Source organism: Lontra canadensis, unplaced genomic scaffold (assembly GCF_010015895.1).
Source record: "Lontra canadensis isolate GAN:19392208 unplaced genomic scaffold, GSC_riverotter_1.0 scaffold56, whole genome shotgun sequence".
Classification (NCBI taxonomy): Eukaryota; Metazoa; Chordata; class Mammalia; order Carnivora; family Mustelidae; genus Lontra; species Lontra canadensis.
The window spans coordinates 8,405,318-8,470,718 of record NW_022631050.1 but is presented as its reverse complement, the minus strand read 5'-3'; the positions used below and the strand labels follow the sequence as shown (position 1 = coordinate 8,470,718).

At 41.5% G+C, this 65,401-nt stretch overlaps 3 protein-coding genes and 4 non-coding genes across 11 annotated transcripts in view; 1 reads left to right on the top strand and 6 right to left on the bottom strand.

The window, feature by feature from the left end:
• Positions 1–421, bottom strand: part of ADIPOQ (adiponectin, C1Q and collagen domain containing) — an 8,617-nt gene extending 8,196 nt beyond the window's left edge. The window contains exon 1 of the mRNA XM_032875604.1: positions 314–421. The gene's annotated coding sequence lies outside the window, so the exon portion shown is untranslated. The remainder of the gene's footprint in view (positions 1–313) is intronic.
• Positions 422–24,321: 23,900 nt separating this feature from the next.
• Positions 24,322–39,858, top strand: RFC4 (replication factor C subunit 4). 2 transcript variants are annotated; one of them, XM_032875602.1, is made up of 11 exons: positions 24,322–24,386; positions 26,727–26,866; positions 28,411–28,489; positions 32,724–32,803; positions 34,771–34,890; positions 37,034–37,177; positions 37,379–37,499; positions 38,147–38,272; positions 39,335–39,415; positions 39,491–39,604; positions 39,691–39,858. In XM_032875602.1, exons 2-11 carry the CDS (start codon positions 26,739–26,741, stop codon positions 39,784–39,786), a joined length of 1,089 nt encoding a protein of 362 aa, XP_032731493.1. In that variant the 5' UTR covers positions 24,322–24,386; positions 26,727–26,738; the 3' UTR covers positions 39,787–39,858. The 2 variants fall into 2 exon arrangements, with proteins under 2 accessions (XP_032731493.1, XP_032731494.1); XM_032875603.1 differs by lacking the exon at positions 24,322–24,386 and adding an exon at positions 24,484–24,588.
• On the bottom strand, positions 39,853–46,139 carry EIF4A2 (eukaryotic translation initiation factor 4A2). Of its 4 annotated transcripts, none has more exons than XR_004384806.1 (12): positions 46,011–46,116; positions 45,136–45,184; positions 44,918–45,050; positions 44,498–44,637; positions 43,537–43,705; positions 43,324–43,433; positions 42,966–43,109; positions 42,521–42,658; positions 42,195–42,284; positions 41,895–41,974; positions 41,345–41,455; positions 39,853–40,640 (listed from the first exon to the last, which is right to left on the bottom strand). XR_004384806.1 is itself a non-coding variant. In XM_032875600.1 (11 exons), the coding sequence occupies exons 1-11, from the start codon at positions 46,037–46,039 to the stop codon at positions 40,496–40,498; spliced, it is 1,224 nt and encodes a 407-aa protein (XP_032731491.1). In that variant the 5' UTR covers positions 46,040–46,139; the 3' UTR covers positions 39,853–40,495. The 4 variants fall into 4 exon arrangements, 2 of the variants coding, with proteins under 2 accessions (XP_032731491.1, XP_032731490.1); XR_004384807.1 differs by having other exon boundaries at positions 40,588–40,640; positions 41,349–41,455; XM_032875600.1 differs by lacking the exon at positions 41,345–41,455 and having other exon boundaries at positions 45,136–45,181; positions 46,011–46,139.
• LOC116878293 lies at positions 42,028–42,167 on the bottom strand. The gene has a single exon (XR_004384814.1). It is a non-coding gene; the product is annotated as a small nucleolar RNA SNORA4 (small nucleolar RNA).
• Positions 42,349–42,480, bottom strand: LOC116878306. The gene has a single exon (XR_004384824.1). It is a non-coding gene; the product is annotated as a small nucleolar RNA SNORA63 (small nucleolar RNA).
• On the bottom strand, positions 42,745–42,920 carry LOC116878299. Its single transcript, XR_004384819.1, has one exon. It is a non-coding gene; the product is annotated as a small nucleolar RNA SNORA81 (small nucleolar RNA).
• On the bottom strand, positions 44,739–44,807 carry LOC116878303. Its single transcript, XR_004384822.1, has one exon. It is a non-coding gene; the product is annotated as a small nucleolar RNA SNORD2 (small nucleolar RNA).
• Positions 46,140–65,401: the final 19,262 nt, after the last annotated feature.

Here is a 65,401-nt window from a genome sequence, read left to right as displayed (position 1 = left end):
CATCTTTCCCTCCTCATCGATCCCAACCTTTTCTCTGCATAGGCATCTGGCCACAGAGTGAATTGGGCAAAATTCAAGATGCCCCAGGCATTTTGATCAGAGGAACAGCTCATTTTCTCTTTGAGCTGTGGAAGAATCAAGGAAGAAGCCTGAGGTCTTTCTACATCCACCAGGGCTGCTCTGGCCAGAGTTTTGCCTGTACCCATCTGTACCAGCTATGACAAGAGAGCCTGTGCAAACCCCAGCCAGAGGCTCCATTGCAAGACAGCCACCCCCACCCCCCAGCGTGGGACTGTAATCAACTTGTTCTTACCCTCAAGTGTAGAATCGGACCCACAAAGTGCAGTCAGGATGGAAATGAGATGATCCAGCCTCAGCAGCCTGATACACAGGGGGACAGGCCATCCCCACCCCACAGTTGTCCCTTCCTATTGGCCAACCCTAACCCTGTGAGGGCCAGAGGCCAGTGGGCAGGAGCCCTGTTCCTGGCAACTGCATCAGGTCTCCACTCTGGGGAACCTGCTGCAACACCCCATGGGCTTGGGAAGCCAAGTGGGTCCTCAGTCACAGCATCCACATTCCCTTGGCTCTTAGGTTTGCATCCTACAACAGCAAGAGAAGATGGGGCAAGGGTGAAGCCCAGAAAAAGGAAAACAAGCCATCTCTGCATCTGAGGGAGAAGCTTCCTCCTGTAAAATGAATTGTCCAGTGGTGCAGGAGACCCCCCCTCTTTTCCCCCATAGATCTGCTGTCATAAGTCAGGAACACTCATGACCATCACCACTGTGCTCCTGCTCGCTATGCATGACAAAGCATGAGACTGTGTGGTCCAGACAGAGCACTTCAGAAAGGGGAATAGTCAGAGGAGTGGCAATAAAACAAGAACTAGAACACATCCTCCACACTCTGGCCTGGACCCCAAATTTGAGGAGGACTTTTGTGTTATTCTGAGAACCAAGGCGAAAGAAAGTTCCTGGGGTGATGTGGGGCAGAGCCAGAGTAAGACCTTTAGAGCCCCTGCATTCCAAAAAGTTATGAAGCACCCAACCCTATGTGATTCAAATTCTACATAACAGAAAATGTCCATAAAATGTGATACTAGAACACCATCTCTCAAGGTTTTCTGAATCCAAAATTCTGAATAAGGTTTTGAAAACTAACTTTTTGTGAGTATGTGAGCCCTCATTTTGTCAGTCCCTTAAGCATATTGCCTACTCTACCTAGTGGGGAACCCAACTCTGGCCTGGAGCGGCTCGGAGGACCAGTGGCTGCCACCCACGTAGGTGTTCCTAGAAGGCTAAGGTTTGAAATGGCAACTTTCATCACCTTGGGCTCTTTCTTGGCAAACCAATGTTCTGTTTTTGAAACACAGGATCAGAGCTGGTTCCTGCAAGCCACAAATTCTGAGGCATTAAATCATGACCCCAGTAAGAGCTCAAGATCCAAGCAACAACTTCCATAAGACATTCAGAAACAGAATGTTCTCAGGCAGAGGCTGGGCAAGTGTGTGTCTGCCCCCAAACATGCTGGCCATGCGGAACCCAGAAGTCCAGAGCAAGGTAAAGTAAAAGTCTTGTCTAAGGCCTTGGCCTTCAGGTAACATGCAGACTTTCTAGAGAAGTCACATTAGGCCTTTGAGATTGGAGTCATGAATCCCTTACCTAGGGCCCAAGAGGCCAGGGAAAACAAGACTTAATATAGTTTACCAGATAAACTATACTGTTGTGTTGTATATATGTGTTGTATCCCCTGGCCCCTAGAATATGATCTCGTATAAGCTGGGCAATAAAAAATGTTGAATCAATAAATAGGTAAGTGATCATATTTAATCTCCCCTTGAAGATAGCTACAGCTGTCTTCTTTTTTTTTTTTTTTTTAATTTGACAGAGATCACAAGTAGGCAGAGAGGCAGGCAGAGAGAGAGGAAGGGAAGCAGGCTCCCTGCTGCTGAGCAGAGAGCCCAATGCGGGGCTCGATCCCAGGACCCTGGGATCATGACCTGAGCCGAAGGCAGAGGCTTCAACCCACTGAGCCACCCAGGCGCCCCGCTACAGCTGTCTTCTATTTTACAAATAAAGCATCTGGAGTTCAGTGAGGCTAAGTGACTTGTCCAAGGCACAGATCTAAGATACAAACCCAGATCTGACTACAAATCTAGTATGCTTTCTAATACCTCATGTCTCTCACTTCTCCTGATGGAGTAGGAGACCCTAAGATTCATGTTTGCACTCCAGCATAGCTTTAGGGTTGGCAAAAAAAAAAAAAAAAAAAGTATTTTCTCCTGATTTTATGGGAACGCAGCTGCTTACAGCAGGCTTTAACTGTTGTGCAAGGTGGAATGACTTTAGCCCCCAAAACACACCAAGACTGGGCTGGGTCTGGTTGTCAGCCAGCAACATTGTGAAAGCCTGTCATTTTGAGACCTCAGGGAAATTTGCCATCTGCCACGAAGGTCACTGTGTGGAAAGAGGCAGTTCTGTGGCATACTGGCTTGGAGACTGTCACTCAAGAGCATTCAGCCAGGAATGCCTTGAAGCTCGTCTTTTTTCCCAGGACAGAGCTGTTACTACCTAGAGTGAAATATTCAAATAAATGTGATCATTTCCTCCAGGGTATGATAGCTGCAGTTCAATCCCCTGTGAGCTGGGGAATTGAGGTATTAAACCAGCAGGCCACATGACTAAGTCTCCTGTAAGTCTGGCTAAATAGTGCCATATATTTTTGCTTAATTGTGATTTTTAAAACATAATCTTAATTGAAATAATGAAGCATAATCACTAGGTCTTGAAAAATAATCCAAAATATTGGAGCAAGATAGCAGAGTAAGGACACCCTACAGCTCCCAAATCCCTACAAATGACAAGAAAGGAAAACATTCTTGGTTGTAAAAGCAAAAAGACTTGGCTACAATTTCACTTTATCCAAGCAACCTCAGATACTAATTTAAGTCTCTCTTTTGCCACTCATACTTTGGACTACCAGTAAGGCCCTTCCATCGGCAAGGAGGCCAGTTCTGATAAGGAATGCTAGTTTCCTATCTTTGAGAACCTGTGCCGTGGAACCACACCTGGTAACAAATGCTGTTTTAGTCAAAGGATTTCCCACAATAATTTTGGAATTGCTGGAGAAGCACAGCAAAGGAAATGGTGTTGCCCAGAGATGAGGAACCACCTCTGTCACACAGCCACATCCTGTAAGCCTACACTCAGTGTCTGTACTGCTAGAGGTTTCACAGATGTACTGAACAGCCCCCAGGGATGCTGACACTGCCAGGGACACGGCCAGAAACACTAGAGCTTCTCCCTTTTACCCCTTTCAATCTTACCCAACTGTCTCCCCTCTGCAGAATCTCACTGGGGCCCATCCAGCAAGAGAGTCTGGGATATGTCATTTCAGACATACAGCTTCAGGGATAAAGGCGGTTACTTAAAAGTGGATATGGAGCTAAGTACCAACAGACATAATCTGACACAGGTCACATCTTCAACAAATAGAAGAACTTACACCCAAGGAAACAAAACTAGTAGCAGCAAAAGGGGGTAGAACTTAAGAATAATTGTTACAGTTGGAGAGATGACAGGAAATGGCATACATAAACATAATTTGTGAATATTCTGCCTTGGTAGGAGGTGAAAATAATTTTCTCTTCCTTAAGTCACCAAGATTGTGGTGATTTGTTATGGCACCTCTAGGAAACTAATATGGGGAAGTAGAGCTAGAGAAAGAGTTTTCACAAATGACACCAAAGACATGATTCATTAAAGAAAACAATGGAAATTGAGAGTCTACCAAAATTAAAATGTTTGCTCTGTGAAAAACCCTGTTAAGAGGATAAAAAAAACAAGGTACAAACTGAAACAGTTTGCAATATTTGCAAACCATATATCTGACAAAGGATTTGAATCTAGATTGCATAAAGAAATCTCAAAACTAAACCAAAAAAATCCAATTAGAAAATGGGCAACAGACATGAAAAAATATTTCATAAAACAAGATACATGGGTGGCAAATAAACACTTGTAAAGATGTTCAACATTATTAGCTACTAGGGAAGAGCAAATTGAAAGCACCAATGAGATATCCCTAATACCAACTAGGATGACTAAAATCAACAATAGTAAGAAATACTATAATGGTGGATAGATATTATCCATTTGTAAAAACTCATAGAATGTACAACACAAAGAGTGAACTCTGATATAGACTATGGACTTTGGGTGATTATTTTTTAAAGATGAGAAAAATAAAGAGCACAAAGTTTTTTAAAGATCAAAAAATAGTGGGAATACTAACTTTGGGAAAGGACATGATGAAAATAGATCACTCATAATCTGCCAATAGAAATGGAAAATGGTACAGCCACTCTGGAAAATAGTTTAGCAGTTTAGCAGTTTCTTAAAAAATTAAACAGCAGTCACTCCTGTGCATTCATCCCCCCAAAATACCTATACCTAAAAACTTGACTGTCCCTGAAACATATACATCTTTGCTTATTTGTGTGAGTAAATTTTTAGGATAAATGTGTAGATGTGGAATTGCAGGATAAAGATGTATGCACATCTTAACTTCTGATAGCTGTAAACTGACTTCCAAAAATTCAATAGTGATTTATACTCCCAATATGGTATGAGTACCTGTTTCCTATACCATTTATGAATATTGGATACTGTCAAACATTTAAAATATTTTATTTTCCAGGGGTGCCTGCGTGGCTCAGTTGGTTAAGCATCTAACTCTCAATTTTGTCTCAGGTGATAACCTTAGGGTTGTGAGACCGAACCCCATGTCCGGCTCCTCACAGGGAATGGAGGCTGCTTAAGATATTCTCTCTCTTGGGGCACCTGGGTGGCTCAGTTGGTTAAAGCATCTGCTTTTGGCTCAGGTGATGATCTCAGGGTCCTGGGATTGAGCCCCAAGTTGGGCTCTGAGAAGGCAGCCTGCTTCTCCCTCTCCCCTGCCCCTGTTCATGCGCGCTCTCTCTCTCTCTATCAAATAAATAAATAAATAAATAAAATCTTAAAAAAAAGAAACATGCACTTAAAAAAAAGATATTCTCTCTGTCTCATTCTCTCTCCCTCACTAAAACATAAAAATATATATTCTAAATAGATAAATAAATATTTGACACCCTAATAGATTTTTAGAATTATCCTAATTTATATCTCTCTGATTATGTGTAAGATATATTTTTACATATTTATTGGTTATTTGTATTTCTTTTACTGTGTATTATTTGTGTTGTGTTCAACTCATGTGTTTATTTCCTTTGTCCGTTCTTTCTTATTGAGTTATTTTTATTAACTTTTGAAAGGTCTTTGTATATCAAGGAAATTAGTCCTTTGTTATATGTTTTGAAAGTGTATTTATCTTTTGCCTTTAAAAAATATGTTATACAAAAATTTTTGCTTCCTGTTTAACCTAATTTTTAACATTTTCCTTTTGGTTTCTGGATTTTGTGTTTTGCCTAAAGATTCCTCCCATTCCAAAGTTATTCTTTAAAATATGGTGGGGTTTTTTTGCTAGAATGTTCATGATTTCTTTTTCTTCTAATTCACTATTTGACCAACCTGTAATTACTTTGTCAAATGAACAAAGACCACCTATACACTTCAGAACACTTAAGATCTAGTCTCAGCAACTTCCAATCAGAGGCTGTTTAGTCAAAACTTAAAATTCTAAGGGAGTCACTACTATCATCTTTTATTCCAGTAGAGACTGGAAAAGGGTTGAAAGGACAGTGACCTTTATATACTGAAAGGAAGAACTCTTGAAACAGTCTTTGGTAAGAATGTCTTAAGGTGGGGTTGTCTGGTTCTCATAGGGTGGGATTTTTGGAAGAAAAGTGTTATGTTTGGCTTTCAAATACATTTGTCAGTCTTTGATAGGTCCCTACCAACTGGTACATAAGTGGAGGCTTTCCAGGCTGGATAGGGTCATCTGGGCTTTCCAGCTTCAACCAGAAGAAAATATGGTCTCAGCTTTAGAGTAAGCAGTTCCTCATGTTTTATATGTTCCATATTAATACATATAATGTGTATATATAATATATTAAATATATGTTATAAATATATATTTATCCATATATAATATATAAATATATTTATAATGTATTATATATGTTAATATAAATATATAATATATATTATAATTTAATATGTAAAAGAGAATATATATATTAAAAACACTATATATATATATTTTTTTTCTTGGTGAACCCAACACCCATCCTAATGCATATTTTTTCCCTTCTAATTTTAAATGTTTTTTTTCATACATTCACTTTTCAAATGCATTGGGGGTCTATTTCAGGAACCTCTACGCTGCTCATTATATGCATTTATTCATCAGGAATATGTATCCTCTTCACTACTGAAAGCAGCATGTTGCAAAGCTATAAGATACAACCATTAAAGTCAGATCTGAAAGTTTATTCATTTATGATCCTGATACTAGACTAAATATGTGATTAGGATACTGTGTTTTATAAAATTTTCCATCCTTATACTCTGACATGGAGCCTGGCATACATGAGGACTCCATATATGTAGGCTGAGCACAGAAATGTTGGTGTGGCAATGAGAACCGTGAACCAAGAGTTAGAAGACCTGGACTCTGGTCCCTCCTCCCCTGCAGGCCATCTGGGAGACCAAGATACATATTAACGGACTGGTAGCTGATGGATAAGATGACCAGAGAACTATAATTTCTATGCCTACCTGAAGCTAGGATTTACCACATGGCAAAGTTTTCACCTACAGAATGTGAGATAAGGTGATGTGTGCTACCTTCAGGCTGAGTCTTAAAATATTTTACATGTGATTCTTCAATTTCTTCTCTACCTATGAACTGAAGGTGATAATGCCTGCGACCCAGTTTTTTGAGGGGCGGGCTTGGGGACTGGTTGTTTTTCATAGAACTACCTGTTTCTTTCTTATCCCGGGCTTATTGAGGAATGATTGACAAATAGAATGGTATATATGTAAAGTGCACAGTGCTGTGATTTGGTATACATACACTTTGTGAAATGATTACCAAGATCAAATTAACTAATACCTTCATCACCTGACATAATTTTTTTCTTTGTGTGTGTGTGTGTCACAAGATGCTTAAGATCTATTCTCAGCAACTTCCAAGTATACAGTACATATTATTAATGATAGGTCTGTGACCCAGCTTTGATCATACAGACCAGAATGATGTTGTGGGGGATGGTGTGAAACCCACACGGAAGAAGCCTGGGAACCCTGAGTGACTGTGTGAAGCAGAGCAGGCTTCCGACCTACCCTGCACTATTCCATGAGACAGAAATAAATGTATTGTTTGGTTCACTGTATTGTTGGGGCTCCCTGTTGCAACAGCTTACTGACCCACATGGCGTATGGTATTCCACAGAGACAAGAGTACTGCAGCCAAATAGTTTGGGAAACGAAGAGGTTAAGAAAAGTATGCAGGTTTCCTTCCTATAGGAATTCTCTGAATCTGGCTACATGTCTTCTTTTTTCCTGTATTGCAACTAGAGGGAGAAAAGTGCTGATCTCTTGTATTCTCTTCCTGGATCTGAAAAACACATCTGAAAAAAAAAACCACACACACACACATCTGAAAAATGCTGATTTTGATGATTTCTATTTTCCCTAAATATTGCATAATGCCCAGCGAGTGTTTCACATGCATTCAGAACACCACCAGACTTTACAGAATCCAGGCTGCCTTTAGTCCAACCACTCTAGGCAGGGCATGCTGTCTTGAAGAGACAAGAGGCAATATTACAAAACCATAGAGAATAATTCTCCCAAAAGGTATAGAGGATGTTTTTATCTCATTGCACTGTATTCTTTCTCATTTAAACAGATAGAAAGAGGACAGGTTTTACCCAGAGAAGAGTCATTCTTTTTTTTTCTTTTAAAAGGCTTTAAAAATGTTCTTTAATCACAAGTCACTCAGTAACTATTTCTATTTCTTGAGTGCTTACTGGGTGCATGACCCTGGAGGAGAAAATGCAGTGTCCACTGGCCAGGGTGGATGTTCAGAGGAGCATCAGCAATGATGACTGGTCCTGACATGGTTCCTTCGGTCATCCACTGTGATGCAAGGTTTGGAGAGAGGCTCCCCATGTGAGGCCTGTGGAGTTTGGGCACTTTGCACTCTGCCAGTACCACCAAGTGCGGTTGATTTGGTAAATTAAAAAACTGACTGATGTCCAAAGGACTGAGAAGGCTTTGGGCTGTTCCTATAGCGGACACACAGCTAGTCAATGGTCAAGTGTTGAAGAAGAGCCAAGTAATGTGTTTTCTGACGATTCTGATAGAAGCCAGAGATTCTTCTGTCCAGCTCTGGGTCTTACATATGCTCATCGAGAAACGTATATGGTGATTGATACGATGACCAGAGAGCGAAAGCAGAGAAGTGTGCTGAGAAACATACTCAAGACTGACTGAATGAATGTGTTCTATAAAAAAGTGTGAAAATATGCCATCATAGGCTGGGACGGACTCTACTTTCTTTTGACTGGGTAGACCTGTCCAGTGCTCTTCATGCAACAAAGGGCTCTCTGTGCTTTTAAAAATCCCATTCAGTTAATTCACAGGTTTGGGCTTATTGTAAAGCAGGTTCCCCACTTTGGGAAGGCAACCCCACAAACTTTCAAGAGCTGTTGCTTGCAGTTGTAGGTTATGATTGGTTCACCAAGAGCTCAGTTCCCACCATGCTGGTCAGCAGAACTCCCCTAGAAGACCCCACAGGGGCTCTCCTCTGCTCCTGCCTGCCTCCTCTGCAGCTGGTCTCACCGGCACCTCACAGCTGGCTGGTCTCAACCCTCCTCCTTCCCCACAGATGTTTAAGAACTGGGAATCAAAAGATAGAGGAAGGAGGGACTCATCTCCAAGGGTAAGTGGGGAGGAGTGAATGGACCAAGGATAAAGCCAGAAATGAGCTAAAGAATTCCGAAATGACAAGTCAGAGAACCTTCTAGGCTGTGATTGGAACAGTAAGACCAGGAAGAGCATTGACTCTTGAGGTTGCTTCCTACTCCCTTGCAGACTGGCTGTGTGGACAAATGAGGTCCTATCAGTTAAGCACCAGTGCCAGCCCTAACGTTAGTGCCTTTCTGAGCCCTGTGGCCCAATGGCCTTTGTCAAATGCATCTTCCCTGCCATGGCTCCTCCCTGCCTCTGTGCCTGTGCACGACCAGGATGTCCTTCTCCTCTACCTGGAGAAAACACCTGCTCCAGGAGACCCAGATCAGATGTCATGCCATCCCTGACTACATTAGGAAGTCAGTGTTCAGTCAGCAGGGTTCCATGCCCCCACAGTATTTGTCACACTGTGTTGTGATGATGTTTCCACATCTGTCTCCCCCAACTGTACTGAGAGCTTCTCACTCATCTTTATGCCTTCCTGGTCTCTCCTGATGCCAGCACCTTCCTGAGGACAGAGATGCTCAGGAAATAGGAGTTTATTGAAATGAACAAATATATACATAAATAAATGTTCTCGTGGTCCAAATGGAACAATGTATAATGCAAGAAGAAGGAAATAAGACTCCCTATGGATTTGGGAAGATCTTTATTTTGTTGTGCAAATAAAAATCTTTGGTCTACCAAATTAAAACATACTCTATCTCCCGAGAAAAGTGTTTTGTCATTTGGACAGGGAATGGGCAAAGAGAGTGTAGCCTCACAGCACAGCTTAACTGTAATAGAGAGTCTGGCTCCATTTTTGATGTTTGACCACTGACAACTTTGAAACTCTACCTTTCTCTTTCCCTTTTGTTTCACATCTGGGCAAGCTGGTAAGAAAGTGTGTACCTCCTTCCCTTCCCTTGGTACTGGAAGGGAAGTTTGAACCACAAAAATCCCAGCCTGTACAGGGAAACCTTTCTCTGGCCCCACCCCAGCCACAATTAAAACCAAAGCCATTCACTTCTCCCTTCACTCAAGTCATTTTAGACAAGCTTGGATACTTGCCCCTGCTCTTCCCACAAAGCCTCATCATGTGCGTAATAGACCTTTTCATATCCTTTTGATTCATGCGTGGCATCATCATCAGTCTGGATATCAGAACTTTTTTTTTTTTTTTTTTTGCAGGGGTTTGGGATGGGTGTTGATCTTGCCCTCCACAGGGCAACCTCAGACACTAATTTTCTGAAAATTTTTGGAGTGTACTCTGTACCTAAGAATAAAGCTATTTTGTCATTAGGAAAAGGGGTGGGAGAAAGTATAACTTTCTGAGAATTTTCAAAGAACACCCTGCTGGACAATTGTGCCAAAGAACACCTCCCTGACTGTCTTCCTTAGTTTCCGCCCGGTTTGGGCCATGTACCCAAAGGGCTTCTTTATGAACAAAGTGAGACACTTAATTTCATTTTCTTGATTCGGAAGTGATTTTCTTGAGTCTTATGGAAGACACTCCTCAGATATTTGTTAATCCATTCCATTCCAGAAACAAATTAGAGGACTCAAGACTCAGTCAGATTCTACAATGGGTTAAAAGTTAAAATCAAATCAACCCTAACAATCCCAAAATTAAATCCAGAACTAAAACTAAGTAATTCCGGAGGCCAGTGTGCTGGTTATTAGCCATGATTTCTCAGCTTTCAGCCCACCCTTCTAATCTCTGCTTTGTGGCGTGGGGCCACTCACCTCCTTTGCCAGCTGTTCCTGTCAGGCTTGGCCAATAGAGCAGACTGACCAGAGGACAGAAGGGGCGAGAAGGACCTCTGTGCACCTGAGTTCCTGTCAGCATCCGCCTAGTAACTGACTGGTTCCAGTAGCTGCTGTTGGCCATCTTCCCAACACTTTGGTATCCAGACTCATCACCTCCCCCCCCCACCCACCCTCACCCCAACCCCGCCACCAGGCCACCCCACCCAGCCGCTTCAAAGACATCAGCACCAGCTGGCAGCTCGCAGACAAACTTCCAGCTCCTGAGACACCTGTCCTATGGGGCAGCACTTCCTCAGAGGGCTAACCCCAGCTATTCGGGGCCACCTTCAACCTCCTCCTTTTGCTCTGTCAGCCCTTAGGCTGGTAGCTGCTTCTTGCAGGTAAAATCTCCATAGCACTCCAATATCTTTTTGTTTGTTTTGACTAAACTTTGTTCTCTAGTAGCTGAGCAACAATTCTTTGCACTGAATTCTTTCCATTACAATCAATATGGTGTTTCCATCAATGATTGGACCCTGGCAGTAATTTAAAACTAAGCCATTTTTTAAAAATAAGTGAACTTCAAAACTAAATAAAAAATAAGGAACAGAAAATTTTAATTAAAAGGAAAAAACAATTGACAATAGATAGCTCTGAAGATAACTCAAAACTAAATAGGTAAAAACCTATAACAAAAATTTCAGAAAATAAGAAACTAAAAAATTCATCTGAAAATTCAAAAAATAACTAAAAATTATCTCAGAAACTAAATGAATGTAAAAATATGTAGCTAAAAAAGACAACACCTAAAAAAGTCACACTGAAAATGGGTCAAAATAACTCAGAATTACAGTAACTGAAGAGAGTGACTAGGAAAAATAACCCAAACACGGAGCCTAAACCTAAGTGTTACGTAATAATTCTAAAAGCGAATTCAAAAATAACTGAAGATAAGTAACTGAAAACGAACTTTAAAAATAAACTAAAAACTCCAGTTACATAACTGGAAAATTAGCTCAACATAAATGAAAATAACTAATAAAACTAAAAAGTAAGTAACTCTAAAATTAATTCTAAAACTAAATCTAAACGTAAATTTCTCAGAAGTCAACAGGGACCCAACCCTCCCTGAAACTGAGCAGCCTCCGCGCTGAGGACACCGTGGCGGGCTGGAGCTGACAATCCGCGTACACCGCACTCCCCACGCAGACCCCCGCCGGGGCCCGGCTCGGTAGAGACCTCTGGGGCGTGGCCTCCGCCAGCCTCTGTACAGAGTCCCAGGGCTCGCGCAGGCGCGTGAACGGCCTCGAGGCTCTCCGGCCTCTGTACCGAGTCTCCGCGCAGGCGCGTGTGGAGCTAGCCCTCGAGGTTGCGGGTCTCTTTGGCCCCGAGGTTGCGCGGGCGCGTGGGGAGCAGCTCCCAGGTTCCCTGCGGCTCGTACCGGGAGGGTGGGCTACACCGGCAGGCCGTGGACCCTTCTTCAGTCTTCGGGAAGGTAGTCCTGGCCCTTCCCCCGCGCTAGGGTGACAGATTCGGAGCGTCCGAGGCCCCTTGGCTGCTTTCTGTGTAAGGGTGGGCCGGGCCCCCAGCGGCCGCCGCAGCCTGTGAGCGGAACGAAGGCGGCCTGGGGGCCTCGGCCGAGCGGGGAGCCGCGGGGGTCTGGTACCAGTGTCAGTTCTCTGGGGAGAGGGTCCTCAGGCATCCTTCCCTCTCCCGCACTGCTTATGTCCCTAAGCTAGTTGTGTCCCACCACCGCAGGGCCGAGCAAGCCAGTGGACCCTGGCTTAGTTTTGTTTGTTGCCCTGAAATTCAACAAGAGTCAGGGGAGCAACGGCTAACCAGTTCGCTCACTGTTCTTTCCTCTTTCACACTCACATGTCCTTATCTCCACCCGTGAATGGAAGGGCTTAGTGTCCAGGGGCCGTGGCCTCAGTGTCCCAGACAAACCGTGGGGGAGAGGGGGCAGGGACTCCAGAACCACCGGCTGGGAGGACAAAGGTGGGGCCTGGCCAGAGGTCTTCAGTGGCCATGGAGAACTCAGGGCTGGGGGGGCGATGCTGCAACTGAGAGACCTGACAGCAAGTTCCAGCCACTCCGCAGTTAAGTGGCACCTGGGGTAAAATGACAACCAGGCTCTGGTGGAGGCTTTCGCCTCTACTGTGGGCCCAGCCCGAGGGGAAGGGGACCTTCAGCCAGGCACAGGCCTGGCGCAGAGGATCTCTCACACATTTGGCCACAGGTTGACTGCATTATTTCAAGGTCATCTGGGCCTTTTCCTGCCTTCAGGGAGGATCTGTCTGAGCCTGGAGAGAGAAATGATCTTCCAGGCGTTTCAGGACCCGGATGCCACCTCCCTGCTGGGGACCGTGAGTACATGTGGCCTTCTTGCTGGCAATTCCATGGGTGAGGAAGGGGACCCCCCATCTCAGGGCAGTGTTTTCCTAATGTCTTAATCTTGACCCAGTGTATATGCAAACACAGATACACATATTAAAACAAGTTTTACACAAAACATTACCCTGAGAGATAGGAGTGAGCTTGGCTTGATGAGCACTGAATAAGTATGGAACTGTTGGATCACTACATTGTACACCTGAGACCAATATAGCATCGCATGTTAACTACGCTGAAATTAAAATTTTAAAAATTAAATTTTAATTTTAAAAAACACATTACCCTCAGTATGAATGATGCCCTTTCAATAGTTTGAATATTGTAATTTCATTTTTTTAATGCTGGTCTACACCCACTAAATTGACTTTTTGACGTACTAATGGATTAAAACCCACAGTTTAAAGAGCACTGTGCTAGGGCAGGACAGAGGGAGAAAGAAAAGAAGGAGAACCCGAAGGAAAATGGTAGGGATACAGGAAAGGTGGAACAGAGAAAGAAGACAAGGACAGAGTGCAGAAAAGTGTTTTGTGGGAGGTCACACAGGTGCCTGCCATGACGTCCCTTCCAGGGCATCTTCTCTAATATACACTACCATCCCACTGTATGCCCTTAGGGCTATCTTTTCCATAAGACCCTATGCTACTTTTGTCCTGTAGCAAGAACAAAGTTTTTTCACTTGGGAAGTCCCACAGCAACCAGTAGAGGAATTCTTAAATCAGGCCCAACTTTAGAAAACAGGCCTTAGTCCCCGAAGGGGTCAACCAGTCAGTGATTATTTGGCACAGTCCGGATTTGCCCAGTGGTGCACAAGCATCAGTTTTTCTTCTAAACTGAAGATAATACTTATTTTAGAGTTAGTGAGAGGATAGTGGTATGTACCTCAAGAACATTTATGTGCCTGGCACATCACAGAAGCTCAATAAATAGCACCTGCTAATATTATTGTTAGTAGCAATAAAAGATTTTAAAAAATGGTCTCTGAACAGCACTGGCCACTTCAGGTATGCTTCTGTCACTAACTTTTTGGGGAAATTTGGCTGCCAGTGTCTTCATCCAAGACAAAATGGAAATCCTCATAGACACATAAGGAAATGACCTTAGAAATAAGAACAGAGGAGATAGATGCATACATAAATCAGCAAAAAACTAATCCAAGCACATAGACCTTAACAAATGTTCATCTCGGCTCTAGCAGCACTTTAAGTTGGTGTGCATTTTTGAAAAATTAATGGAATCATTTTATTTCCCCAGTGATTACAGTCAATGTTTTGGGGAAGACATAACACTAACAGGCTCTATCTACTTCTAGTCTGTGGGCCAAACTAAATGCAAAGAGTACTGTGTAGAAGTGGATAATATAAATGGGAAAGGTGGACCATAAAAAGTCATGATGATATGAACTCAAGAGCATTCTCTCTTCCAACAATCTGCAAAACACAATTTGTAAAGATAAACGTTTTAGGGACTTTAGTTTTAGTGCTTAATGTTTAGAATACTGGGTTATTTTAGCTCACAAAAGTTAAGTGAACCTATTAATAAACAAATTCAGTAGAGACTTTGAATTACACTAATCAGAAAATACTTTTTTGGTAAACTACAGACATTGACAAAATCCAAAGATCAATTATTTTGCTCTAAATTTCTCCTTTCCCTTCTTGTCCACTAGATGGCGGACTGGAACCACCCTGGATCCTGCTAATTCTTTGGCATTTCTTCCAGCACAGATTTGATTTGATTTTGATTTGATTTGATTTATTTTTTTAAAGATTTTTATTTATTTATTTGACAGGGAGAGCAAGAGAGCACAAGCAGTGGGGGAGCAGAGAGGGAGAGGGAGAAGCAGGCTCCCCACTGAGCAGGGATCCTGATGAGGGGCTCTGTCCCAGGACCCTGGGATCAAGACCTGAGCTGAAGGCAGACGCTTAACCAGCTGAGCCACCCAGGTGCCCCCTGCACAGATTTTAAATAGTCAAACTATTTTTGTTTTGGTTCCTTCCAGATATCATTCTTATCTCAAGCCAAAGGTAAACTTTGTGAAAATTTAGGACAATTTCTAGCATATACGCAGTTATTTTGACTGAGTCTCAGGATTAGTCTAGGTTGTTAGGCTGTTCTGCAAAGTTTTGCTCTGAGAACTAGAGTTTAAACTTATACACTCAGACTTTTATAGCTCTGAAGTCTGTTTTTCCTTCTCGAACCAATCTAAGACAAAGAGGAATCAGAGTTACTAATAAGCATCAAAAGAGAACTGGTATCTTTTTTATAAAAATAAAAAAGCCAAGAAAATCAGTAATCAACATGAAGTCTCAAAATATTTTATTATTTCTTTTAAAGAAAAAATAGTATTTTAACTGTGCATGCAGTTTTTGCATGCTTCATGATAAAGCTTGTTTCCAGCTCAAAGAAAAAAAAATCACTCAAAAATTAAGCCAATTTTAATTTATTTTAACACACACACACATACACATTTAAGTAAGCAAGTATCGGGGTGCCTGGGTGGCTTAGTCGGTTAAGCATCTGTCTTCAGCTCAGGTCATGATCCCAGGGTCCTGGAATCTAGGCCAACATCGGGCTTCCTGCTCACTGGGGAGACTGCTTCTCCCTCTGCGCCCCTCTCCTGCTCTCTCTCGTTATCTCTGTCTCAAATAAATAAAACCTTTTAAAAAATAAGTATGCAGGGGTGCCTGGGTGGCTCAGTGGGTTAAAGCCTCTGCCTTCCGCTCAGGTCATGATCCCAGGGTCCTAGGATCGAGCCCCGCATCGGGCTCTCTGCTCAGCAGGGAGCCTGCTTCCTCCTCTCTCTCTCTGCCTGCCTCTCTGCCTACTTGTGATCTCTGTCTGTCAAATAAATAAAATAAAATCTTAAAAAAAAACAAGCATGCAGATATTAAGGAATAAGTCCACCACACGTATAAAACACTGTATCTACTTAAATGTATATAAATGTATGTTTTGATCTTTTTTTTTTTTCTCTCATATATTCAGGAAGTGTTTCTGTAGTCCTGGCTCATTTAGCCCTGGTGTCCTCTCCTACTTAAGCACCTACGATGCTATGTTCCCTGTGTGCCTTGATTCCGGGTCCATCCCAGTTGTGACCACTAGCTCTGTTAATACAGAGATAAGCAATATCAGTGAGCCCACCATTCTCCACTCTCCCACCTGTGCACCAAGAGAATAGAAATGAGCCCAAACTATATACGTTGGTGGAGAAACACACATCTCCAGAACATTATTTTTTCAGCTTTGAGAATAACACCAGGTCTCAACTCCAGTGGCTCCCCACTGCCTACACCAGCATAAAACCCAAACTCCTCAGCCTGATATTTGAGGCCACCTCCCTCCTTCTCATTCTCATTTCCTTCCACTCCATCCATGAACCTCTCAAGCAAGACTCCAAATCACCACTGAAAATGCGTATTTAGAAGCAGTTCAGTGATTTTCAAAGGTTCTCCAGTCTACTTTTAATTACCCCATGCAACTGGCATGAGTTGTCCAGCTACAAGGGAACTACAGCCTTCAATTCCTGGCCTCATGCTCGGATGTGTGCCAAAATTCAGTCTTTGCCTTGTATCCTGCACACTGTGCAGCCCCTACAAACTGTCTGCCACCATAGCCCTTCCCCGGTGGGCCTCATCTCCCCCCACCCAAATCATCGGTGGTCTGGCTGCAAATGAAGTTGTCCCAAACCACAGAACCTGCCTCCCTCCTTGATTTACCATTGCTACTGTGTTCCTCCCATCAGGCTACACTCTACTCTTCCCTGCCCAAACCCAGTCTGTGTAACTCCTTCTGGTACAAGGCTCGTTCCACCTGCCTGTCTCCAGAGGCCCTATCTCTACAACCCTCAGTGGCTGCCAGTGTCCTCGTTGTCATCAGGTCCCTGTATGCCTTGCCCAGAGTGTACAGAGTTATGCTCAGCAATCCCAAGTGTTAAAGGTGGTACAGGAATGAATTGGAATGATAATCTGGTATGTGTCAGAACTTTGTAAAATGCTAAACATACATAAGATCTTGATACTCCTGATCCTGAAACCACCCTCCCCCTTTGCCTAATGCTTCTGAGTCTACATTCTGTCCTGGAAATCTCATCTCCTCTCAGGGACCAGACCAAGGCCTTACTATTCACGCACACAGGGCACTGTGGCCTCTATGAATTTCTAGAGCCCTTGCTGTTGGCATTGCTCTCAGTGACATCTCATCAGACCCGCCTTGGTGAGCCAGACTCAGGAGACCTGATTCTGTTGCCAAAAAGTTGTGGCCCTCTGTTTGCTAGTCTGTAAAAGGAAGGGGTTAAACAACACCTCTGGGCCTGTCTTTCTGTTCTGAGGTTTTACGTGTGTGGGCTTTTTTCCTTCTTATCTAAACTTTGTTTTTTTGTTTTTTTTTTGTTTTTTAAGAGACGGAGGGAAAGAGAGAAAGAGAGGGAGAGGCAGAGGGAGAGGGAAAGAGAGAATCTTAAGTAGGCTCCATGCCCAGTACGAGGCTCCATGCCCAGTACAAGACTCCATCTCACAACCCTGAGATCATTACCTGAGCCAAAATCAAGAGTCCGATGCTTAACCGACTGACCGGGGCATCCCTAAACTTTATGCTTTTAATTTCCATCACAACTTAGAGCATACTGCCAGGCTCACAGAGGCCCTATAAATGTATTTCTGGATTGGTAACTGAGTAACAGGTTTGCTCTACTGATAAGGTAAAGTGATTTTTTTTCACTTTCTTTAAAAGTTTATTTTTTCATTATATTATTGTTTTCATCATAAGTGGAGTCTTTAATCCCATCATCTATTTTACCCCCCACCCACCTCCCCTCTGGTAACCATAGATTTGCAGTCTATAGTTAAGAGTCCATTTCTTGGTTTGTCTTTTTCTGTTTTGTTTCTTAAATTCCACATATGAGTGAAATCATATGGTATTTATCTTCTTCTGACTTATTTTGCCTAGCATTATACTCTCTGGATCTATCCATGATGTTGCAAATGGCAAGATTTCATTCTTTTTTACAGCTGAATAATATTCCATTTTATACATACACCACATCTTCTTTATCCATTCACCTATCGATGGATACTTGGGCTGCTTCCAAATTTGTAAATAATTGTAAATAATGTTGCAGTAAACATAGGGATGCATGTACCCTCTGAATTAGTGTTTTTGCATTTTTTTTTAATAAATACCCAGTAGTATGATGACTGGATTTTAGGGTAGTTCCATTTTTAATTTTTTTAATTTTAAATTTTAATTTAATTTTTTTAATTTTTTGAGGAACCTCCATCCCGTTTTCCAGTTTATGTTCCCACCAACAATGCACGAGGGTTCCTTTCTCTCTACATTCTTGCCAACAGTTGTTGTTTCTTGTGTTTTTTATTTTATCCATTCTGACAGATGTGAGGTGATATCTCATTGTGGTTTTAATTTGCATTTCCCTGCTGATGGGTGATGCTGAGCAACTTTTCATGCATCTGTTGACCATCTATATGTCTTTGGAGAAATGTCTGTTCATGTCTTTTGCCCACTTTTTTGTTTTGAGGGTGTTGAGTTTTATCAGTTCTTATATATTTCACTTTGGACACTCCTCTAAGTTTATGCTTTATTTCCCCATCTCATAACAACTGGATTGTTTCCTGGAATATATTTAGTTAGAATATTAAAGCATAGCCAAAGGCCAGTGACCGGAACCTCTATATTCTACAAATTCAGATTCCCAGGCACCAAACCTAGAGATTCTGACTCAGTAGGTTGGGTGGAAATCTGTGCTTGTGACAAGCCCCTCAAGTGATTCTGAAGCTATAGCCCTGAGCTACCCTTTGAGAAACATTACTCCAAGAAGTAAGGATTTATAGGACAATGCAGAGAGTCAAGATCTGGTAGCAGCATGTGATGTTTTCTTTCTTTGTGGAGAGAGGTTGGGTGGTCTCCTTGAGAGATGGAGCCTAGAAGGCAGGGGAGTACCCACCACTGGTTTCTTCTGTGGCAGGTTGAAACTTCCATAGCACAGGAGCTAGAACAGCCCATGCTCTTGGACTCACACGTAACCTCCATGACTACTCCGTTCATGACCTTATTGTGCCAACACGAGGGTAGCCAAGACCAGAGCCTGGCTGAGGATAACTAGAAGAATCATTCTGTTTGGTTGATGAATGCCTGTCCTATGGGAGATGCTTTCTGCTGGGCATAACATAGGTTACAAAGATGTTCACACTGCATACCCACTATCTTGGTCCACTAGTCACATGCCTCTTTCGAACATACCTTCATCCCCAATCTCCCAATGTTTTCAAGTCCCTGACCAATTGGCCAAGCTACTCACGATTGCCCAGAAACCTCTGTGCATGCTTGCCTTGGGCCATTTCTCTTTCTTCACAAAGTAAATGACTTGATGTACTGCCTGACTCCATTCTTAGGAGGATACTCTTCACTGCAATCCCTGAGGGCCCCCTAAGTGAGCATGCACTACAGTAGCTGTTCCTTTTTGTCTCACACCTACATACTAACTGATCTGTCCATGAACCAAACAGCATTTTTCCTCCTGTCAACTAGCCATAGGAGCCCTCCATGTCATCTGTGGAGGGCTGACTCCAGGATGGCCCCATGATCCCCACCTCTGGGTGTTCGCTGTCTTGGATAATCCCCTTCCCTTCAATGTAGGCAAGTCCTGTGACTTGCTTCTATCAGTGGACTATGGCAAAGATGATGGGGTGCACATGTGTATACACTATATAAGATTGTAACACCAACCTTGCAAGGACACTCCGCGTGCCTGTTTGCTGTGAAGAAGCAAGTGGCCATGTTATGAGCTACTACATGGAAAGGGATGTGTGACAAGGAGCTGAAGGGGGCCTCTGGCTAAGAGCCAACAAGAAGATAAACCCCTCAGTGTGGCAGTCTGCAGGGAAGTGGATTCTAATAATAACCACATGGGGCTGGAAGTGAATCTGTCCCCAGCTGGTGCTCAGACGATGTCACAGTCTTGATTACAATGCTCAGATAAAATCAATGCCTTGATTACAGCTTTGTGAAAATCCAAAGAGAAGGAAGGACCCAGTTAAGTTATGCCCCAGGTGCTGACCCACAAAAACTGTGAAATAGTATGTGTTGTCTCAAGTTGCTAAATTTGTAGGAATACTGTTATTCAGCAGTAGAAAAACTAATACACAGCCAGAAATGTGAGCTGAAAGGCACTGGTACAGCATGGTAGGTGACATGGGAGCCTGGGCCACTTGCTCATGCAGGTCCCTGTGCATTGCTGTTCCCAGGCTTCCCACTTCCATTTTGTGATGGAATGCTGGTAGTTCCTCCCAACCTTGGTGAATTTGACAGACCCCAGCTCCTGGACATCTGGTCACTTAATGTCCCCCTAGTTAGGTACTTAATCTATACCAGGGCTCAGTAGCACATGGGGATCTCTTCTCCAAATGATTGTCTGCCACAGATGGCACAGATCTATATCAAGACCCCGGGGCTTTATGTCGTGCTTCTACTCTTCTCCACATGACATCTTTTCTCACTGATACCAGAGAGTCTACCTGGTCGTACAGCCCACTGATCATACTGCCCACGTCTCTGTGATGCTTGCACGTTAGCCCGGATCTGCTGGCAATTTTCCTTGTTACTAAGTCAATAAGGAAGAGCAGTACTTCTAAATATGAAATATGCTGCCCCCAGAAACCAAGAGGACTGCCAGGCATTGTGCTTTTTTCTTAGTCGTGTGAGATAATAATTTGTCCTAATTTGCTGGGAATGGGAGAATATGTCCCAGCTTGCACCAAACCACTGGATCCCTAGGAATGTCCCTGATGTGGTGATCCCCCGAATCATTTAGCTTTTTTTCTGTCCTCTGGCTTGCATATCTTACCCAATCCTCCACTATATCTGCCATTTCTTATTCACCTGATAATATAATACATGAATGTGATTTTTTGCAAAATGTCCAGATGGTCCAGGTCCTTAAGCCTATGTTCTAGGAAAGGGCAGATTTAACATGGCTCAAAGGCAACACTGAATGTATACTTGTCCTGTCCTATGTGAATGTGAACTACTCTGATCATCGAGGATTGAAAAGAATACATTTATGAGCTTGATGGCCATATAACTTTGTATCCAAGGCCATTTTAATGCGGTCTAGCAAAGACACCATATCTGGCTCATAGCAGCAGTTAGGTGGCTACTATTTGGTTGACTTTACGGTGATCCACTGTTATCCCCCAGGAAACAGTGTTTGTAGAAGACATACTGTGTTAATGGAAGTGGCCTATGATGAGGACCACCATTCCTGCCTACTTCAGGTATTTCAGGGTAGTGCTAAAATCTGCCATATGCCTTCTTATGGTGGCGTTTTTTATTTACTCTCTTGGCTGGGAGGGGTAGAATGGTTTCACAGGACTCTACTTGACATTCTCCACTGGATAGCCCTCACCCCACAGGCCAAGGAACCAATGTGTGTTCTGCCAATACCTGAGCATGGCCATTCCGTTATTCCTTTGGGAGCCAGGGAAATTACCAGCAGATGACTGTGTGGAGCAGGGCGAAACTACCATGAGTCAGACCTGAGAAAGAACTCCATTTATTACCCTATCCTTTACCCACCCCACTCCCAAGAGGGGAGTTATGAAGATGCTTTGGGTCCCTTGATATCTCAACTCAGATATCCATGTATCCAACACTCCTTGAAAGGTTTTGTATTCCTCTTTCCTTCAGTGTATAATTATATGAGTAAAAGTCTTTGGAAAAGGACTAAGGAAATCATTACCTCAATTTTTTTTTTTCTTTTGCCATGGTGTTTCCAGGGCTTTTTCATGATGTACTCTGTCAGTAGAAAACTGACAGCTCAGGTCTGGCAACTGGGAAAGTGATTCAAGACTTTTATTGTTGTGGCTGTGGTCAGCTTCCTGATCATCCATATTGGATTTATTTTGATTCTGTAGACTCAGCAATACTCTCATTTGCTGTTCGTCTATCATGTCTCTCGGGATGCTATGCTGTATTAACCCCTTCCCTAGCTCTCGATGAGTCAGACTTCTCTGACTGCCCCTGACATTGCCACTCATGATAAGTTATACCTGGCTTACTTTTGAAGGTTAAGTGTTGTCATCTGGCCTCTGTTTGGGAAGTCTATTGTCCCCAATGCTATCAAAAAGACCCTACTTTGTCCTAACATCTCCTACCAGTGGCCTTGGCCTATGGAGGACAGCCCACCATTGAGTTTCTTCTTTTTTAAGATTTTATTTATTTGACAGAGACACAGTGAGAGAGACAACACAGGCAGGGGGAGTGGGAGAGGGAGAAGCAGGCTTCCTGCTGAGCAGGAAGCCCACTGTGGAGCTCTATCCCAGGACCCTGGGATCATGACCTGAGCCAAAGGCAGAGGCTGTAACCCACTGAGTCATCCAGGCACCCCTATCATTTAGATTCTTAATACTGGAGCTCCACTCATCAGCACATCCCTTGTCACTTTGGACAAGAACACTGTATCCTAAGAACAGAGGAGGCTAGTAGCTTTTTGACCTTATGTAGTATATCCCAGTCAAGTGTCTGATTTCTTCCCACAGTGCTTAACACTGCACGGCATTTCTACTTAGAATGGGTCCCTGCTTTCTCCAAGTTTCCAAGGGACAACCAACTACTATCACCTGAACTCTTTGGCAGGATATTAAACCCCACATCACAGGTTTTTCTCTCTTTTCCATCCAGTGCAGTACCATATATGCTCTTCCGCTTGGTCAATCAGTTTGTGTTACCCAGTTCCGCAGCTCCTTCAGCATATAGACCTTTCCTACCACTAGCTGGCCCTGCGTTTCTTTGACCTCAATATAGCTCTGGTAGTGGGGAGTGAAGAGTAGGGTAGACTGTTGACCGGTAAGGGGAGATACGTGTTGTGTTACAAGGCAGAAACTTCTGCATCATCAAACTTATACATACATCCACAAGAGAAAAGCATCAGCCTTTAACAGGGAAGAATGGGCTACTTAAATATGGAAACCTAAGATTTTCGTTGTTGTTCTTTTTAAATTTTATTTGTCAGAGAGAGAGAGTGCAAGCACAGGCAGGGAGAGCAGCAGGCAGAGGGAGAAGCAGGCTCCCTGCTGAGCAGGAAGCCCGATGTGGGGCTCCATCCCAGGACTCTGGGATCATGACCTGAGCCGAAGGCAGAGGCTTAACCCACTGAGCCACCCAGGTGTCCCGGAAACTTAAGATTTTCAAATGCATTAACCCAGATGACCCTATTTCAAGTCTCAGCTTTTTCCAATGAGGACTTTGACCTTGGTGTCACAAGCTTTGTTAAAAGAGAAATGAATAAACATGTAAAATTAACAATATCATGTTGAGCTTATACCAAACAAAATTTATAGTCACTCATTTGGAGAAGACCCAGATCACCCTTATGGGCTAGGGAAAAGGTCTGCAGCAGAGATAACATTTTAAAAAGGTCAGATTTCAGTAAGATTTAAGAAAAATTCAGAACTGATGTAAGACATAGGTAAAGATAAAAAGGGAGTCTTCCAATTTGCCTGGAGCTCACAGGGCATGTGTCATGGTGAGGTTAAACATTATTATCAATCTTTTCATTTTTATTGAGCGTCTGCACCACCGGATTTCTGGGCAGAGTTCTGAGATGAGAAAAAGACCAGTAGCTGTATTGCCCGGGTGCTCCCTCTCACCAATGGCCCATCAGTAATACAGGCATAAGCCAAATGCGTTCAAAAGGGCAAAGACGGCGCCGTCAGACGTCTCTCCCTTTAAAGCACAGTTTGCCACGCAACGACGACCCCGGAGGCAGAGGACAGGATTATCATCAGGGTTGCCCTCTCCTGGCGAGGGACCCACTCCACCTTCCCTATTCCCAGTCTTTCTTTGGGGTGAAGGAGGTTGTTAGCCGAACTGTGTCGCCGAAGAAAATCTGGAAGACGCCCCAGGGCTACCAATGAAGTTCGCCCTCCGGGGACAGCGGGACCGCAAGAGGAGCACGCTTCTCCCGCCCCTCACGTAGGGAGACAGCCGCAGGCCCTTCCCCGCCCACGTTCGCTGAGCACGCCGGGTCCGTCGTCCCCGCGGCTCCTCCGCGTCGGTCACGTTCAGAGCTCCCTTGTCCCGCGGCCTCCAGTCGGAGGGATGCACGAGAACAGCTGGAACTTTATTTACCCTTCCTAAGTCATTCTCGCTCCAGTCTAGGCGTCCCTAAAGCCCGTCTCACCTGTGCACAGAACACGGAGCTCGAGCCAGCGGCTCCGCGCCCCGGAAGCGCGCCCGACGGGCCGGAAGTGACGCGCTCCGTGCTCGCGTATTCCCGCCCTGCTCTTCGCCCGCTTCTCGGTGGCGGGAACCGGGGCGACCGTGCTCACGGCGGCGAATTTAAGTGTCACCCGGTGTGGCGGCTCGGGGCTTCCTAGGCCCGAGAGTCTCACACTTGGGAACGGAGCTAAGACTTGGCGACCACCCCACCCTTTCTCTGTCCCTGAAGCTCTGGGGACGAGCCGGCGGCGTCCAATCTCGGGAGACGAGAGGCTGAAAGGCCCAGGCAGTGCCCGGGAGTACGGGGAGCTGGCGATAACAGGTGATCAGCCGGAGGAATTGTGAGGGTAGCCTTCGCTATCCTCAGCTCCTGCGCCCTCGATGCCCCTGCGGTGTCTCCCCCACTCCGCACTCGTTCGCGAAAATGGTAGCTCTGTGCAGCATGTTTCAGAGCCCTGTTTTGGGCGGTAGTACTCTTAAGTAATTACTGCGTCCTGTGGCAGCGATGGGTGATCCAACAACGTTAAAAAGCTTGGCTGTTTACAGCTGTTAGCCATTCATTTATTGAGTATCCAAATCCAAGCACGAAAGTGCGTGTGCCTAGGGGTGTGCTTCTTCTGTGTGTGTGTGTGTGTGTGTGTGTGTGTGTGTGTGTGTTTTAAATAAAGTGGAGTCTAATTGACATACAAATAAGTTTCAGGTGTACAACAGTTATTAGACGTTTGTGAAATTATTTAGTATATACCCTATGCTGTACATTATATTCTGTGACTGACTTATTTTATAACTGGAAGTTTGTACTTCTTCACTCCTTTCCTCCTTTTTGCCCCGTCGCTTCTGACAAGCACCAGTTTGTTCTATGTATCTATGAGTCTGGGTTTTTGTCCGCTTTGTTTTTTAGATTACACGTGTAAGTGAAACCATGCAGTGTTTGTCCTTCTGACTTGTCTATTTCATTAGTATAATACCTGCAAAGTCCATCCATGTTGCCACAAATGGCAAGATTTCATTTTTTTTATGGCTTTACATGTGTGTATCACATCGTTATCCATTCATCCATTGATGAACACTTCGATTGTCTCCATAACTTGCCTTTTGTAGTGTTGCATTGAACATAGGAGTGCATATGTCTTTTTGAATTAATGATTTTAGGTTTGGTTTTGTTCTTTTTTCTGGGTAGATACCCAGTAGTGGAACTGCTGGATCATATGGTAACTCTTTTTAGTATTTTGATGAAACTCCATATTGAGGAAATTGTTTATCATAGTGTCTGCACCAATTTACATCCCCACCAACAGTGCATGAGGGCTTTCACAATTCTTTTATTTAACTTTTGTTGATTTAATCTTTTATTAGATGTCTTACTGAATGGGCCCTACCTCCTTTTACAGCGAGGGAAGCTGAGTCTTATAAATGGTAATTCAGTCACCAGATGATATGGAACATCTGTTGTGTACCAGTTACTGCTCGTGCCACTGGGGAGAGGCAGTGAAAAAAATAGAATTGCCACAGATGCCGGGGATTTTCAGGCAAGCTCATGATACTATTCTGTCCCTAAAACAGCCTTCTGCTGCCTGGAAGAAAGTTTACATGAGTGTTTTTTGTTTTGTTTTGTTTAGTTAGTTTTTTGTTTGTTTTTGTTTGTTTTATTTGGCAGAGAAGGAGACAGCTAGAGAGGGAACACAAGCAGGGGGAGTGGGACAGGCAAGGAGCCAGATGCAGGGCTTAGATCCTGGAACCCTGAGATCATGTCCTGAGCTGAAGGCAGACGCTTAAGGACTGAGCCACCCAGACGCCCCTGCATGAGTGTTAATAGTAGTTATCTTTTGGGTGAGATTTTGTATGCCTTTTTAAAACAACTCATACTTGTTCTCTTTGTTTTGAATTCTTCCAATGAGCATGTTACTAACAAAAGAGCTGTTTTCATTTTAACAGAACAATCCCCAGCCCAACCTTCCCCCCCAGAACATGTTCTGAAGGCAGTCATTGGCTCTATCAGTAAAACAGGCCCTTGAGTGGAGCTCTTGGTCCAGAAAAAGAAATGGAAGTTCTCATTTGTGGTCCCAGCACTCCTCATTGCTTAGTCCATTCCAGGGTCTGAGCTAGAGGTAGGTCCATGACTGGAATGGAAGAGACTGTAGAAGCCCACGGACAGTTTGGTCACTAATGACATCATATTTGTCAAAAAGTGTGGAACTCTTAAAAAATTTCAGTCATAAGATTTATCTTTGATCTGTAACTCTCACAATAAATAGATTCTAGGTTCCTTAAGCACTTTGGCCTCTTTAATTGTCCCTGTAGCTCTCAGCACAAAACATTTAGAGGATGCTAGGTCATGAGGTGATGACCTTTATTTGGTAAGTAATTGTTGGAATATTTTGCACAAGGTTAAGTGTGCTAGATGTGCTTTCTTGAATGATTTCAAAAGAACTTTTCCTTTTCTGTCTTGATTCTGGTCAGGGTGAAGTAACCATGCAGGCTTTTCTAAAAGTCACATCTGTTAGCACTAAACCAGCACTGAGGGATCGAGGAGTAGCTGCCACAGTTGGAAGCAGTGGAGAGAACAAGAAAACCAAACCTGTCCCATGGGTGGAAAAATAGTAAGAATGCTTGTATTTTTCTTGACATAGTTAATAAATTACTTCTCTAACCAGTTTTAGTCACTTTTTTTGTTGCTGTTACTTAAGAGGAGGATGATTTACTTTGTTTAGATGTCCTTGGAAATCACCCCAAAATGTTAAGTCCTAAAACCTTGTAACTAAAAGTACCATCAAATGATCTAGCTAAATTATTTTAAAGATGAACAAAGGTCTTTCCTATAACTCAGGCTTTACGGATTAAGATATAGCAAGAGAAAGCAGAATTTAGAATGTGGCCATAAGCTCTTGGTCAGGAGTTCAATGTAAGTCCAAATAATCTGTTACCTCTTTCATTATAGACGAGTGGAAATTGTTGAGTTTTGCTTATATATTTCTGGCAAAAACACTTGAAGAGGCTAATTAAATTTCAGTCAGCTAAGTGATAATATGACAAGTAGTTGTAACCCCTGGTGTTGCCTCAATTATTATCAGAAGTTCGTGGCTTATGTACAGGTCAAATAAGACCCTCATTCATGTGTTTTGTTTGGCACCAAAAATGATTTTTAAAATACGAAATTTCACATAAAAATCTAGATTTTTAATTAAAAAAATAAATTATACAAAGGGAAAAAAAGTCTAGATTTTTCAGCTTCTCAAGAGATTAGTCAGAACCAGATGCAGGTTCTCACTTGACAACAGTTAGATGGATCTGAGCTTCTCATTCTGGAAAGGTCATATGTTCCTCAGTTTACCATAGTTCCTTCTGTTTTCTCTTGCCTTATACTCTGCCTTCCTTTACTCTTGTTTTCTCCCTGGCCCCTGCAGGTATTTGAATCTGAAACCCTAGTTTATAACTTACACTGGTTTCCCTAGAAAACATTATCTGACCTAAAATTCCTACCTAGCATTGACTTGATTGATTAAAATGTATAAATCAAAGAAGAGCTTCTGGCTAGCTAAGTAAGCACAATACCTATCTTAGGATTAGGAGTGGAAATTTGTTCCAGCTTCTCTTAAAATCACCAGTTTAATGTTGTAAGATGAAAAATGTATGTTATTATTCTTCATCTTGGTTAAACTTGTTACTTAGTTAGCCCTCAATCAAGTCACTAGGTAGGCATTTTTTGTGCAGTTAGGTGATGGATGAAATTGGTATTAATCAATTAACTGTATTAATCAAAATAGTTGCCTATCCTGAGGTTATTAAATGGTTCTTCCTTTTCAGCTTAAGTGCATGATCTTGTCAAAATACAGTACTTTCTAGGCAAGTGTTCACTTTAAATTTTTCACCAGTTGACATCTGTGGTGCAATAAAATCTTTTTGCTTAATTTTTGTAAGTATTATAGATGCAAATTGCATTTATAAAGGGAAAAATGACTTCACTACTTCAGTATGTATTACCTTAAGGTAAATATAAATGGTGTTTCCACCTGCTTCCAGTTATGAAAGTTTCTCATTTTATTACCAATATATGAGAATTATCTTGATGTTTTAGTAAAAGGAACACTTAAGACATTTCTGTGGCTACTATAATATGCTAAATAATCTCTGGGCTTTTTTCCAGTCGCCCAAAATGTGTGGATGAAGTTGCTTTCCAGGAGGAAGTGGTTGCAGTGCTGAAAAAGTCTTTAGAAGGAGCTGATGTGAGTAGCAGATGATGTTTCATGTCATTGGGAGATTTAAGTTTTAATTTACTCATTCTTTTCCTTCCTTTGATAATCAAATGCCTGCCCCCTCTTAAGTACTAGCTGTATATACAGTAGGCCTTTGATAACTATTTGTACAATGATAATGAGTTCAACAATTATTTACTGAAGAATTATTTACTTAGGGCATTGTTATGTAGTACTTAAGTAGAGACCATTGAACAAGACATACAGGGTTTCTTTTCTCATGAACTTTGATTTTTGGTGGGGAGAAGCAGAATACATGTGGAAGCCCAATAAATAAGAAAATAATAGATAATAATATGTGCTATAAAGAAGAGTCAGATTCTTTGAAAGTATAATTGCTCACCTAATGTTAGGATTTGGTTTGAACTACAATACAAAAAAAACGAGTATTTAATTCTGGTTATAGCATTGTGTCTTCTGCTGTCCAAATGTGGCATAAAAAAAACTCTTGAATGACTTGCATTGTAGAAGAGTTAGAGACGAGATAACCCTATCAGAAGAATTAGCAGCTTAAAATTGTATATGATGAATTGCTTTAAGAGCTCAATGAAAGAAGGGGAAAAGTTGAGATAAAAGTAAGGTGTGGTTTTTGCTTTATTCCCAAGGAAGATTTGCTTCCTTCCTTTCAACCTGGCTACTTTGAATTAGAGGTTCTTTGGGCTTTTGCTGCCATTATTCACTTCCTGGAATTACACTATAATAGTACATATTTTGAAAGAAGTTATATTTATTAAACTATTTAAAATCCTTTTTTGGGGTGCCTGGGCGGCTCAGTCCGTTAAATGGCTGCCTTCAGCTCAGGTCATGATCCCAGTGTCCTGGGATTGAGCCCTGCTTCGGGCTCTCTGCTCAGTGGAGAGCCTGCTTCTCCCTCTCTCTTCCTGCCACTCTGCCTACTTGTGCGCGCTCTTTCTCTCTCTCTGTCAAATAAATAAAAATCTTATAAAAAAATAAAATCTTTTTTGGGGGGGCTCCTGGGTGGCTCGGTCAGTTAGGCAGCTGCCTTCAGCTCAGGTCATGATCCAAGGGTCCTGGGATTGAGCCCTGAATCGGACTCCCTGCTCAGCAGAGAGCCTGCTTCTCTCTCTCCTTCTGCCTGCCTCTCTGCCTACTTGTGATCTCTCTCTCTCTCTGTCAAATAAATAAATAAATCTTTAAAAAAAAATAAAATATTTTTCTTCTCCAATTTTTGTTTTGATTTGATCCAAATATCTTTACATTTTAATTTTATAATATACAATTTAATTGTATAGTAATAATTACACAGATTACAGGACAAGATGTATTTTAATTGGTAGTATTCTGAACCCTTGAGGCAAATGTAGTGGGATTATGACCCTGTTCTTGACTATACCATCTATCTTACAAGGCCGAATTAAGAACTTTCTCTTTTAAAACACTTTCTTAATATTTTATGTTTCTTTTCAGACCTAGTTTTGTAAAACTTAAAGATGAACTAATTTTTTAAACTCTACAGAGTACAGAAAAATAATTTATTCTTTCATTTCCTTTAGTGTATGAGCTGCTGAAGTGAGCACTCTTTCATTTACATTAAAAGATTTTAAGGTAGAATTACAATACATAATTTTCAGAAATCAATTTTAAGAACTAGTATTCCACATACAGTTCTTGAGTGTACCATATATATCACTGTTATATAATGTGAGCTTTAATAATTTTACCATGTTTTAAAGAATTTAAGTTACCATATGTGATAGTTATATGGATGAATTATTACAAATATTGAGGTATGCATGAATCAAAATAATAGTTAAAGATGAGGAAGCCTAGGAATTTTTTTTAATATAATTGGCATACCCAAACTGACTAGCCCAAAGCTACCAGAAGGAAGAAATAATAAAGATTAGAATGGAAATAAGTGAAATAGAGACTAAGAAGAAACAATAGAAAAGATCAGTGAAACCAAGAGCTGCTTCTTTGAGGGGCTCCTAGATGGCTCAGTCTGTTAAGCGTCTGCCTTCAGTTCAGATCATGATCCTAGGATCAAGCCCCACATCAGACTTCTGGCTCAGCAGGGAGCCTGCTTCTCCTTCTCCCAGTCTCCCTGCTCATCCTCTCTCTCGCTCTCTTTCTCTCTCTCTCTCTCAAATAAATAAAATCTTAAAACAAAACCTAGATGGTTCTTTGAAAAGATGAACAAAATTGATAGACCTTTAAAACCAGATTCATCAAGAAAAAGAGAGGACTCAAAATGAAGGAAGAGAAATAGCAAATGACACCACAGAAATACAAAGAATTATAAGAGAATATTATGGAAAAGTATATACCAACAAACTGGACAACCTAGAAGAAATGGATAAATTTCTAGAAACATACAATCTTCCAAAACTGAATCAGGAAGAAATAGAAAATTTGAATAGACTGATTATTAGTAATAAAATTGAATCAATAATCAAAAACTCCCAGCAGCCAAAAGCCAAGGACCAGGCGGCTTCACAGGTGAACTCAACTAAATATTTAAAGAAGAGTTAATACCTATTCTTCTCAAGCTATTCCAAAAAATAGAAGAGGAAGGAAAACTTCCAAATTTGTTCCATGAGGCCAACGTTACCCCAATACCAAAACCAGTCAAAAAGCTTAGGAGGTTCTTTGGTGTTTAAGTAGTGAAACGCCTAGCCTGTATCTTAAGCTGTATGCTATGTAATAGCATAATGTAATAGTCTTCAATTAATATATTTATCTGTATATTGGTTTATTTATTGGGCACATGTTGAGTACTACACAAGATGCTGAGAATACAATTGCGAATAGAACAAATAAGGTTCTTGACCTTAAGCTTACCATCTAGCGAGGCAGACAGGTATTTTATAATTAAACCAAAACACTAAATAAAGAATAATAATTGCAAATTAATGTATATAAATAATTGCAAGTTGAATTAAGTGCAACAAAGACTCACAAGAGAGTAACAGAGGAGTTCCACGTTAGACTGGGGGGTCAGGGAAGGCTTCTGACTTGTAATGCAATAGAAGCTGGGGAAGCAGAAAAAAAGCAGTCAGACCCTAGCTCCTGGGGGACAGTATAGGCCGCAAAGTGCTTAGCTGGAGTTCATTGTACATCGGAGCCTGGAAGGGTGAGCAGATCATGGATGTCCATAAGGACAGGTTGGTTTTTGTTTGTCTGGTTTGGTTTTTCTGGGTGGAGTGTGAAAGCAGTGAATAGTCTTAAGTAGCAAGCAGGGTGGCATCTAATTTGGGTGAGGAGTGGATGGGAAGCTCGGGGGTGAGGCGAGAATGGAACCAAGTAAACTGCCGCCTAGTGTCCCACGCGCAGTGTTGCTTTATGTGAGAGGACATACTGGGGAGTACGGTTTTATGACAGAGCTCAGTAGAATTTGGTACATTCATCAGTCTGTACCACAGATTAGTTGCCTGCTTGATAGGAGCCAAGCTAGTGAGATTTGAGGTAGAAAAGAAGGTAATTAGTGATTTACTCTCACCCTTTCTTCCTGTAATTAATTCTCCCTGATAGATGTGGGCTTCCCTACAGGGTATATAATCATGGAATAGAGTTCTGCCAGGCACTTAGTAAACTCTTTTTTTTTTTCCCCCTACTCGTGGAACATCAGCTCATCCAGAGCCCTGAGAAGTCTGTTTCATTCCTTTTCCCTCTGTATTAGCCAAGCTGAAGTTCTCCTTTGGTCTGTTTCTCCCTTGAAGCAATGGACATCTTTATAGAATAGAAAATCTTGCCCAATCCTGTGCAGATGGGTGGTATAGGGAACAGATAGAAGCGTGAGATTCCCTTCAGAAAAAAAGGGGTTTCGAGGTGCCTGGCTGGCTTAGTCGGTGGAGCTTTGCACTCATGATCTCAGGGTTGTGAGTTCAAGCCCCACGATGGGTGTAGAGATTACTTAAAAATGAAGCCTTTTAAAAGAAGAAAGACAGGTTTCTAATTTGTACTGAAAACTTCACCTAGGTATATTGGGTATAGGACAGTCATAAATATTGCTTCAGCTTAAGATGTTAGACAGACATTTTTGGGGGGAAAGTATAGTATTATGTGAAAAAGCAGGATTCACAACTGCTAATAGTGTGATACGGGTTATATTAAGAAATATTTGTAATCAGATATGTGCCCTATTAGAGGAGTTGTTGCACTGTTCCATAGAGATTTTCAGTCATCACTTTCATCTGTTTGTACCAGAATACAATTTTTAAAAAATAAAACTTAACTTCTACAGCTCCCTAATCTCTTGTTTTATGGGCCACCTGGAACTGGAAAAACATCCACTATTTTGGCAGCAGCTAGAGAGCTTTTTGGGTAAGTTGAAATCTCTCTTTTTTTAAAAGACTTGACACCAAAAATCTCTGCTTCTTTAACTTCTTTAACTAAACTTCTTTAACTAAAAGTTTGTATTTGGTTTCTCTGTAAGGTGATTATTTCTGTATTTTTTATTAATTTAGTGGGACCATTTCCAGTTCCTCCCCTCCAGTAAATAAGCTTGCTTACATCTTTTGTAATCTTCATTCTAGACCTTATTCAAATGTTTGAATGTACTACAACATAGGAAGCCTCATGATTTTTTTCATCACTTTAACTTTTTCAGTTTGATTTCGGACCCCAAAGGCCCTGTCTTTAGTCATGCCAATACTTTCATCACTCTCTGAATGGCTATGTTCACATTTGTATCTTTGTGTGATAGGATCTGCTGTGTCTCATGCTAATGACCCCACACCACTCCTTCTAGAGTTCTTTTCTTGCTCTGGCCTCTCCAGGCTCTGCCTCAAGTGCCTAGGCCAGCTCCTTGCCCTCAAGTATCTTGAGTGTTAGCAGAGTATGTAGTGGTTGATGCAGAATTCCAGGTACTCTGTGAGCCACTTTCTTAGATTCTTCTTCCAGGATTGACTGTCTTGCCTTACCAATGTAGAGGAGACTTTCATATATATGTGTGTATGTATGTATGTATGTATGTGCATATTTGTATGATATATATCGGCCCAGATATATATCAGCCCAGGTATTATATCTCTAAAACATGCACCAATAGCAAAGTCTATCTTGATCACTTCTTGGCCTTTTGACTAAGATCAAATGTACCAAAGACTATCTTGAATTTATCCAGAACTTTGGTATCAGGCATATGGTCAAAGGATACATCTGAAATCTTACATGTGAAAATAATCAGATGCCTCTGAAACCACCAAATATTTGCAGATGATTAGTTCTATTGAAATGTAAAGAAAGAAAAAAAGGGGAAAGTGCTGTGAACCTAATACTTTATTTTTTTGACAGCAATTTTTATTTCTCAAGGAAATTATAAAAGAGCTTTTTTGATTATTCCACAGCTCAGAAACAACCTGAATCCGTTTTAGTAAAGTAGTCATAATGAAACCCAAGTAGTTTGTTAATAGTTCTTTGAGAGAAGGTCCGTCCAAATTAGATAATTATTAAAATACCCTGTTAAAAATAATGTTTGTCCTTATAGAACTAAATTTAATTATGAATTCCACATTTCATAGTATATGTTGTTTTTAAAATGGAGAATATATGCACAGAGCTTTATGATTGTGCCCATAAAAAAATGCTTAGGAGGATAGCATGGTGTTTAGGAAAACTAAAGACAAAACTAAGTCCCAACTCTTGTTTTTTTAACTAAAAAATAAATCTGTGTATAGTAAAGTAGAGGGAAGTTTTAAAAATGAAGACTTGACAGGGTATGCCAGTTATTTTAATTTTGATTTCTCAGCCTAATGGTGAGCTACTTTTAATAATTGTTTTTTAAAACTCACTTAAAAAAAAAAACCTGTTTATGTTTTAATCCAGTAATAGTCCTTATAGCAAGCTACCTAATGGAAACAATTGAAAATAGACTCTATTACAGCATTGTTTAAAATTGTACCATATTTAAAACTATTTAAAATATCTAACAATAGAGTGTTAAATTAAGTAAATGATGGTACAGTCATAGGATAGAATGTCATATTGTAACTAAAATGGTAACTACAGTGGTTCTGATAATGTGGCAAGATGTTCATGATATAATCTTAAGTGGAAAATTGATTTAAATTTTATGAATTCATGATGCCATCTACCTGTTTTTTAAACTTAATGGAAAAACACCCTGCATGTCTGTACAAAATAAAAAACACAAAAGTGATTGCATGCCTTCCGTCTAGTGTTTACTAGGTAGTTTTAAATTACTACAGAATGCAGTTGTTAAAATGTGGTTCAAATCTCAATTATTCATATGCTCTATTATTTTTCGTATTTGTTTCATTTTGACATAGGCCTGAACTTTTTCGGTTAAGAGTTCTTGAGTTAAATGCATCCGATGAACGCGGAATACAAGTAGTTAGAGAAAAAGTGAAGAATTTTGCTCAATTAACTGTGTCAGGAAGTCGTTCAGAGTAAGTAAACTCACTTTTCCTTCTTCATACCGTGTCATTGCATTTGCTTAAAATACATGCTTCTGCCAAATGTCCAACTTTTTTTTTTTTTTTTTAAGATTTTATTTATTTATTTGACAGAGATCACAAGTAGGTAGAGAAGCAGACAGAGAGAGGGGGGAAGCAGGCTCTCCACAGAGCAGAGAGCCTGATGTGGGGCTCAATCCCAGGACCCTGGGATCACGACCTGAGCCAAAGGCAGAGGCCTTAACCTACTGAGCCACCCAGGCACCCCTGTCCAACTCCTTTTTTATTTTGGAGCATATGGGTTTTTTAATTCTATTTTTTTAGTAATCTCTACAAGCAACATGGGACTCAAACTTACAACTCCAAGATTAAGAATTTCATGCTCTACTGAGCCAGCCAGGCACCCCTTTATCTAAATTATTAAAACTCAGAAATGACCTTTCCATTATAATACCTAATTTTAAATTGTTTAGGTGTCAAGGGTTTTGAACTTACGTTTTTGTCTAAGGAGTATTTATTAATCAGATTTGGTAGTTTGGTGGTACGCTGCTAGTAAAAAATCCTGATTTTTGTTACTGTGTTATAAAAAAAAGTTCTGTTAGATATCTTAAGCTTCAGTATATACTTCCTAATTAGGGTGACCGTGTAAGTTACTGTACTAACTGGGACACTTTTAGATTAAAAGAGGAAGTATTATTAATAATTTAAATAGGACTTCCCTGAGTTAAACAGGGATGTTCAGTCAGCTACTTATAATCCTTATGTGGCAAAGTTCTAAGATTAAATTTTCTGGAACCTGGCATATATTTAAATTTTTATTGGAGCACACTTTAGAATTTGTAGAAGGTGAATGACTGATTTTTGATTATCTACCTTGGATTGACAATGCATATATATCCTATATTTGATAAGGGACTTCCATCAAGAGTATATAAAGAACTCATCCATTTTAATAATCAAGAGAAAATCCAATTTAAAAGGCAAAGGAATTGAGTAGACATTATACCAAAGAAGATACAGTGGTCCCCCTTTAGCTATGATTTTAGTCAGTTTCCATGGGTTCAGTTGCCTACACTCAGCTGAAGGCCAGAGCAAATGATTCACCTTCTGACATAATCATCAGGTCATTAATAGTAGACTAACATCACTGTGTCATACCTCACTTTGTCTCATCACATAGGCATTTTACCATCTCACATCACAAGAAGGGGGGGTGGGGGAGTATAGTCCAATAAGATATTCTGAGAGACCGCAGTTGCATAACTTTTATTATACTATATTGTTAAAATTGTTCTGTTTCATTATTATTGTTAATCTCTTACTGTGCCTGATTTATAAACTGAACATTTTCATAGGTATGTGTGTAGAGGAAAAACATGGCCTATATATTTATATACTGTTCGATACCATCCAGGGCTTCAGGCATCTGCTGGGGTCTTGGAACCCATTTCCTGTGGAATGTGTTCTATACAAAAGGCTCATAAAGCTCCATTAGCCATGGAGTAATGCAAATCAAAACCATGATGAGATACGACTTTGTGCATACTAGGATGGCTCTTAGCAAAAAGACAACATCCTGGCAAGAATGTAGAAAAATTGGAACCCTTATACTTCGCTGGTTGGATGTAAAATGGTACAGACATTTTGAAAATAGTTTGGCAGGTCCTCTAAAAGTTAAACATAGCCTAGGTGTATACCCACAAGAAATGAAACCATAGGTCTACTCAAAACATGTTAAAAAATGTTCATTGCAGTGTTAGTCATAGTAGTCAAAACATGTAAACCACCCAACTATCCATCAACCTATGAATGAGTGAATGAAATGTGGTATATCGCTTTGCCATATTATTTAGCAATGAAAAGGAATGAAGTAATGATATACTACCACATAGATGACCCTTGAAAGCATGCTAAGTGAAAGAAGCCAATCACAAAATTCAACTTATTAATCCATTTATATGCAGTGTGCAGAACAGGCAGATCTGTGGAAACATAATGTAGAGATCCATGATTGCCTACAGCTGGGAGAACTGGAAGGCGTGATGGGCATGGGGTTTCTTTTTGGGACAATGAGAGTGTTCTAAAATTAGATTTTGGTGATGTTATATGAATTGTAACTCTTGTTTCTCTGAATCAGTGGGAAGCCATGTCCTCCTTTTAAGATTGTGATTCTGGATGAGGCAGATTCTATGACCTCAGCTGCTCAGGCAGCTTTACGACGTACCATGGAGAAGGAGTCTAAAACCACGAGATTCTGTCTCATCTGTAACTATGTCAGTCGGTATGTATATTGCCTTAAAGATAGATGCTAGGCAGCCTTGTTTTGATAACCTTAATTAGGGAGAAGAAGAAATGGAAATAATGTTTCAAGACTATAGTAATTTCTCCTCCATGAATCTTGATTTGTTGAAAAATAGTTCATTGATAAAAATGGGGAAAATCTTCTTTAGACACTGACACTTTTTTCCTTAATATCTTACAGAATAATTGAACCTCTGACGTCTAGATGTTCTAAATTCCGATTCAAACCACTGTCAGATAAAATTCAACAGCAGCGATTACTAGACATTGCTGATAAAGAACATGTCAAAATTAGCAATGAGGTAATTACTAATTACTACAAATATTGTAATTATGATTCCTTTGATGAATTCATAATAGGTCCTGAAAATATCGCATGTGGTACTTTAATTTCTGATGACTTCAGGCAAAGTTAAGCTAAAAGGGCAACATTTGGAATGTCTAGGAATTATAGGTTAAGCCTTATTATCAGTATTTCAGAGAGCCAGAACTAGGGCATACTTCATACACATAATACAAATTTTCCAATAACAAATCTCTGCACAATGGTGAGATTTTAGTGTCCTAGCTACTGTTTCCTTAAGGAGTAAATTTGGTGATGAAATTTTGGTACAGAAAGAGGATATGTAGGCCTTATTCATTTTAACAGAATTTTACCATAATTTGAATTGTCTTTGCTTTTTGTATTCCAGAAAATAGGATTAGAAATATGGAACATTTGTCTTTGCAAATTTCTTTTGAAGGCAAGAGATCTCTAGCCTTCCACTGGACTGATGCTGTCTCCATGAATTCTGCCATCATAGGACTGATTAACATTCCTTTAAAACTGAAAATAATTCTCCCACTGGCTCTAGGCTAAAACTGTGTTTTTCCACTTTATTAAAGTCAAAAAGTCTAACTTGACCATCCATTGTAGGTTAAAAAACGCTTTTTTTTTTTTTCTTTTCAGGGAATAGCTTATCTTGTTAAAGTGTCAGAAGGAGATTTAAGAAAAGCCATTACATTTCTTCAAAGCGCTACCCGATTAACAGGTGGAAAGGAGATCACAGAGAAGGTGATTACAGACATTGCTGGGGTAAGAGCACAAGATACTCTAAAATTTTTGGTTGGGCTTGGGACTTTTAGAAAATTTTCAACTAACAAAATGTATTCAGAATGCTGATGTGCTGGTTTAATCAATTCAGGCAGCTTTAACAAAATACCGTAGGCTGAGTGGCTTATAAACAAATATCCCAGTTCTGGAGGCTGGGCAGTCTAAGATCAAGATACCTGTATTGAGTATCTGGTGAGGAATAACTTCTTAGTACATAGAGTCCTAGTTCAGACTCAACTGCATTCTTTCTGGGAGGACCTTTAAAGGGCACTAATCCCATTCATGGGGGTTCTGTTCTCCCGACCCAACCAACTTCCCAAAGTTCTCAGTAGGGATTTTTAACATGAATCTTGAGGGCATTTAGTTTATAGCATGTGCCAAGTACTATGCTAGAAACAGTGTAATAAGGAAATAACCTGGAAGAATTGCAACACTTCAGGAATATGGCAGTTGAGATTTAATGGAGATTCCTGTTCTTAGAAATCTGACCAAGGGTCATATATAAAGGGGCAGTATCCCATTTAGAGAAATCACTTATGTCAGGGTTCAGCTCTACTACTAGTAGGATCCCTCTTTCAAGACTTAGTTCCTCAGGTATTTTTCATACCATCATGAAATTGATAGCATTAGTCCCCTTTACCTTCTGGGTATTATGGACTTTCTAAAAGCAATCTCGTTAGTGGCATCTTTACTAGGAAAGGGGGCACTTCCCTTAATTCCCTTTTTAAGCTAGTAAACAGATGTTAGCCACTGCTAGGGAAGTTAGAACCACTTGGGTGCGAACCATCGGCCACAGTTTTTAGCTGCTCACCCACTGACCAGATTAGCTATTCTTGTTCCATCATGGTCCCAAACTTGAAACTCATCAGAAGCAAAGAAAATTCTGTATATATCACAGAGACATTAATTTCTTAAAACCAAAATGCATCACTATTACATGATAGTGACTAAAGATGGTCTGAATCAGAATGAAAAGGTTACAGCTACCTGGAGAGCTTATTTCACTCTTCCAAAGTTCTCATCCTTTGCCTTCCCAAACTTTAGGTAATACCAGCGGAGACAATTGATGGAATATTTGCTGCGTGTCAGAGTGGCTCATTTGACAAACTAGAAGCTGTGGTAAAAGTCAGTCACTTTACTGGTTAACTTTGGGAAAGGGAAAAAAAGTAAATGAGCATACCAAATTCAACTCTCTTGCAGGACTTAATTGATGAGGGTCATGCAGCAACTCAGCTTGTAAATCAATTTCACGATGTGGTGGTAGAAAATAACCTTTCTGATAAACAGAAATCCATTATCACAGAAAAACTTGCCGTAAGTAGACACTGCTGCACATTTCAGCAAAATGTGTTAAACACAACCCAAAGGGAGATTTTCCTAACTTTTTAATTTTCTTACAGGAAGTAGACAAATGCTTAGCAGATGGTGCTGATGAACATCTACAATTGATCAGCCTCTGTGCGACAGTGATGCAGCAGTTAACTCAGAATTGCTGAAGTGATCATTTTTGTAAGATTTGTTTTTAAAGTATGATCTGATAAAAATAAAATGACCAAAGCACCTTTAAAGTGAATATACAATTTATTTAACATTCAAACTTCATTAAGACATGTGCAATATGGCAATTTTACTGGGGGTTTAACCCTACCTAGGATATGATTGCTTGCTGGGGCTTAGCAACAGGGTCCAGTTCACACTTAGCACTAATTAAATACTTTATTGAATAAATACAATACCAAACAAAATGCATTCAAATGCTTTCTAAAAAAAAAATCAATTTTAAAGGCCTTTCTATTCAGGCTAATGACAAACACAATAAAGGCAGATATGCTAGTTTAACATAATTGGCTGATTTTATACAGCACTTATATCTTTTAGTCCACAAGTATATTATTAAATGATAGAGAACATCTAATACAACCATTTCTACAGAACTAGGAAATAAATTTCTAAGAAAGAAAGATTTTACAGACCCCATCTTTTATACCCAACCCCAACAGTCTAACTCTAAAGAGGATAAAGCCAATGCCTCTCCTCACAAGAGCTCACGACTAACGTCGCTTTGCTATCAAAATCTGTATTTCTGATCCGTTATGAGCATTGAGACAAGATTCAAATATTCCCAAAGAAAGAAGCACAATGCACGTTGTGATCGCCTATTCAGCAACAGCGAGCACTGCATTCAAAACTATCTCATCCCAGGAATTAAATAAGGTCAGCCACATTCATGGGCATTTCCTCCACTGTAGTATTGTAGAAAGTCTCAATGTCACGAAGAATCCTCTTGTCTTCTTCAGTAACAAAGTTTATAGCCACACCTTTCCTCCCAAATCGACCCCCTCTGCCAATTCTGTGTAAGAAAAAGAAATCAGAGCAGTTAGAATGTTACTCCTCACATAAGGATGAACTATTGAACATGATGATCCACTTGTTAACCATCAGCTGCGGTTTACTTAGTAAGGGTTATAGTTCGTGCTTCTAATTGGAGCGCACTAGCTGCTTATCAATATCTAGAGAAAAAAATCTTCCTTTGCAGTTAGTGCCAAAAGGATTCAAGGCTTGTCTGGCTGCAAAATGAGATTTTATCAGGTGTCTTGAGCATTACTTTTAAAGCAGATGACAGTATTGTGTTTGGGGTAGTGAAATTAAAGCCCATACCAAAGTGGGCCAGCCAAGAGCAGATGTCAGCCTGGGACAGATGTAAACACCAGGGATAAAACAAAAAGAACAGTTATGTAATCCATTTCGACGCACCTCTGGAACTGTAAACTGTAAATACAAATGCTGCAAGGTTAACTATTGTCTAAAACTTACTTTTTCCAGTGGGAAAACAAGTATTTGGTATGGTAACCCAAACTTATCACTGCTTTTTTGCTCAGTTTCACACGTTGTAACTCAAAATTACTCAAAACGTGTTTACCTCCAAAACAGCTTTCTACCTTCCTGATAGAAACCAGACAACACAAACCACCTAACATACATACAAAAATGCCTTGGCTGGAGCAACTTAAAAATATCAAATAATCATGACAAAAGAAAAACAAATATAAATACCGACTCGCTCTTTATTCAAACAGTGTGCTGTTTCGCTTATGATTCCACGTCCTAAATTACGTCAACGCCGTTTCTGAGCGCCATCTCGTCATCAACTGCTGCTATCGACTCCTGTATTTTTTAAAAAGTCTTTTTTTACATCATATAACAAAGTACAGTTCAATTTACTTAGGGATAAAGCCACTATAACTAAACCAGGGACTGCTCAAATTGCTACCAGACAACACCAAGAAAATCCCAACTACAGAGGAATCACCAAGAAAGCACATGGACACAAGAACTTCACTAAAAACTCAAAAGTAAGCTAAGAACAACAGATCTGAACAACCTGATCTGTATGTAGTTAAGTCCACAATTTGGGTAACATTTACGAGTGTTTTCCCACTGCAGATGACCAATCTTCCCAAATATCATTTTAGTTCTACCTTACCTAGTTAAGTCTTTTTGCTTCCCTGATACGAAGTTACCTTTCAAACAAATCAGTCCATAGAAAAACCACACATGAATTCATTTTACCAATATAGTAACAGCCAAAATGCCACCTACTCACCTGTGAATATAATTTTCACGATTGGTAGGTAGATCATAGTTTATAACCAATGACACTTGTTGCACATCAATCCCACGAGCCTGAAAAACAATGGTATGGTGTTCAAATTCTAATTTAAACTAGATAGCTATGTAATGTAGGCCACAAAATAGTAGTGAACTATATTTAGTGGTATAGCCCACTGTGGAGTGTGGTCTTGTCTTTACTCTACCAAAGAGCCCAAGCTGGTAAAGGTTATCAAAAAACCTTCCCCCCAAAACAAACTTTTGGTAGGCTGAAAAGAATAGTTAAGAGACTTACCAACAAATCAGTAGTGATCAAAACACGGCTTGACCCTGATCTGAATTCCCTCATGATAACATCTCTTTCCTTCTGGTCCATGTCACCATGCTGCAAATGAACAAACCTTAAATCAAGAATCACCAGCCAAATCAACTATTTGATTTTTACTGACATGTATGAGACCAAGCGTCCCTGGCTGCCACAGAGGTATAGCAGACAGGTATAGTTAAGAAACAACTTTATTTTGAGCAGGGGGAACGACAACACAGCACTTAACAGCTATATTGTAGTCTATATCCTGCTTTAATGAAAATACAATTATCACTAACCAGAACACCTCTTACCAGAGCAGAAACTGTGAAGTCCCTGGCATGCATTTTCTCAGTGAGCCAGTCCACCTTGCGCCTTGTATTGAGAAAAATAACAGCCTGAGTAATCGTCAGTGTCTCGTACAAGTCACAAAGAGTATCCAACTTCCATTCCTACAATTTTTCAAAGTTAACAGTTATTAAAATCTAGCTTCCAACCCATGTAAATTAGAAATTCATTCTGTTAGGCCTATCCCAAGACATATTGCACCAAATCTTAAGACTAAGGACACTGGACATTAAGAAAGAGGTCCACCCCAGTCTTTACAATCTAGTGCAGTTACTTTTCTTCTTGTGTGTACTCTGCTAGCATTATTACAAAAACTAAGGCAATCCTAGTTTCTGCAATTTTAGCACAGTGCTTATACAAGAAGGTTAAAAAATAAACTACATGTTAATGTTTAGTAATTAGGTAAATTACCTCTCTTTCAACATTAATGTAAAACTGTTTGATTCCTTCAAGGGTCAATTCTTCCTTTTTCACCAGAATTCGAATTGGATCTCTCATAAATTTTTTGGTCACTTCCAATACATCAGTTGGCATTGTGGCAGAAAGCAACACAACCTTAAAAAAAACAATGATTATATTGTCACACAAAGAGCAGATTTAAAATACACTGTTTGAGACCCAGTGTTTTTGCCTTGCTATAAAATCATGTAGTTATTATGCACCAACTGCTTTAAGCAGGGGGAGGAAAAATACATCAGGTGTACTGTATGTAACCTGCATTAAACCTAAGCCCCAACCTACTATAGGACAGAGTAAAATTAAAGCTCACCTGAATACTTGTATTTAATTTTTGGAAAATCTCATAGATTTGATCCTTAAACCCTCGGCTCAACATTTCATCTGCTTCATCCAAAACAAACATTTTGATCCACTTTGGAGCTGACAAAGAAAGCCATACATACTATCAGCTCTAGATGCGCAGGGACACTAAGTTTTCAACTTCTAGTAATACAAACAAGTTATACTCTCAACGAATACTTACAAAGGTATCTTCTGTTTAACATATCAAATACTCTCCCTGGTGTACCAACAACAATGTGTGGTGCTTCAGCCTGCAGTTTTTGCATTTCGTTCCGAACATTGGTTCCACCAATGCAGGCATGACAAGTTGCTCCCATATAGTCGCCAAGGGCCAAAATTACCTTTTGGATCTAAAAGCCAAAACCCTTAATTATTATCCAGGACAATTAGAGGCTGTGACTCAACTTCCAAAGCATAATGGCAAATATCTGGTCTGCAAATAGCTTCTATGCATGCATGATATTTAACTGCTTCCAAGCTTAAAATACAGACTGATCTAACTGCTTCATAATAAAATTCCCTTATCGTGTCTCTTCCTTGTGCCTTGTCAAACTTGAGATCCTGTTGCCCCAGATACCAGCTAGGTTAATTGATTTTAGTTAAATCATTTCCTACACTGCTTTTCATTGTGTAGGAAGGTAGGTGTAGGTAGTGGAACTCTGCAATTACATCTAAGACAACTTGTTGATACTTTAGTTTTTCCCGAAGTACTGGACCTGATGTCCTCTTGACCTTAAAACCTAGTTTTATTAGCAAGGTTTTACTTCAAAGCCAATATAGCAGTGAGCTTTGAAAACATAGCATGCAACAGATGCATCACAAACTACTGAGACAGTCAAATGATAACATGTCACTGCAGTTTTCATGTTGCACAACTGCATTCAAACTTAAAAATGGGAACAGATCTAGTCCACCCTGAAAAGCTTTGGTTTCTCAAATCTGTCACACAACCCTGCAAACCATACCTGCACACCCAGTTCCTATTTTTAACTTTCGACAAAAACTCCCTGCATGCATGGACATTGAAAAGGAGGGCTCCTACTGACAGGACCAATTTATACTAAGTTTTAAATTCTTCACAGTTGTGAAACCTGAAACCTATGCAACACGCAAGCAGTTTTTTTGAACTACACTATCAATACCTGTTGAGCCAGTTCTCTGGTGGGGGCCAATACTAGTGCTTGGGTCTCCTTGAACTCAATCTCCAACTGTTGCAGGATGGAAATAGCAAATGTGGCTGTCTTGCCAGTACCTGACTGAGCTTGAGCAATCACATCATACCCTAAAAAAAGTAGGATACATATTTACCGATCCCACATCAAACCGCCACTTCTAGTTCACACCATGTATTCCGTTTGGAACATTAATTATGCCCAAATAATCAAGTGATCAGCAATGAGTATTCTCTTCATTTCAGGTCAGTCCCGAAAGATGATTGCCATCATTTCACTTTAAGGAATACAAACAGGTGCTAGTCCCCCAGAAGTTATTTTCCCTTTTATGGTCCAGGTCTATGTAGAACAGTTAATTCATTCTTAAAAAGTACTGACTAGTTCTTTTACCTTTAATACAAGGAATAATAGCTCTCTGTTGAATGGCTGAAGGCTTCTCAAAACCATAAGCATAGATGCCCCGAAGAAGAGACTCCTTTAAATTCATATCGTCAAAGTTATCAACAATCTCATTCCAGTTGCTCTGCAAATTACATATAAAAAAGACTGAATAAATGGGATGAAGGAGCTCACCTTTCCAACGTTTCAAAATCAACACACATTCTTACCTCGATGACACCATCGGGGTCCATTCCCTCTGGGCCTCCATGTTCTCTGCTGACAAGAATACCGCAGTTAGAGAACATCCCTTTCCCCAGCCATCTCAATTAACTACACAGGAGGGGAGAGCCCTATTATAAGCCGGTCTCATCCGGCCACCCTCCCCTGCACGTGCACACCCCAAGGCAGTTAAGGAAGCTGGCGGCGCAGGGCACATCATGTTCCCTGCGCGCCCGCCCGGAAGGCCGGCAACGCGGGACGCCCAGGAAAGGCCCCACGGACGCCGGCCCTCCCCCACCCCAGGCCCGAGCGCCAGGAGCTCCCGTCTCGGCGGCAGACCTTCTCGCGAGAGCTCCACGCGCTGAGCTCCGCCCCTTACACTGCGCAAGCCGGGGTGATTGACGCGGGCCCAGGCCTGGCGAGAGCTATGCCAACGGTTCGCAGGGATCCCGTTGCCGGCGCGGTCCCTTCCGCCTTGGGGCCTTGGCGAGCGGGCGTCGCTGTCACCCTTCCCCCTTGCCCCACCTAAAGTCGAGCAATGAAACTCGCGCCTTCCGCCGCCAATAAAGCTTCGGGCCCCGTTACATTGTCGACTGCGGACTGCGCCACCGCTTTAACTAAACGTGCTCGGTACGGGAAGGGGAAAGGGCCAGGATTTCAAAGCGTCTTCGGGAGAAAAAAAAGACACCGTCCAATCACCCCGTTTTTCTACCCTAGTCTCCCCTCAATCCAGGCCCTACCCATCATGGAAGCTTCTCGAAGAGCAGAGGGGTGCTAAACGCCTATGAACCCAGCGCTCCCTGCCTTCACGCCGTCCACTACCATCTCCACCGCTGTCAGAGGACCTTCACCACAAATTAGCACCGCCGAGAAGGCGCCATACCTGTTATAATCCGCGGAGCCACCAGACATGATCCGAAGAACCACTCAGCGCCCGACTGGAAAGACAGCGGAACCGCGCCACCCGTTTTTTATAGGCTCGCGGCCGGAACCCGTTTTCTGCGGAGGAATTTTCTCGTCGCTCTTCGGACGTGCACCAAATTGTGATCCTGGGGTCCTTGCCTCAGAAAATAACCTAAACGACTGGGTGGGAAAATCCAAATTTGGTGATTTCTCGATCTTACAGGGCCGCTGGAAATCCCAGGGTCTTGGGGGAAGGTTGGGACTCTTTGCCTTGCGGCGGAAGAATATTGCAGCAAGTGGTGGCCAAACCGCGCTCCCCGCCCGCCCCGCGCCTACGGGGTTTCCGCGTCCCTGAAGCAGAGGCGGCCGGGGAACCGAGCGGGACCGGGAGGCGGAAGCCTGGGGCGGCTGCGTGTTGAGCGGCCGGCGTTTCCCCGCGAGCCCGTGGGGCCGAGCTTGCCGTCCGCTCCGGCGCTCGGGACCGCGGCGGAGATCCGGCCGCGCTCTGCACCGAGGAGAAGAAATGAGGCTGTTCCGCCGGCTCCCACCGCTGTTTAATTGGACGGCAAAGGGCTGCCTGCCCTTTAGCTGAGCGTTTAACATCTCTTCACATCTTAAAAGTGTCAAACTCCCTGCTAGGGAAAATGTCGGCCACCCAGCACGTCCCAGAAAATCCGGCGTACCGTAGTACATTGTGCCCAGCGAGGAAAAACCGTGCAGTGTAGTGTCCTTTGCAAATTGTCTCTGGAGTAACAATCTCTGTTCTCCCTATGCTGCCTCTGGTCCTTCCTCGTTCTCTTTTTAAAATAAAACTAATAATTTTTGCGTGTGGGGAATGCCCGATAAAATCATTGTAAACTTTTGCAAAGGGTTAACAGCTAAGGAGTGATTTCCCTTGTAACGCAGGAATTTAAATGGACGCTTCCGGCAGATAGCTCCATGCCCCTTTGGGACTTAGATAGTGATTCTGATCTATACTGCTCATTATTTTCCAAAAGGCTTTGAACTTTAATTGCTTAATACCTAATGCATGTTGGTTTAATGGAAATTGAGAGCAATACAACCCTTGCCGCTTAAATAAAATTAAACGATTCTTTAAGACCCAGAGGTTTTCAACGGTAGCCCTGACCCAGGCCTGGGTTAGGCCCAATGCATTTAGTCACTTAACTTGAAAACACTACCCACACTGCAAGATATTACCAGGGAAGCATTTTCTCATTAATTCAGACGGCCACCTAAGGGCTGCTAACTGGAAAAGTTGATATAATTTTCTGTATCTGTATATGATAGTTGATTCTAAATACATGTTTTTTCAAAAAATTATTATTGTGCCAGGAACTCTGACATAAACTGACACCAAGATGACAAAGTAGACATGGGTCTCAGTTTAGGGATACTGCTCCTTATCCATCTCCCTATAATAATGTTCAAATTCAGATATAACACCAGATATTTTCTGAGAATGGAGGTCAAAGATCTTTATTGTCTCATCTAAAACCTACTAAAACCCTCCTGGCGTCTGAGAAACCAAACGAAATACTAAATCAGAAAAATGACCAACCATTTAGTCTCACTGGAGTCTTTAGGGTGAAACCAATCAATCACAGGGTGAAATCAATCAACAATTAACACCTATTGTTGACTGTTTTCTTTAGCTTTGGCTGTGGAGGATTTCCAGACTCTCTTAAAAGGAAATAAACAAGGGCTAAATTCTTGTTTAGGTCACAGTTGCTGAAGGGGTTTCAAGGTTTAAAAAAAGCTTCCTGGGGTGCCTGGGTGGCTAAGTTGGTTAGACTGCCTTCCGCTCAGGTGGTGATCCCAGAGTCTTGGGATCAAGTCCCTCATCAGGCTCCCAGCTCCATAGGGAGTCTGCTTCTCTCTCTGACCTCCCCTCTCATGCTCTCTCACTCTGTCTCTCTCTCTCTCTCTCTCTTTCAAATAAATAAATAAAATAAAAAAAAAAAGCTTCCTAATCAAAAATCTAGTCAAAATCCAAACCCATTGCACCTGCAACCCTACAATGTATTTCCAACGAATGCTTTGTTTACCACATCTGTATCAGCTTACGAAACACCATTAGGTAATAGATGAGTTAAAGATCCAAAATGCATATATTAACAAAGTTTGCCATCAACAGAGAGCATATTTTTTTGTGGTTAAGATAAACTTTCTACTTTCCTTAGATCTAAAATTAGAGCCTTCTCAAAGTCCACTGCAACTACTTTTTAGCTAACCTGGATCATGCGAGGCCATTTCTACTCTTCAATAGCCACAACTGACAACTCTAAACCCAGCTACCAATCGTAAGCCATCGTTCACTAATGATGGAATTACTATGAATTTGTCAGTTCAAAAACTGTTAGAAACAGTAGGCTTTATGCTGATAGTGATGGCTTCTTCTGGAAAGTACCATGTATTCCTTCGAGGTTCTTACATTATTTCAAGTCCGTCAATTGATCTTAAGTTACAGGCGTTTAAAGCAGCGTCTTGATAAGCTATAGAGATGCAAACATTCGTTAAGGTATTTTTTTGGATCTTTAACTCATTTATTATTTATTAATGTCATTTATTGTTTAGTAAACACAATATAATACATGCTTGTCCCTACATCTGTCATTTAAGTGTTTAAGAATTGCCTTGAGCTGGATAGAATAGGATAGCTGGATAGCTACTCACCTCTATTATTCGGGTGCTGGAGGAAACAAGAGGCTAGCTTCTGCTGGAATGTAGGTGGTTCCCACTGATGCAGTGTGAAGGGCAGCACTCACGGACACATCCTTCACAGTAACTCTGAAAACCATTTGCATAGAGATAAGTAAAGATCCAGAGAGTTGAAGGAAATAGTGAAAATTGAGGAGGACCACAGAAAGGACTGTAGAAGCTGTATATAAGGACTGGATTTAAATCTGCTAACCCAATGTTCTTAAATTCTATTGTGTAGCCAAGATATGGAGGGTTGTTGTTTTTTGTTTTTTGTTTTTTAGCTCTACCTTCATAAAGACTAAAATAAAAATACAGTATTATACTTCAAATCGGTGCATCCAAAACTGTAGCATGAATAAATATCAATGGGAAGTTCTACTTGGAATGCCTGTAGAAGTGAGCTCTGCCCTCCGACCCAGATTCAGGGGATTGGATCTGAAGTGGGGCCCGCTTTTTGTTTTGAAAAACTCAAAAACCTAAGGAAGAGTTGCAAGAATAAAGAAATGAACACCAAATCTTTGTCACACTTATCAATTGTTAACCTTTTACTACATTTGCTCTCTCTCAGTTTTATGACTTTTTTTTTTTTGAGCTTTCTGCAAATCACCGACATAGTAGTGATACTTGACTCCTAATACTTGACACTACATCCAAAAATAAAGCCATTCTCCTTCCATGGAATCACAGGAATATGATTATATCCCCCCAAGTTTACTATTAAAATAATATCTTCAAAACTATCCATAGTCAACACTTCTCAAGTGTCCCAATAATGTACTTTATAGCTTTAAATAAAATAAATAAAATGTAGGCCCCAAGCAAGGGTTACACATTATATTTGGTGAGTCTGTCTCTGTAGTCTCTTTTAATCTAGAACAGTACACCCCCTTGGAGAAGGAATTTTCTCATTAGAAAGACTATTACAGGCATATGTATAATGTGTATATGTGTATGTGCTATGTGCTTGCATTTCCTGCGATCTCGTTAATCTGGTTTGCTTGTTTTTTTCCGTCTTCTAGGACATTCACATTTGTGAAGATTCCAGACCAGTTTGGTTTCATTTCTTTGTTTTAGTACATCCCACACTTTTAATTTGTCTGATTGTTCCCTCATTATTAGGTTCAATGTCAACATTTTTGGCAAGAATATTACATTTAGGGTGTGAAGGATCCTCTTCAAGCCATCATATCAGGGGGCACATGGTATTAGACTTTCCATTACTCCTGTGTGATTCTGATTCAGGTTAATCTACAGACAACATTCTGAAGAACACTTACTTGTAAAACCTTGTGAAGTTGTGTGTTTTATTTGAAGTCATGAAACTTTGCCAGAATTCTCTATGACCAGCTCTAATCCTTTATTGGAAGTGCTAAAACTATCAACAATAAACAGATAACTATTATGGTATGTAGCATGGTGCTGGGTCCTTGAAGACATCAAGAAAATGAAAAAGGCACAAGTCCCACTTTGGATCCAATAGAGAAAGGAAAAGAAGCACATAAAAAAAGAGAAGACTTCTCAATCAGGTGATCAAAGATCAGAAAACTTGACAATACTCAGGAAAAACACATATTCTTTTGCTGGTTAGAGTTTAAATTAGTATAACCTTTTTGAATATATTTTGACAATATGATGAATTAAAATGCACAAGTTCTTTGACCCAGCATTTCAGTTAGGAATTTTATCCTATGCATATATTAGCACGAGAACCCAGAACTCTCTCCTACACTGTCTTCTGCCTCTCTTCCCATTTTCCATCCCTACACCCTCAAAGAACAAGAACATCTATTCCTTGGTACCTGGGTGGCTCAGTCAGTTAAACATCTGCCTTCCACTCAGGTCATGATCCCAGGGTCCTGGGATCGAGCCCCACATGTCCACTCCCTGCTTAATGGGGAGCCTACTTCTCCCTCTGCCTCTGCAGCTCCCTCTGCTTGTGATCTCTGGCTCACTCTCTCAGATAAATAAACTCTTAAAAAAAAAAAAAAAAGAGCATCTCTTCCTTTTGTCATTATTTTAATAGCCTCTCCCCCAAAACAACAACAACAACAACAAAAAAAAAACACCCTTGAAACAACCTCAATGCTATCAAAGAGAGACCAGTTAATGAACTATATGCCATGCACATTATTTAGCCATCAAAAACAATGACTTTCGGGTGCCTGGGTCGCTCAGTGGGTTAAGCCGCTGCCTTCAGCTCAGGTCATGATCTCAGGGTCCTGGGATCGAGTCCCGCATCGGGCTCTCTGCTCAGCAGGGAGCCTGCTTCCCTCTCTCTCTCTCTCTCTCTGCCTGCCTCTCCATCTACTTGTGATCTCTATCAAATAAATAAATAAAATCTTTAAAAAATAAAAAAACAAACAAACAATGACTTTCACTTCTAGGAAGATGGCATAGACACACTTTGCCCGATTTCTACTGCAAAGTACAACTAAAACCCCTGGATATTATGTGTAAAGCAGACAGAAGAAGACAGAAATGGAGAAGGGAAGGCAGGCTGGCTAGAAACCTTGAGACGGACATGTGAATTCCTTGGGTTTTGCTCTTGCCTCATTGGTCCCAGAATGGAACTGAAGAAGTCAGCAACCCAGGAAAGCTAATAGACACAGGCCACAAAAAGCTCTGATAGCCTTGACTGGGTCATCTGAACGTGGCCGTGTGTGGCATCAGGCTGTGGCTGTGGCTGAGACCAGGACTATGCTGCAGGAAGTGCACCTGTGCTCTGAGCTGCTCACAGGACTGAGGTAGGCTGCGTGGGCCCTGAGTCAGGTGGGCACTGAGCAGTCCCCTCGGCACCACCTGGACCCTGGAATTGCCCATGCTCTGGGGTCCCTCTACAAAAGCAGCCACCAAGCCAGGCCCACTGGGGTCCTCGAGGGTGCTGGGGTCACTACATCTTTCCAGGCCAAGGAGATGAGTTTTGATGCACCAGTCAAGCTCTGCAGGTATAAAGTTGACATCACAGGGGTCAGAGCACTCTGCTCCTCTGGTCTCTGTTATTCTTCCTCATGGAAAAATTCCTTTTCCTCGAGCTGCAAAAAAAAAAAAAAAAAGCTTCTCTTTTTTTTGCTTCTCTTCCCATTAGCCCAAACACTTCTCTGGCAACGGTCGAATCTGTTCCTTGGTTTCCTCTGGTGACATTCTCTTCTCCAGCTCCTTTTCCTTTCTTTCCTCCTGCCCTTCCCTCATCTTCTGTCCTATCATCCTGTCCACCTCTTCCACCTCGTGCCACATCCTACCCCCCCTCCAACTACAGGGTAAGGCAGCCCTTTGACCGTGGTGGTGGAGAGCTTGGGGGCACTTCGGGATGTGGCCATGGTGCTAGATGCCAGACTCGGGATGGGGCTGCAGCGAGGCAGCCATTCAGGGAAGATGGTCCCTGGCCTGGGTGGAAACTAGCCTCTGGACTGCGGACCCCCAGGGCACTATGGACAGCCCTCAAGCAGCCAAGGATCAACCTCATGCAAGGAAAAATCTTTGCTCTCTGAAATATTCTGTTAAAGGGATGAAAAGACAAGCTACAGAATGGGTAAAAATATTTGCAAACCATCTATCTGATAAAGTACAGTTATCCTTTGAACAACATGGGTTTGAATTGTATGGGTCCACTTGCAGATTTTTTTTTCAATAAATACAGTGCAGTACTGTAAAATGTATTTTCACTTCCCTAGGACTTTCTTTTTTTTAAGAATTTATTTGTTGATGGGGGGGGAGAGAGCATGAGTAGGGGGAGGAACAGAGGGAGAAGAAGAGGGAGGGGCAGACTCCCTGCTGAGAGCAGAGCCTACCATGGGGCTTGATCCAAGGACCTTAAGATCTTGACCTGAGCCGAAGTCAGATGCTTAATGGAGGGAGCCACCCAGGCACCCCTCCTTATGACTTCCTTAATAACATTTTTTCTCTGGCTTACTTTATAAGAAAACAGTATATAATACATATAACATACAAAATTGACTATTTTGACAATTTTTTTTATTTTGACTATTTCTTAAAGTTTATTATTATTTATTTTTTAGTAATCTCTACACCCAGTGTGGGCCTCACACTCATGACCCTGAGATCAAGAATCACATGCTCTTCCCACTGAGCCAGCTAGACACCCTGTTAATGGACTATTTATGTTATCGGTAAAGCTTCTGGTCCACAGAGGTTATTAGTAGTTAAGGTTTGGGGGGACTCAAAAGTTATGTAGGAATTTTTGACTGCATGGGAGGATCAGTGCCCCAACTCCTGCATTGTTCAAATGTCAACTGTACTAGTATCTAGATATATTAAAACTCAAAAACTCAATAGTAAAAAACCAAACAATCCTACTAAGACGTGAGAGAGAACTGATAGACATTTCACTGAAGAGGATGGATAGAGGGCAAATAAGCAAGTGCAAAGAGGTTATACATCATTAGCCATTTCAGAAATGTGAATAGATACCACAATGAGTGGAGCTTGGGTGGCTCAGTCAAGTAAGCATCCAACTGCTGGTTTCAGCTCAGGTCATGATCTCAGGGTTCATGATATTGAACCACATGTTGGGCTCCATGCTGGGTATAGAGCCCTTTTCCCTACCTCCCCCCAAAAAGGAAGAGGCAAAACCACCATGAGCTATCACACACATCTAATCGAACTGGCTAAAATAAAAACAGTGACAACACCAAATTCTGGCAAGGATGCAGCGAAACTGTACCTCTTCTACATTGCTGGTGGGAATGTAAAATGGTACATCTCCTCTGAAAAAGAGTTTGGCAGTTTCTTACAAAACTAAATGTGCAACTATCATATGATATAGCAACTGTTACTGCTAGACATGCACCAGAGAGAAATGAAGACTAATGTTCACACAAAGTCTTGTGCGTGAATGATCATAGCAGCTTTATTTACAATAGTCAAAAGCTGGAAACCATTCACATGTCTTTCAATTGGGGAGCAAGTCGAGTTGCACTACATCTAGCCATGGAATACTATTCAGCTGTAGAAAGGACCTATTCATCCATACACACACAACCTGGAGGAATCTCTAGTCTATTGGACTAAATGAAAAAACCCAATGTCAGAAGGTTACCTACTGTGTGATTCTATTTAGATCACATTCTTGAACAGAGAAAATTACAGAAATGGAAAACAGGTTAGTAGTTGTGGGGCGTATGGTAAAGAGCAGGCGGGAAAGAAGTGGGTGTGGCTATGAAAGGGCCACAGAAGAGATCCTTGTAGCGACAGAAGTATTCATATCCTGAATGCACTGCTGTCAGCATCCTGGTTGTGATACAGTTCTGTAGTTTTCCGAGATGTTCCTTACCGTGGGGAGAAACTGGGGAAAGAGTGCATGCGTTATTTCTTACAACTGCATGTGAATCTACAGTAATCTCAAAATAGAATTGAAAGTCTAATTAAAAAATAAAGAGAATAATTGTCAAATGGATCCTGGTATTCTGGGGTGGACACTGATAGGATACAATGACAGTGGAAAAGAACAAAATGAGGTCACTAGATCTGTGTGTACCAGTTTGGAAAGATGTTCAAGATGTACCGTAAATGGAAAAGGCTCATTGAAGAACAGTATATTTAGCAAGATCCTATTTGTGTTAAAAATGGATAGATATATGCATAGTTTTATGCAGGGAACCATGCTATCTTAGTCTGTTTGGGCTGCCATAACAAATTACCATAGCCTGGGGGGCTTAGACAACAGAAATTTATTTCTCACAGTTCTGGAGACCAGAAGTCCAAGATTGAGGGGCCGGCAGGGTCCGTGCCTAATGAGAGCTCTCTCCTTGGGTGGCAGATGGCAGACTTCTCACTGGGTCCTCACATGACCTTCCCTAGGTACATTTGGGCAGAGGAAACAAGAGGAAGCAATCTCTCTGGCATCTTAACTATAATTATTTCAATCAGACTTTTCCAGAAGGAAACCAATTCCCTCTTAAAGGAAGTGCACAAATGAGAGAGAAGAAAATTTTAAGTTTTTACTTGACATGCAGTTGTTCAGATTATTTTTTTGTGCCATTGGCATATATTACAGCTATAATTTTTAAGACCATAATTACAATATGATATGGACTGACCTGGGTTCCTCCAAGTTCATATGTTGAAGCTCTAACCCCCAGTGTGACTAGATTAGGAGTTAGGGCCTTTAAAGAGGTAATTACAGGTGGTGGGTATTAGAGAGGGCACGTATTGCATGGAGCACTGCATGTGGTGCAAAAACAATGAATACTGTTACACTGAAAAGAAATTTTTTTAAACCCCCTCCCAAAAAAGGTAATTACGATTAAATGAGGTCATAAGGGGGGGACTCTCTTCAGAAAGAACTATTGTCTTTGCTTGCACAGATGGAAGGCCATGTGCACACTTACACCACTTTCTCCATTCGTTTTATCTCTTAAAACTTACTTAACCTCTTAGGGTCGGCTCAAAAGCCTTCTCTTCCTAATTGCCCTCAGAATGAAGTGATTTCCTTCTTTGGACTCCATAGCCATTGGGTGGTGCCTCCCTTAGGACAATCATCCCGTTCCAGCCTATAATATGCCATACACACTAGTGTGTGTCTCTTCTCCTCTGACCAGTTAGTAAGCGTCCTGAGAGTGAATGTGTCTTCCTCATCTTTGCATCTCTCACAACAGGAAGCCCAATGCTTTGATGTTTGCATTCGTTTCTATTGCTCTTGTAACTCAACACAATGAACTTCGTGGCTTAAACCAACCAAAAATGTATTCTCTTTTACTTCTAGAGCTCAGGAAACTGAAATGGGTCTTACAAGGCTAAATTCAAGGGGTCAGCAGAGCTGTGCTCCGCAGGTAGGCCCTGGGGAGAATCTGTTCCTTGTGTTTTCCAGCCTCTAGAGGCTCCCACCTTCCTTGGCTCCTGGCCACATCAGTCTGGTTTGGGGATTAGGGTATGGACATCTCTGGGGGGCTGGGGGCATTATTTGCCAACTACAACAGCCAATCAACTTGTGGAATACTGTATAAAATAAGTACTGAGGGGAGATAGTAAATAAATTATTAGAAAGAAATAGAGATGACCCATAAAAGCTTCTAAGAAGTTGTGAATTTTGATTCAAAAATGACAAAATGATTTTTTTTTTGCTTCTTTGATTCATAGGTCAAACAAAGTGATTAGAAGAAATTTTTTTTAAAGATTTTACTTATTTATTTGACAGAGATCACAAGTAGGCAGAGAGGCAGGCAGAGAGAGGAAGGAAAGCAGGCTCCCTCCTGAGCAGAAAGCCCCATGTGGGACTGAATCCCAGGACATTGAGATCATGACCTGAGCCAAAGGCAGAGGCTTAACCCACTGAGCCACCCAGGCATCCCTAAAAGAATTTTTCATTGCTGGCAGTAATTCCTTATACATATAGTAAGCACTCAGCAATTTTTTGATGAATGAGTGAATAACTAGAGGAATGAATAGTAGAACTCAAAGATGGAGGACTATTATCTATTTCCTGCAGTGATTTATAATGTTGAAACTGTCTGATTTCTTTCAGAGTAAATTACTTCTTATGTGTAGTACTAGCCACATTCAAAAAGGACAGGACCTGATGTTCCTTCCAGTTTCTACACCAAATTTTTACCCCCTTGACCTTCATTTACTTGTTGAAATGGTGATGATTTACATACAAGTAAATTTATGTAAATAAATTTAAATAAATTTACATACAGGTTTTCAACAAAGAACTGTTTTAAACTGTCTAGACTGTAAAATAAATTGCAGTTATACTTGCAATTTAGTAATCTTAGTCTTTTATGCTACAACTAATACTTTAAAAACCATGGAGAACATTTAAAAAGTAAAATTTCTCCTCACCCTACTACATTAGGGAACAAAGCTTACTGCAGCTGAACATTTCCTCCTACTTCCTGTTCTGTTAGCTGCCCTGGTCTGGTCACTTCTACCAGTATTATTTGTAAGGGGAATCTGCCCCAAGTGGAGGCTGGGTCTGGAGCAGGGCCTGGGGGAGGGGGGCGGTAGTGGTCCTCAGATCCAATCCTTACATCTGCCTCTGGGATTACTCAGGCTTTGTGATTTTTGCCATACTTGAGTACCATCTGAGTACCATTATTTACCTGATATTTTTACAAGTTGATTTGCGTTTACTTTATCGGAGTGAAACCATAGGTTTAATTTGTTGCATTTTCCTAATACTAGTTAAAATAATTATGTAACTATCAAAATAAATGCATGTCAATACACTCCATGTGAAGATTTCTGACTGGGGATATACTAGTTCTGAGAGACCGGAGGCTTACCGAAATCTGTAGTCCTTAGCCAGACTATGGCAGAAGCCAATTTGATCTTGGGTTTCCAGTGTTGAATTCTGAATGAGAACTCTGCTGAAGCCTTTGACCAGCCAGATAAATATTGTCAGTTGTTTTTGGTGAAAATCATTTTTTATTGTATCAATAGAATTTTGGCAAACAAAACAAAAACCTTCTAGAACTGCCATTCTGCTATCTTTCTGACTCCTATTGAAAGGCTGAGGCAAAACATAACTAGCTGGTGCTTTCTGAGACTGTCTTTGTTTGAGAAGGTCTTTTTTTTTTTTTTAAAGTAATCTCTGCACCCAACATGGGGTCAAACCCACAACCCCAAGACCAAGAGTTGCACACTCCACCGACTGAGCCAGCAAGGTGCCCCTTGGGAAGGTCTTCTAGACTTCCCTGAAGGGGGTAGTGCCCCCTTGCTGGAGGCTTTTATTTTTATTCTCCTTTAACATTTTTTTAGAAAAGTAACTTTATAAGTTTACACTTATACTTTATCTCAATTTTAAAAATTACATAAGGTATAATGTCATTTAATAAGCTCTGAGGAAGGGCAGCTGGCTGACTCAGTTGGAAGAGCATAGGACTCTTTTTTTTGTGTGTTTTTTTGTTTGTTTGTTTTATGGAAATTTTTTTTTTTCAGCATAACAGTATTCCTTGTTTTTGCACCACACCCAGTGCTCCATGCAATCCGTGCCCTCTCTAATACCCACCACCTGGTTCCCCCAACCTCCCACCCCCTGCCGCTTCAAACCCCTCAGATTATTTTTCAGAGTCCATAGTCTCTCATGGTTCACCTCCCCTTCCAATTTCCCCCAACTCCCTTCTCCTCTCTAACTCCCGTTATCCTCCATGCTATTTGTTATGCTCCACAAATAAGTGAAACCATATGATAATTGACTCTCTCTGCTTGACTTATTTCACTCAGCATAATCTCTTCCAGTCCCATCCATGTTGCTACAAAAGTTGGGTATTCATCCTTTCTGATGGAGGCATAATACTCCATAGTGTATATGGACCACATCTTCCTTATCCATTCGTCCGTTGAAGGACATCTTGGTTCTTTCCACAGTTTGGCGACCATGGCCGTTGCTGCTATAAACATTGGGGTACAGATGGCCCTTCTTTTCACAGCATCTGTATCTTTGGGGTAAATACCCAGTACTGCAATTGCAGGGTCATAGGGAAGCTCTATTTTTTTTTTTAAAGATTTCATTCATTTATTTGACAGACAGAGATCACAAGTAGGCAGAGAGGCAGGCAGAGAGAGAGAGAGAGGAGGAAGCAGGCTCCCCGCCAAGCAGAGAGCCCAATGTGGGGCTCGATCCCAGGATCCTGGGATCATGACCTGAGCGAAAGGCAGAGGCCTTAACCCACTGAGCCACCCAGGTGCCCCAGGAAGCTCTATTTTTAATTTCTTGAAGAATCTCCACACTGTTCTCCAAAGTGGCTGCACAAACTTGCATTCCCACCAACAGTGTAAGAGGGTTCCCCTTTCTCCACATCCCCTCCAACACATGTTGTTTCCTGTCTCGCTAGTTTTGGCCATTCTAACTGGTGTAAGGTGATATCTCAATGTCGCTTTAATTTGAATCTCCCTGATGGCTAGTGATGATGAACATTTTTTCATGTGTCTGATAGCCATTTGTATGTCTTCATTGGAGAAGTGTCTGTTCATATCTTCTGCCCATTTTTTGATATGATGATCTGTTTTGTGTGTGTTGAGTTTGAGGAGTTCTTCATAGATCCTGGATATCAACCTTTTGTCTGTACTGTCATTTGCAAATATCTTCTCCCATTCCGTGGGTTGCCTCTTTGTTTTCTTGACTGTTTCCTTTGCTGTGCAGAAACTTTTGATTTTGATAAAATCCCAAAAGTTTATTTTCGCTTTTGTTTCCTTTGCCTTTGGAGACATATCTTGAAAGAAGTTGCTGTGGCTGATATCGAAGAGATTACTGCCTATGTTCTCCTCTAGGATTCTGATGGATTCTTGTCTCACATTGAGGTCTTTTATCCATTTTGAGTTTGTTTTTGTGTACGGTGTAAGAGAATGGTAGAGTTTCATTCTTTTACATATAGCTGTCCAGTTTTCCCAGCACCATTTATTGAAGAGATTGTCTTTTTTCCACTGTATATTTTTTCCTGTTTTGTCGAAGACTATTTGACCATAGAGTTGAGGGTCCATATCTGGGCTCTCTACTCTAATTCCACTGGTCTATGTGTCTGTTTTTATGCCAGTACCATGTTGTCTTGGTGATCACAGCTTTGTAGTAAAGCTAGAAATCAGGTAATGTGATATCTGAGAGAGAGGGACAGAGATAACAAAAGAGAGCATGAGAGGGGGGAGGAAAGGGAGAAGCAAGCCCCCCCACTGAGCAGGGCACCGGATGCAGGACTTGATCCCAGGTCCCTGGGATCATGACCAGAGCCAAAGGCAGACGCTTAACAGACTAAGACCCCTAGGCATCCCATGTATGTGACCCTTGATCTTGGAGTTGTGAGTTCCAGACCAACATGAGGTGTAGAGATTACTCAAATAAATTTTAAAAAACCCTTTTAAAATAATAATAATAGTAAGAAGAAGAAGAAGGAGAAGAAGAAGAAGAAGAGGAAGAAGAAGGAGAAGAAATAGCAGCAGCAGCAGCAGCAGCTCTGGTGCAAGGAACCTATTATGACCTGTTATGATCTTGACCTATTATGTCAAGTACATGAAATTTGCCAAGTACTAGGCTGGTCATTGTCTTCCACAATAACTTAAGAAATCAGGGATCGAGAATATGTACAAACCAGGGGCACATGAGTGGTTCAGTCAGTTAAGTGTCCCACTCTTAATTTTGGCTCAGGTCATGGTCTCAGGGTTGTGAGACTGAGACCTACGGTGGATTCCATACTGGACATGGAACTTGCTTAAGATTCTCTCTCTCCCTCTGCCTCTGCACCTCCCCTTCTTAAAAAAAATTTTTTTATATATACATATATAAAATTTTACATTATATATATTATATATATATAATTATGTACATAATTATATTATATGTATCCAGATTGTACATATGTGTATATATGTACAATCCAGCAATCCAGTAATCTCAGGAATAAGGCGACCAGATGGGTGGAGAAAAGGACTCATTTAATTGTAATGTATAAGGCTCTATCTCTTAAGGTCAATAAGAAATACCAGAAATTTTCCTGGATGACCAATGCTGCCCACATGTGTTTCCTTCACTGATTCATTGTTTGATCTCCTGTCCATTGCAAAGCAAATATAACTTTGCAGTGTTTCTTTAATCTACAGAATATGTTTGCAGTAGGAAATGGGATTTATTTACTTACATTGCTGTTGGACTTTGATAGTCTTGATTTAACATAATTGAGCTTTCTACATAACCTGAAGTCTCTTCTGTTACTCGATTAGGAAACCTCAGACCCTGTGTCTAGGTGTCTTTTTGGTAGCTGTGCAAGTAAAAGAAAATAGGGATTCTAATAAATGTACATCTAAACACACCCCTAACCTGGACCCTGGACCAGAGGAGGCTGTGGTAACTTCAGCTGGCAAAACTGCCTTCAGAAGCAGAGGAGAGGGGCACTTGGGTGTTTCAGTGGGTTAAGCCTCTGCCTTCGGCTCAGGTCGTGATATCAGGGTCCTGGGATCAAGCCCCACATCGGGCTCTCTGCTCTGCTGGGAGCCTGCTTCCTCCTCTCTCTCTACCTGCCTCTCTGCCTACCTGTGATCTCTGTCTATCAAATAAATAAATAAAATAATTTAAAAAAAAAAGAAGAAGCAAAGGAGATGCTCTGTATGGACCCCTGACAAACACCAAAGGAAGTAAAAGGCAGCCTGCTGATCCTCTGGGGCCTTCCTCAGGAGTTTTCCTGTCTTCCCTGCCTGGCTCTAATTTGCGGTTAGTTGCTGAATCTGTCAGACTCACCGAAGTAGAAAAAGAACAGAACATCTGTCAGATGAACTAAATGAGATTCCCAGGTTAAAAAGTAGAGGCAGAGAGTGCATTTATTTTATTTTTTTCTTAGTTTTTTTTTTTTTTAAGATTTTTATTTATTTATTTGACAGAGAGAGAGACATAGCAAGAGAGGGAACACAAGCAGGGGGAGGGTGGGAGAGGGAAAAGCAGGCTTCCTGCTGAGCAGGGAGCCCCATGCGGGGCTCCATCCCAGGACCCTGGGATCCTGACCTGAGCCAAAGGCGGAAGCTTAACCAACTGAGCCACCCAGGCGCCCTGGGAGTACATTTCTATATGAGTTTAGATGAATCAGATCAAAGGTCATCTGATAAGACAGAGGTATGTTTGTGGGACGGTGAGAATCACTGAGGGATAGACTCTCAGTGGGGTACTGATTGAAGCAAATTACTAAATTTTCTTTTGGGGAGCCTATTTTCCAACTTTGGGGGCCTTCGTTCTTTGCAGGGACCCTGATTCCTAGAGGTAAAATCCATGGAGGAGATTGGATGGTACAGAGATTAAATGATTCATTTTTAAATGCTTGCACAGGAATGTTTTGCTCAGGGGGCACCTGGGTGGCTCAGTGGATTAAGTCTCTGCCTTCGGCTCAGGTCATGATCCCAGGGTCCTGGGATCGAGCCCTGAACTAAGCAGGGAGCCTGCTTCCTCCTCTCTCTCTGTCTGCCTCTCTGCCTATTTGTGATCTGTCTGTCAAATAAATAAATAAAATCTTTGAAAAATCTAAAAAAAAAAAAGGAATGTTTTGCTTGCGTGGAAGGAGATGAGAGTTCCCTAGGCAATCCCCCATAGGTTATCAAGTATGAACTGAGGTCTCAAAGCTTCCCAGGGAATTCTGAATAATTGAATTTGTGAATCCAGATAGATGCTTTAGACCCCTAGAGGCATTAACAGCCCCACCTTTGCTCCATCCTTACCTCTGCCTTCAAGAAGGGCTTTTGTCTCTGTATATTACAGTCTTGACTTTAGTTTCAAGTTGCAAGATGCTAAGAGCTAACTAAAATAAGGGTAAAAAGTCTGGTTAAAAAGACTTAAACACTCAAGAAAATTGGACACGAGACAACAGCCCACAAAGCTTCTTAAATTGGAAAGCAAAAGGGGAAATGATGACAAAATTAACAGATGGGAGAAAGCTTAGTCCTAAACGGGGAGTGGGGGAAGCCGAGAGCAACCCAGTTATGGTGCAGAACAGCCGAAAGCCTCAGGAGCTAGAAGCATCAGGTTCCTTTGGACATGGATGTGAGACTAAACCATCAACACGGGTTGAAAATCCTTTGCAAAAGCTGTTGGAAACCGCCAGCACAGAGAGGAACAAGCACATTTCTGTGCTGGGGCACCTCCAGATCGCTGAGCTGCAGCAGGGCCCAGCATGGACCAGCTCTCTGCACATGCCCCCGGCCCCCACCCTATTAGAACCCTGGGATGCAGAGAAAACTCAGGAGTAGAAATGGACAAAGTGACCCATCAGGCTGAAATTAATAGAAACCTCCAGGAAGTAAAGGAGGAAAAAGAAACCCAAGGATCGGAAAAGCCCATGGTCCTGTTAATGAAACCTTAGATGGACTAGGAAATCCAGAGTTTCCTACAAGAATGGGAACCCCTTGCATGTGAAGGAGTGAGGATGGAGAATCATGTATGGTCAACAGAGACTGGCCAGGGTCTCAAGCACAGGAGCCTGAAGGAAAATGGCAACAATGTCTCCAGATGCTCATCAATTTGCAGGATTTACTCTCTACTATTCAAGAGGCCAACCAGAGGAGAAAACCTGATCCTGTCCTTATGCAGAGGCCCTTCCCAGGATCCTGGGGTACAGATGAGAGGATAGTGGCTTCTCAGGTCCTTCCTAAGCCCATGGGGCTGACCTCCCACCTCCTGAGCCCAGCCCTAGGCTTGCACCATTTGTATTTCCCATGTGTTCTACCTGGAGGGTCCTCAGGTACCTGAATTCGAGCCCTGAGACATGCAACCTCCAAAGTCAAGTACATTCTGGTTTCCTGCCTGTCTCCTAGCCGGCCCCAGCTCCCAACAGGTGTCAGCCTCCTCTGACTCAGATTCAAATCCTGAACTCAAAGAAAATTGGAACCAGGATCCCACTGCTGTCTGAAAGATAATGGCATAGAACAATTCTCTATACTCATGACTCTTTCCTTTCCCAGCCCAATGCAATGAGAATAAATGTGGCATTAAATGAAGACAAAAGAAAGAAGAAAAAGACTTCGGGAATTCCTTCCCTACCCCCATAGAGTTAGGCAACTTTCCTTCCATGCTGGCTAGTCTAGAGGTTTATTCTCCAAATATACTAGGTTTCTGGATTGAGGGTCCTCATGAAGGTACACTAGAAATTTGGTGTTTAATGCAGAGAACTATGGTTTTACTCTCTCGTACTGTTAGACATGGGAAAGGACCAAGTTCACACTGAAAAGTCTACTGCTACTCCACAGAGAGGGTTTTGCTATGCCTCAGGGCTTTTTTGCTCTGTTCTCTTTGCTGCCACATCACCAGACCTGGCCCAGGCCTACCACAGGTGTATAGGGGACAACCTATTCTCTTACCATTAGAACCTAATCCAGATTTCAGTTTGGGTAATAGTAAGTTTGATATTCAAGTAAGAATGTTGACTAGGCAGTAATATAGTATCCGTGAGTTTGGGGACTCAGGGGTAGGCACGGAAAAAATCAAGTCATAAGATCTCAAGTTGAGAGTCATTAGCATGTATATGACATTTAAAATCCCTAGACTGAAGAGAATCAGTGAGGGACTGGTGTCAAATTATAAGAGACTGGGTGGCAGACTGAGTCCAAAGGCCCTCAACATTGAAGGGTCAGCCAAGGAGCCAGAGTCCACAAAGAAGTCTGAGGAAAGGCAGTGAAGTAAGTGACAAACCAAAGGAATATAGGGTTTCAAGGAAGCCATATACAATGGTTCAAATGTTAATGGAAGATCGAGTCCATGATTAAGAATCGACGACTGGTTAGTAAGGTGAGTGTTACGGTAAGGTTGACCAGAACGGTTTTGATGGTGGGGATAGAAGCTTGATTTATGTGGATTAAAGAGTGATGGGGAGTTAAGATTCCACACACAGTGAGCTGATAGGATCTCAAAATCTCCCTACAATAACTCCCAGAAATGTTAGATAAGTTATAACAAAGACTATTTTAAATTCATAGCTGAACTTGCAAGGAAGAAGGGATATAGCAGAGACCCACAATGAAGAAGGAGATGAAAATGGAACCAGTAAGCATACAAGCTGACTCCACAGCTTACCTAACTGGTTTAGGAACTGGGCGGCTTCATTTTTAAAACATTACCTCTTTATTTTGGATAATTTGGGGTTTGCAAAGAAGTTGCAAAGATAGTACCCAGAGTTCCTATATGTGCCCCTTACCCAGTTTCTTCTCATTGTTAACGTCTTAGAGTCTGGCTCCTCAGAGAGGTTTGGAGTTTGGTTTTCTTTTACCAATCAAGTCCCCCAAACTCCAGAGTGAGAACCTGACCTAAGAATACGTCCCAGTGCAGAGACATCTCAAGACTCCTGGCAGAGTCAATGAGAATGGATCTGCCAGAACTCTTTTTTGCCTGGGGCACAATGGGTTCTCTAAGCAAAAAGCAAGCACAGCTACAGATGAGTTCATAGTCAAAACATGAACACACATGGAAACAAGGCACCCTGCATGAGAGTCAGTCCTTACAATAAGCCATGGAATTCAGTGGCCATGAACGCCAGATGACGGAAAGGCTGTCTGAATGAGAACCTTAAATAAGAACATTTAAAATGACTAAGATCTACAAGACCTGAACCCTAAGAAAAGAATGAGAATCACTGGAGGGAGAGCAATTCAGAGGGGGCTGGGCAGCTGGAGAACAGAGCTTCTCCTCCTTCCTCCAGTCTTTGCTCTTTGTCTCCCCTTCTAACCCCCTCCTCTCCTTCTTTCTTTTAACCATCATAAACATTACAGGAGAGCCCCAAATCCTTTCCTAGCTTAATAAAGAAAATTCACAGGTATTTACATATCTTTCAGAAAAAAAAGAGACAATCATTTAGATATTGTTGTCAGATCGATAACTTGCTAAGAATGACAGCCAGTGAGAAATTAAACTAGAGGTTAAAAGTAACTTATACTAGACATGGCAATAGTGTCTCTCTGAACTACTGTAGTTCCAACTCACTAAACATTTGTTCAGCCCCTAATTCTCCGAGAGTCGATGCCAAGGCATCCATACAGATCCCAGCTCTCAGAAGACTATATAATTTGACAACTTCCTTTTGCTTACAAGATTCCATCCTTCTTGCTTTCAGTGTTCTAAAACACCTCTGAGGGTGCTCTAATGTGAAGGGCTTGCAAGTGTCACTTCCACTGGGACACCTCCATCCTTTGTGTCCCATTGAGGTCTGTGTTTATGTCAGTGAGTTCACTGTCACAAATTCCTCTGGCTGC

What these genes read in the sequence shown, in the direction of transcription:
- RFC4 (XM_032875602.1), top strand. Translation starts at nt 26,739, where the DNA reads ATGCAGGCTTTTCTAAAAGTCACATCTGTTAGCACTAAACCAGCACTG. An exon ending in ATCTGTAACTATGTCAGTCG is followed by an intron (nt 37,178 to 37,378) that starts GTATGTATATTG and finishes AATATCTTACAG; the next exon opens with AATAATTGAACCTCTGACGT. An exon ending in TGATTACAGACATTGCTGGG is followed by an intron (nt 38,273 to 39,334) that starts GTAAGAGCACAA and finishes CCCAAACTTTAG; the next exon opens with GTAATACCAGCGGAGACAAT.
- EIF4A2 (XM_032875599.1), bottom strand. Translation starts at nt 46,039, where the DNA reads ATGTCTGGTGGCTCCGCGGATTATAACAG. An exon ending in CCAGAGAACTGGCTCAACAG is followed by an intron (nt 43,706 to 44,497) that starts GTATTGATAGTG and finishes TTTGGCTTTTAG; the next exon opens with ATCCAAAAGGTAATTTTGGC. An exon ending in ACTTCACAGTTTCTGCTCTG is followed by an intron (nt 42,285 to 42,520) that starts GTAAGAGGTGTT and finishes GTTCATTTGCAG; the next exon opens with CATGGTGACATGGACCAGAA.